Below are 72,089 nucleotides of genomic sequence, written 5' to 3' on the forward strand. Positions count from 1 at the left end.
TTGGGAGCTTAAGGAGGATGCTACACACGATTTTTAGGGTTTATATTCTTTGAATGTATCTTTTTAATATATTTAATCATGTATTCAATTATTTGGATTTTGATTATGTCAATTAGTGGCTAAATGCCCCCTTTTCAGAGTTAAAGAACATGCTTGCTATCGTTATGAATTGAATTTGTTTGGATTGCTTATCATATTTTGTTGTTTTTTAATCCTTGTTTTAACTATTTTGAGTATTATCAACCTTTATAATACATATATTATCTACCTTATGATCTCGGGAGGGGGAATAGAAAGATAGAATGTGGGGATAAATAGAGTAAGGTTCTTATTCTTTTATAAAATACTGAATTTGAATTAGCATCTAGGATAGGGATGTACCTAGAAGTCTTGCTTGGTTCACATGTAGGATAATAGATTTAAGAACTTAATTGGATTATTACATCAGCACTCAATGATTTAGTTGTAATATCCAAGTTAGATAGACGATTAGAGGTCGAGATACCATGATCGTGCAATAAACCCTACGAATCAACAACCAAGATAAGAAATATAACAAATGAAGTTCAATAGCATAGTATGATTGTTCATAGTGCCTTAACCCTGGGCTTTCCTCCATTGATTGTCTCAAGTCTTTACTATACACACTGTTTATTTTACTTTTAGGTTATCAATTTCAAAACTCTTTTGGTTACGCTTGCACTAAGTTAATCTTAATAGTGAAAGAGAATTTGATAGATAATTGCACTAGTAATATCAAACTTTACCCCTTGGGGAAACTCAAGAGGAATAATGGCTTCTGTCTTGATAGGCTCTACATACCCCATATCTTCATCAGGATCTTCATAAGCTGGCAAATACAAAAAAACTAGGAGTCATAGAGCTCTATCTCTTATACCTTTATTGAGTGTTGCTCAATGATCAGCTTCTTGCCTTTGTCTCACTCTCTCTTCCTCTTGAGATACATGATGGTTAACCTCATTATCCCTTCTCATATTTTCTTCCACTAAAAACTATGCAGTAGTTTTTGAAACTGTCTCCTGAGGAGGTAGGGAGGCAAGTCATGTGTATCATCTTGAGGAAACTCATGATGACCTTCATGATCGTATTGTGTCATCCTACGACTCTGTTTTAGGATTTATTTTGTCTCTAGATCAAATGGGATCAAGGGATTGCCTTGACTCCTAGTATTTGGCATACAAAGGTGCATTCTTTAAGAAGAATAGAAAAGTAAAAACCAAAAACATCAACAACCTTAATCAATAATTCTACAACCGTATTCCCCAGCAATAGAGCCAAAATTTAATGTCACCAAAACTATATCCTCAAAAAATATACAATGCAGTGGCTTCCTAATTATAGTAACCCAACTAGGTTGGGGTCAATCCAAGAGGGAACAGGTCGAATCTGTCTCTCGAACTTGCTGAAGTAGATGAAAGTGAAGAAAAGTAAATGGAGGAATTATTAGTAAATAGTAAAAACTAACAAGTTGAGAATGATTTTAGTTGTAAACAATGTGAGATGAACACTAGGACTGTGTTCCCCTCAACATCCTAACTCAAAAGGTTTCTCATGCTCATTCCAACTATCTTACCCCCATATATGCAGAATCTAATAGGCTAGGTATTACCTACCGTCTTGTGAACAGTTTGGTAAATCTCACCCTTTACCTTGAGAGTTTCATGATGTCGCCTTACTAACCCTTGTCTTTTGTCTCAGTTTAACAATCACCTTTTGGGTATCAAGTTATTAGATAAGGGTTAATGCCTAGAATTGCTATTATAATCCTTTTTTCCCAATCTCAATCTCTCTTGTGAAGATGATCTCAAATAAAGGCAAGTTCTTAGCATTGGATACCGCTAACAAAGCAATTAAACTAAATAATATCACAATGTAAGTGTAAACAATGATCTAGAAGAACCTCACACCTCTCCTACTTCTCTATTCTGCCAGGGTTCCCACAATGCTAGCTAAGAAATGTAGCCGCTCATAGTTGCAAGAAATGCCATGAAATTTAATAAAGAAAACATAGAAGTAATCTCACAACAATGAGGAAAAAAACCCAAAGTCTCAAATCAATTAATCAACCAAAAACCAAGAACAGAGAGATTCCAAGATCAAAAGTCAATCTTACAATCAAATATATGTTTGTGAATAATAAGAGCATAAACTGACTAAGAAACATCAAAAGAGTATATATAGGTTACATAAAAACTGAAGTCTAAACCAAAATTTATAGGGAAAACTAAGTTGGCGGCCACTTGAGGCACCACTTATGAGCCATAAGTTGCACCTGTGTCACATAGGTAGCCATCGTAGGTGACATTCTTCTTAATTTTGCAGCTACTCCACCTATTCTAGTACCTTCAGGGCATAAGTAGTACTTACATACCATAGGTTCACTCATCGTAAGTACCAGGAATTCTTCACATATGCAGCTTCTTTGAACTTCAAATCTATGACACTTACACTAGTGCCTACGACACTGTAGGTGGTACCTACAAGCCGTAGGTGACCCCTAGTAGCTGACAATAAAAAATTTCATCTTCTGATTCTCTAAAGTTGTATGTCTGACACCTATGATAGCTATCTACGCCACATAAGTTCTACCTACGCTACATAGGTAGACTTGTAAGTAGTATTTTCAGTAGTCTTTACTCCTTTTCTTTTTGTTAAGCTCCAAAACCTAGTTCCCTTCAAAGTAGGCACAAAAACACATCACATATACCAAAACAAATCTAAGCACTTGCATATTTCTGATTTTAAGAATCAAAAGTGCCATGAAACCATGGCACAACATACTGCTACCTCTAAGTTGTGGGTGGGATAGATCTTTTTATGAAATTTTTAGCTATCTAAAAGTATATGCAATTAATTTATTTTCCAATATTAGAAAAACACTTAAACCAGAACATGAGGAATTACAAAACACAATCAAGCTTTTACCCTCCCCTAGCAAGACAGGGATAGAAGTTGAAGTCATCAAGGTCTTGAGCTTTTGGAATCTTTCTTCACACTTATCAGTTCATACAAAAGGCACATCTTTCTGAGCTAAACTAGTTAATGTGAAGTAACTGAGAAAATCCCTTGATGAACCTATGATATCAACTAGAACACCCCACTAAGCTACAAATTTTGATCACCTAGGTAGTCCTAGCCCATGTCTTAACCGCTTCAATCTCTAGAAGCTCTAGTAATCTTTTTCTTCAAAACCACATCCCCCAAGAAGACATTAAATACAATAAAAACACACACTTAGATTGTCTTAATGTTTCTCATTCTTAGCAATCCCACCATAATGCATAAGTAAGCCTCATGCTCCCCTTTTTCTAATATTATGCCAAAATATCACGAATGAAAACAAATATGGGTTGAACGACCTATTCATCAAACCCATTAAAGTATTTGGGTCATTAGTCAGTCCAAAGAAATCACCAAAAACTCCTAATGACCAAAACAAGTTTAGAAACTAGTCTTTCATACGTCCTCAACCCAAATAGTTAGTTGTTGTTAACCAAACCTCAAGTTAATTTTGGAAAACATAAGCACCCTACAACTGATCAAATTGTATAAATTGTAACATTGTCTAATAGTCTAACATTCATAGTTTATGCATATACATAGACAACCATCCTTCTTCTTAATAAACTAAACAGGAGTTCCCCATGGAGAAACTCTAGGGTGAATAAATCCCTTACCTAGTAATTCTTTCAATTGATCCCTTTTCTCTCTTATCATATCTAGTGCTATTTTACAAGGAGGATAGAATGGGATGAGTCCTCAACTCTTGGTTTAATAAGGTGGCATCCATGATAAATCATTGGGAAAGACTTTTGAAAATTCACATACCATCAAAATGGATGCAATAAGAGAAACCCCCTGTATAATAAGTGGTGTCCAATGCTGAGAAACCCCCTGTATTTAAGATTTTCTTCACAAAAGAGATTGATATTGGGAAAAGAAGATTACAATAGTGATTTGAGGCTATCAGCCTTCGCATAATAACTTGATGCCCTAAAGGTAATAGTTAAAATGGGATCAAAGACAAAGGTTAGTAAGGTGACACCATGAGACTTACAAGGTGAAGGGTAAGTATAACGCCCTAGGTTTTTAGTCCTTGGATATTTTCTAAGGTCTGAGCTTTCTGCCCTGGCAATAACACACCTAATGAGTCATAGTGTGTCTTTATGGGTCATAGGACCCAGTCTTAATGAGCCCAGAAGGATTTACCTAAGTCACTGCCTTGATAACGACAAGACTTAATGAGTCGCATAGACTCCTAACGAGTCGTAAGAAGGGTATTTCATAAGTTGTCCAGTGTAGCGCCCCTATGGAAACTATTGCGACTACGACTTAACCCTATGAGTTGTAGTGTCTTATTAAGAGACGTAGGGTGCCAGTCGTAGGGTTTACTGTAAAGATCCTATAGGGGTTTTGGTTTGGCTTCGATTGGATGATCCAAGTTTTAGGGTCCCCCTACGAGTCATATGGTCACTCGTAGCGACTAGGCAGTGTTTTTCAACTTTTTTACTAAGGGTATTTTGGATATTTCCCTCTTTCCCTAAACATAACCCATGACATATAAATCCTATTGATACTTTATTTTCATTCATAACTTATCAAAGCAAACATTTTCCTCTCTCAAAAACTCTCTCAAGTAACAATACTTAGGTTTCTAAGAAGCGGGTTAACTAAAGCTTTCAAGGGAAAATTCTCTCTATAATCTTGGGTATTTCAGGCATGTTAATCTTTCCCTATACATGTATTTTCTTAATGGCATGGTTGGATAATGTTTACATGGTTTAAATATTGGGATTTGAACTACGGATTGAGGGTTTTGAATAAATATTTGTTTAACTACTTCTTCTATGATATTTATGAAATTGTTTTGCTTAAATTGATGGTTGGTAAATGATTTAGGGGTGAATGGGAATGGTGGATGGACATGGTACAATGGAATCCCTATATTAATAAATCATGGAAATAGGGGGACAAAGTAATCCCCAAATTAATTGGTTTGGTATGGAAATTAGTAACAACCTCAACCCACTTGCATAATTGGTTTTAGAATATGCATTACCACTTTGTTTAATTTATTTCTTGACATTAATGTATGACATAATTGGTTAATCGGATGATAATGGTCTTGAAAACATTGCAGGGTACATAAGAATCTTCCAAGTGCTTTTTATAATGGAGTCTACGGGGTACACAAGAATCAAGTGTTGGCTTAATGCCAGTGCATGCAATCTATAGTCAGTATGATGATACCACTTAATAATGCTTTAATAATTGGCTCCTGCAAATGGTGGTAGGATTATGTGTTAAATGTTTAATTGGGAAATAATGGGGGTTATGTTAGCTAGCCGTGAAGGTGTGGGTTCGAAGGACTAGTACTGGAAACTCATGTTTATCGACATAAGGGTTGGTCTTATGACTATGCGCTTGTGGGGTACAAGGTAATCCCCCAAGTGTATACACGTACATATGTATCATGGAGGGTGAAGGGTACAAGGTAATCCCCGACCATCTATGATATCTTCGATTCATATGGCTAACACGTACTGGGGCTAGTTCAGGGGGTAACAATGGACCCATATAGCCTGTGGGTAGATTTATGATTGTAACACTTCACAACCTAGGTTAAGGTTTTTGAAGTTCATGCTAAGTGTTCCCTATCCCAACATGTCATATATATATATATATATCTCTATATATATGCATTTGATTATGTGTATTGAATTTTGAATGAGTATGAAACTATTAATCATGGCATTATGTTATCCTTATCCCTGAGTTAAATGCTAGCGTTCACCCTGCTAACCATCTTCGGACGTTATATCCCCACGTGATGTAGGAATTGGCTACACTTCTACCTCTCCTACAATGATTCAGATTTGGGGTCAGTTTGTAAGTTAACATTGAAGTGGTGAGCTTTCATACACTGGAAGTCTATATTTCATATTTTAGTCTCTTATGTATCAGATTGTTTAGACTTATTTTTGCTATATTCGGGGCATGCCCTGACACTTTATTGGTATTCAATTTTGGTATTTTTTAGAAGGCTTTGTTGGATTACTGTGGGCTTGGGTGTTTTTGATAGGTTATTTTCCCGGTTTGTGGTTTACGAATTATAGACATGGTTTAAATATCATTAAGCCTATCGTTATGTTATCTTGTTATATTCAGAATTCATCCAACATTGGGGACGGGGTGTTGGTTGGTTAGGTGCAAGGGGTAATCTCAGGTCCTACTAGGCCCTGGTTCAGGTCATGACAAAGATAGTATCAGAGCCTAGGTTTGGTGTCATTTGGTATCCAACAAAGTCGTGTCAAGTAGAGTCTCTTTTATGGGTGTGGAGTGCGCCACACTTATAAGGGAGAAGCTATGAGGTATTTAGAGATGTTTCCCTTTCTTGTGATCTATTTTTTGGGCTATAGAGTCTAAGGTCATAAAATCTCCTCTAATTCTCGTATGTTCGCTTTTCCGATTATGCCTCCCAAAAAATTTAATGTTCGTGGAAACTCTTCTGTCTCGTCTTAGAAGAATGAGAACATAACTTGTCCTACTCTGGGGTTCATATGGTCTAGGTTCATTGCTTCTGATTGCCTTAGTGGAGTTCCACTAGTTCCCTCAGTTCTCGTCGGACACCTCAGGAAAAAGTGTCTAATGCTGAGTTCTACCATTCTATTCATCTGTGACCTAGATAGTAGTCTCTGTCATTCCAGTCTGGTCTTATTAGTGGGAGAAAGAATCAGGCTAAGATGGGGGAGAGGCAGAACAAAAATTTCAGATATTCAGAGTAAGGTAGAGGTCATCACAATAGTAAAATACAAAGGAGACAATGGACTAAGGAAATGAGCAGGGAAAATTCTGGTTTATAACTATCGGTTAGAGCCTCTTATTCAAACCCGTCCAGTGATCGTCATTTTCAAAAAGATGTTGGTCCTAGGGCACAGGGTGCCTAGTATCAGTCTAGTAGAGCCTAGTTAGTCACTCCTTACCCTTCTTACTGATTTTGTGGTCAGTGGCATCATAGGTTTTATCATGAGGGAAAGTATCGATGCTTCAAGTCTGGTCAACCCAATCATATACAATGGTATTGTACTTCGGTTAGTGTTGCTACTTAAGCCAATAAGATTTCAATTTCTATCTCTTTGGTTTTCGCACCAAGGGGTGTTACTTCTAATACTGACACTAGCCGAAATTATCTTTATACTCTTGCTACCCATCAGGAGTCTGAGGCATCACCATATATCATTGCTGGTATGTTATAACTTTTTTCCCGTGATGTGTATTGCTTTCTTGATGCAGGGTCTACTCTCTCTTTTGTGAACCCTTACATGGCTATTCGTTTTGGTTTTGATCCTGAGTGTATTTTAGATGCTTTTTCTATGTCCTCCCCAGAGGGTGACTCCATTATGGCTAGAAGGGTCTGTAGGGGTTATGTGATATCGGTTCATGGTAGGGAGACCTTGTTGGATTTAATAGAGTTGGACATGGTAGAATTTAATGTAATTTTAGGTATGGATTGATTGCATTTATTGTCGGACCCGTAGGGTTAGTTTCCATTTCCCAAATGAGCCAGTGATTGAATGGGAAGGTAGCTATCTAGTGACTAAGGGACGGTTTATTTTGTATCTTAGAGACCAAAAATTGATCTCCAAAAGAGTGCCTCTACCATCTAGTGCATACTAAGGATTCTAGATCTGAAGGTCCTTCTTTGCAGTCTGTCCCTGTGTCTGTGAATTTTTTGAGCTATTCCTTGATGATCTTCCCAGTGTTCCTCCCGATAAGAGAATGGATTTTTGGGATTGATCTCCTTTCGAACACTCGTTCTATCTCTTTCCCTTCTTACGGAATAGCTCCAGCTAAGTTGAAATAACTTAAGGAGCAATTGAAAGATCTTCTTGATAAGGATTTATGACAGCGCCCAAGCGCACATGCAAGTGTACGTGGTCTTATCAAGTAGTAAAATTGCTTTAAGAAAGCCCACGTATCAATCTCTCAGGGACTTGCATTCGCCAACTATCTAATTCTAGTTTAACCAATTGAGGAGAGTACCAAATAGAGTTTTAGAATTGTAAATAAAAAATAAAATAAATAATGCGTAAAAATAAAAGTCTTGGGACAATCAATGGGAGAAAACCCAAGGTTAAAGCACTTCGAACAATCATACTATGTTGTTAAATTTCATTCGTTAACTTGCTTATCTTGGTTGTTGATCTAATCGCACGATTATAGTCTCCCGATCTCTAATCTTTTACCTAATATGGACATTACAACTACATCGTTGAGCGGGGATGTAATAATCCAATTAAGTGAGTTAAAGCTATTATCCTACGTTTGAATCAAGTAAGGCACCTAAGTACATCCCTGTCCTAGACGCTAAGTTTAATTCTTTATTTTATAAAAGAAATAAAACCCAAACTTTGTTTATTCCCATGTTCTATCTCCCTATTTCCTCTCCCGAGATCAAAAGGTCAACAATAAATATATTCTAAGGGTAACTAATCCTTAAAATAATTAAAACAAGAATAAACAAGCAACCAAATATGATAAGCAAAATTAATCGAAATTAATTCAAAATAATAGTAATCATGTTCTTGACTTTAACCCCGGAAAGAGGATTTTTAGCCTATAATATTCATAATCACGATCCAATAAATTGAATACATGATATAAAAAATTAAAAGCTAAGTAAAAAAAATAAAACCTAATGAACCGTGTAGTAGCCTCCTCTATTTTTTCTCCAAAATCGTCTTCTCATCCAATTGGGACCAAATCTGTCCAAGCCGTATAATAATGTGTCCAATTCCTTTTATATTGTATCCAGCTTACCCCCCCCCCCCCCTTTTTCTCAATGTTGTCCAGCTAATCCCTATATAATGTGATACATAATCCAAATTCTTGGTGGATTAGGGTATCACGTGACCCTAATTTATCCACACGTTCCCAAGTGTCCTGTTCCACTGAATTGACCAAGGAAAAGCCCTTCCAATTGTGTCCAAGTGCAACCAGATTTTTGTGCATACATAATATAAAATTCTCACTTTTGGCGAGATTTGAAAAAGCTGTACGTGATCTAAGAAAATTCACACCAAGTTTCCTTCTTTCTCTTAAAATGCGTGCCCTTAATTATATTCACTATTGGACCGTGTCGGCGCCAATTGACATCTGCAGTGTTTAATTAGAGTGACGCGATACATCACTGAATGCATCGCTGGACTGGCAGCAATGGAAATGTCGATGCGATGCGTCGACTTACTGGAATTTACTTCTAAAATTTTGGTTAAGTGTTGAATGTCCTATCCTTTGCCCATGCCTTTTATAGTGTATTTCCAATAAATTTTTGACCTTTTAATCATCAATATATCACCGTATTTAGTTCAAAAATCCTCCTACAATATCACACACCACAAATGAAAGATCAAAACTACATAATATCCTCAACGGTGAATCAAAACAAGAGCTAAGATAAGGCAAATTCGCAATGATCTTCCACTTATTATTCCGACTCTTGACTTAATCAATTGAGCTTCACATATTACAAACAAGTTATTCCACACATAATTACACATTTAAATCATTTGGAATAAATTAAATACATTAAAATCCACCGAGACCAACTAGATACACACCAAGCTCAAGCTAGTAAAACTAGTTTTCCGGGTTGAACTCTAAATTACTCAATTAAATACAAAATTTTTTGAAAAGTACTTTGAACATTGTAATCATGTACTTGGACACTTAAATGCTTATTTATATCAATATGAACATGTAAAGCACTCAAGTTGCTCTCAAAACAAGGCGAAATAAGTTAGAATAATGATAGAAAAGTGTATAAAATCACCTCAGATCATCACCCCACACTTAAAATCTTGTTCGTACTCGAACAAATCTTTAAGAATAAAAAATATGAGGTGAAGCTACACTTCTACTAAAATAAAGACACTCAAGCTAGTACTACAATGACTACACGGAATGCAAGTTTCTACACAAAGCATGTTATTTACACGATTAAAAGCTCAAGATCACTACTTCGAAACATCCTAGCCTTAAGAATTGACTCACTTAAGTGGAAAAATCATGCTTATCATTCAATCTAGAACATCATACAAATCACCCACATTCATCAAACATGTGCCCTCACAATAAGAGAGTTTCCCATAATCACTCACAATAATGCAATTTATAACATAGTGGGTACAAAAATCAAATTACGCTCACTCCCACAAAGAATTCACAAGTTACACACAATGAACCATAAGCTTGCTCTTAGTGTAATGCTCCACTAACGTCGGAATGGACTTAGGATCAAATAGATCTTATTTCGGGTTGTAATGTAGGCTAAGGAATGGGTAGGAACTATTTTGGCCAAGAATAGTGACTAACCTCTCTAAGCGCTTTAATACACTATATTATTCATTTAAAATCAATATCCAGCAACCAAATTACACCATTTTAATCTATCCCATTCTTTTATTTTGCTACATTTCTTTTAAGCATTTTCACAAACACATGGTGGACACATAGTTTATTACCATATGAATCAATTTTTCTCTTTTTTCACAACCATGGCAATATTTTTAGAATAAATTATATCACACATATCCACCATACCTCAAATATAAACACCAATAACTATTACCTTTGAGGCATCAATTTCACCCTTTTCTTCTTCAATTTCTCAAACTCCTTACTAAATTAATTTTTTATTAAAGGACTTAGGAGATTTTTGGATCAAATTATGGTCTATCAAAGAAGGGATTAGGCTACATGTGAGGCTACCAAAGAAAAAGATAAAGGCTCAATAGAGGTTAACTAGGATAATGCATACGGGTAGGACAAATAGAAGGTATAAAACAAGGCTATCAAAGAAATGCCTGTATCATCTCCTAAACTCACATCCTTTATTTCACTTTACACACACACCGGGCAAGTTCTAAATATCACACTGAACAAGGAATATAAAAAATACCTCACATCACACATGGCACATGCTCAACTCAATAGGATCATCACAGACTCCCAACCAAACAATAATATGAATCCAAATTTAAGCCACAAATACAAGAGTCACAAACATAAGCCTAGGAGTCTCAGAAGTAGCAATTCATTCAATCAACATGCTTTTACAAACAAATCCACTTGCATCATGTAATAAAAATTGTACCAACAAGAATATCTTACTCATTCCTAACATAAATTTTTTAAAATTGAGCCAAAAATTGGGAATTTCCCCACCCCACACTTAAAAATCTACTTTGTTCCCAAAGTGAACTTTTAAAGTAAGAGATAGAAATACTCCCTGAGGACTCCACGCCTAGATAGCAACATTTTTTGTATTCATGGGATCCGCGGAACCCTACACTTCATCTTTGCCATGCTCCTTAGCTCAAGTTTATGGTACTCAGACTTTCTATCAACCTGTTACTTAACCAAATATAAAAACTACGTAAAATAAAAACTAAAAAAAAAAACTTAAAAGAAAACATACCTAATTAACTTGGGTTGCCTCCCAAGAAGCACCTAATTTAGTGTTACGGCATGACCCGTATCAACTTTTTCCTCCACCTTGAGGATATAAATTTCACCCCAACTTTGTATCCATATTTTTGCCTTGCTCATAGGGTAGTGGTACTAAGATTAATGAACCAAGTAATGGATGATGCATGATAAACCACTTGGTCCTAAGGTGAGGTGTGTTTTTATATTGCTTATCTGGTGTAAAATTAAGAATATAGGATTTTTATTCCTCCCCTTCACACTCTTCGACTATTTTAGATGATTTCAAGACAAGATATCATCTAAACATAATATTGAAAAAGGCTTTGACTAAGGCCCAACCAATCCCACTTCAAAATTTACACTATATTTCACACCCTCACTTTTATTCACCTTCTCGATTTCAGTCTCAAGATAAGGATGATAATCGAACGACTATGATTTTTGTGTTTTCTCCACAAATTGGATAATGTCCTCCCTATACTTTTATTTTCTTATCCATTATAGACATGGTGGTAGTGGTAACTCCTCAATATGTTCAACAACTTTAGTTTTCAAGTTCTCAGACTTTCTCGAATTATCAACAACTTTGTCTGCAACTAGTAGGGGAGTCAACTCTACATCTACTTTCACCTTATTATTCAATTTCTCTACAACTGCCTGATAGTTCTTCATGTCATCCATCAACTGTACTTGAGACGCTAAAATTTATTTCAGTATCTCTTCCATGTTGCTAGTTGACTGATTTGGTTGGGCCTATTGAAGCTGCTGGTGGTGGTTATTCTATGATTTTGGCTGATTCTGCATTATTTGATTATAGTTATTTATATAATTTTGTATTTCAGCATAACCCACAAACATTACCAAATAAGGATTAACAACACACATATCTTCAGAATCACCACTATTTCCACAAACCATACACCATATAGAATCGTCATCACTAGAAGACCATCAATCCTAGACAGCTATGTCAAGATGTGTGATAAAAAGAGAAATAAACAAAAATAAAAAAAAATAAATAAAAAATATTTACAACTCAATATAGAAAAACTAAAAATAAGATAGTTGCCTAATTGCAAGTCCTCGGTAACGGCGCCAAAAACTTAACAACACCCAAGCATACACACAAGTGTATGTTGTCTTATCAAGTAGTAAAGTGGCTTCAAGGAAACCAAAGTATTGATCTCTGAGGGACTTGCGTTCTCCAACTATCTAATTCTAGTTAAACCAATCGAGGAGAGTAGCAAATAGAGTTTTAGAATTGTAAATAAAAAAATAAAGAAAATAATGCGTAAAAATAAAAGTCTTGGGAAAATCAATGGGAGAAAACCCAGGATTAAAGGACTTCGAACAATCATACTATGTTATTGAATTTCATTCGTTAACTTGCTTATCTTGGTTGTTGATTCGTAGGGTTAATCGCACGGTTATAGTCTCCCGACCTCTAATCTTTTACCTACTATGGACATTACAACTACATTGTTGAGCGGAAATGTAGTAATCTAATTATGTGAATTAAAGATATCATCCTATGTTTGAATTAAGTAAGGAATCTAAATACATCCTTGTCCTAGACGCTAAGTTTAATTCTTTATTTTATAAAAGAAATAAAACCCAAAAACTTTGTTTATTCCCATATTCTATCTCCCTATTCCCTCTCCTAAGATTAAAAGGTCGACAATAAATATATTCTAAGGGTAGCTAATCCTTAAAATAATTAAAACAAGAATAAACAAGCAACCAAATATGATAAGAAAAATTAATCAAAATTAATCTAAAATAATAGTAATCATGTTCTTGGTTTTAACCCCGGAAAGAGGGTTTTTAGCCTATAATATTCATAATCATGGTCTAATTAATTAAATACATGATATCAAAAATCAAAATCAAAATAAAAAGATAAAATCTAATAAACCGTGTAGCAGCCTCCTCTGTTTTTCTCCAAAACCGTCTTCTCGTCCAATTGGGACCAAATCTGTCCAAGCCGTATAATAATGTGTCCAATTCCTTTATATTGTATCCACCCTTTTTTTCTCAATGTTGTCCAGCTAATCCCTATATAATATGATATATAATCCAAATTCTTAGTGGATTAGGATATCACAGACCCCAATTTATCCACACGTTCCCAGGTGTCTTGTTCCACCTAATTGACCAAGAAAAATTCCTTCCAATTGTGTCCAAGTGTGACCATATTTTTATCCATATATAATATAAAATTTCCACTTTTGGTGGGATTAGAAAAATTTACACATGATCTAAGAAAATTCACACTAAGTTTCCTTCTTTCTCCCAAAGATGTGTGCCCTTAATTATATTCACTATTGGACTGTGTCGACGCCAATTGACATCTGCAATATTTAATTAGAGTGATGTAATGCATCACTAAATGCGTCTTTGGATTGGCAGCACTGGAAATCTCAACTCGATGTGTCGACTTCACGTTGACTCATTGGAATTTGCTTCTAAAATTTTTGTTAAGTGTTGAACGTTCTATCCTTTGCCCATTTCTTTTGTAGTGTATTTTTAATAAATTTTTAACCTTTTAATCATCAATATATTACCATATTTAGTTCACAAAGACTCCTACAATATCACACACAACAAATTAAAGATCAAAACAACACAATATCCTTAACGATAAATCAAAATAAGAGCTAAGATAAGGCAAATTTGCATGATCTTCCACTTATTATTTTAACTCTTGACTTAATCAATTTGAGCTTCACACATTACAAATAAGTTATTCCACACATAATTACACATTTAAATTATTTGGAATAAATTAAACACTTTAAAATCTACCGAGACCAACTAGACACACACTTAGCTCAAGCTAGTAAAACTAGTTTTCTGGGTTTAAATCCAAATTACTCAACTAAATACAAGATTATTTGAAAAATACTTTGAACATTGTAATCACGCACTTGGACACAATGCTTATTTATATCAATATGAACACGTAAAGCACTCAAATTGCTCTCAAAACAAGACAAAATAAGCTAGAATAATGATAAAAAAGTGTATAAAATCACCTCAGATCAGTTTGTCCTCCCTAACATTTCTCTGTGGGGTGCTTCCATTCTTTTGTGCGTAGAAAGGATGGTTTCCTCCGGATACATATAGGTTAATGGCAGGTGAATAAGGAATTTAGGGTGACCTCCTTATGTGGTGGACCATAGATATATATTTTATGCGAGGTACTTTGTTAGTGGTGCATGATGGTTTTTAGACACCAAGTTTGAACTTTAGATGTTGATTTTTGTTAAAGTATTATGTTATTTCAAGGATAGCGATGCGAGATTTGTGGGAGTAAATTGGTAGGCTTGATAGGGTGTGTGGAAGAGATGCGGTTGATGACTTAGGTAATACTAGAATAGGAAAGTTATGATTTATAGGCCGAAGTTCTAGGTTGGAACTGATGGATTGAGGGCTAATTCATTAGGTGTATTAGGGCATGGAGTTTGTAAAAATATGATAGACCCCAAGCAACATCTAGATAAATAAGGTTTTAAGTATAAGAGAGACAAGTGTCTTTAGTATATGTTGATTGTGATACCCCTTAGAGTCAAGTATTGTGCTTATAGGTGTAGTAAGATAGAGATTGAGGGATAATCTTAAATTTTCTCCTAGTGGTGGGCTTCAGGGGGGAGTTGGGGTAAATTTGCTTCTATTCTAGCGATTCACTCCTATTTTAGTTGAGAGGGCAGTCTACTAGTACTGTACACATTCTAATAGTTCTTATACCTAATGCCTACATTCTATATTCTGCGTATGTCAATACTCCAACCCCTGAACCAAAGATAATAATGGTTCTCAGAAATTTGAGCTTCTAAGTATTCAAGCTCTATGTCATGACGCTTATGATCCATACATTCATGTCTCACGTTATGATTAGTTCCAAGAATCAAAGGTTTCAAGGGGAAATACTTTCCTTATTTCCTAGATATAAATCTCGGCTTTATGTTATATTACCCCTGATATATGCAGTCGTGTTTCTCCCTATGCCCAGATTTAAGGATTCGAGCTATGGTATGTTTATATTAGAATGGCCCTCTATTTATAACCTAGGTGGTTGCTATGAAGTACTTCATGCCTATTGTACCGTGTCTTATTTCTCAAGTCTCACCTTCATTAGTACGACAAGTAAAAGTTGTAATTGAGAAGTAACCTCCTCATTCTTGCTGCTTATACTCTAGTTCCTCAGTGAAACTTCTTATGTTAGGATGGTAATGGATATAGAAGCATAGTAATGTTTTGGATGATGGAGTAGATGTTCTTTATTGTAAAAATTTTAGGGTTACTACTCAGGCTAAAATTATAGATTAAGATGGAAGAGTAAGATGAGCCTTTGTTATATGAAATAGTTAAGAAGAAGAGATATGGTGAAATCCATCATGATAGTGATTGAAGTTTCTAGTTTTGAGTAGAATGGGGGGGGGGGGGGGGGGGGGTAGAAAGACAGGGTTGAATGTTGTGATTGATAGATACACAAACCATTGTGTTATGTGGTTAGTACTTCTTGATTAATACTTGAGGTTTCTTGATTGTTGTGATACAATTGAGTAGTACTATTGAAATGGTGTGAAGTATAGGAACCTATGACTTACACTAACACATTTAACTCTGAGTTAGGCTTTAACATGGGAGAGAGATGCAACAAATGCTCAGGTCATATAGTTATGTGTTTTGTGGGGGAGTTCAGAGGTTGAAATGGTAGAGTGTTGTATTCATAGTTGAAATCTTAGTGGAGAGTGTGGTCATATTTAAGGGTTATTAGTATTGTTTGGGAGGAAGGATCTATGTGGGAAGCTTGAAAAGAAATAAAATCCAAATATCCGTTCTTGTTCCCCGCTCCTGATAATCATACTTGAGGTATGTGTATTTCTTAACATTTTATTTTTCTATCTTTGTTAAAGGTAAATGTGGTTGAGTTTGGAGTCTAAACGTGCTAACAAATGCCTTGTCCTATCATTCGAGGATGAATGATCCTAAGAGGGGAGTATGTAATACCCTAGGTTTTTGGTCCTTGGAAATTTTTTGAGGTTTGAGCTTTCTTCCCTGGCAATGACTCATCTGACGAGTCATAATATATCTTTACGGGTCATAGGACCCAGTCGTAATGAGCACAAAAGGATTTTCCTAAGTCACTGCCTTGATAACGATTAGACTTAACGAGTTGTAAGGAGTGTATTTTGTAAGTTGTCCAGTGTAGTGCCTCTATGGAAACTGTTGAGACTACGACTTAACCCTACGAGTTGTAGTGTCTCATTATGAGACGTAGGGTGTCAGTTGTAGGATTTATAGTGAAGAGCCCAAGGGGGTTCTATTTGGCTACGACTGAATAGTCCAAGTCGTAAGGTGCCCCTATGAGTCGTAAGGTTACTCGCAGTGACTGGGCGGTGTTTTTAATCCTTTTTATTAAGGGTATTTTGGACATTCCCTTCTTTCCCTAAATATAACCCACGACCTATAAAACCTATTGAGAAATTATTTTTATCTATAACTTATCAAAGCAAACACTCTACTCCATAAACTCTCTTAAGCAATAATACTTAGGGTTTCCAAGAAGCGGGTCAATTAGAGCTTCAAGGGAAAATTCTCTCCATAATATTTAGTATTTCAAACATGTTAATATTCCCCTATACTTGTATTTTCTTAATGGCATGGTTGGATAATTTTTACATGGTTTTAATGTTAGGATTTGAACTATAGGTTGAGGGTTTCGAATAAAAATTTGTTTAAATGCTTCTTGTATGATATTTATGAAATTATTTTGCTTAAATTGATGGTTGGTAAATGCTTTGGGGGTGCATAGGAATGGTGGATGGACATGGGTACAGTGGAATCCCTAAATTGATAAAACATGGAAATAGGGGTGCAAAGAAATCCCCAAATTAATTGGTTTGGTATAGAAATTGGTAACAACCTCAACCCACTTGTATAATTGGTTTTAGAATTGCAGTATCACTTGGTTTGATTTTTTTCTTGACATTAATGCATATCATAATTGGTTAATTAGATAATAATGGTCTTGAAAACCTTGCGGGGTACACGGAATCTCCCAAGTAATTTTTATAATAGAGTCTGGGGGATACACGGGAATCCCTAAGTGTTGTCTTAATGACAGTACTTGCAAGCTATAGTCAGTTTGACTATACCACTTACTAATGCTTTAATAATTTACTCCTACAAATAGTGGTAGGATTATGTGTTAAATGTTTAATTGGGCAATAATAGGGGCTGTGTTAGTTAGCTGTGAAGGTGTGAGTCCAAAGGACTAATACTGGAAACTCATGTTTGCTGACATGAGGGTTGGTCTTAATGACCATGAACTTGTAGGGTACAAAGGAATCCTCCAAGTTTATATACATACACATGTATCATAGAGGGTGAAGGGTACAAGAGAATCCCTAGATATCTATGATATCTTCGGTTCATACAACTAACACACACCGGGGCCCATCCAGGAGGTAATACTGGACCTATATAGCCCGTGTGTTGACTTATGATGGTAATACTTCACAACCCAGGATTAGGTTTTCTAAGTTCATGCTAATCCTTGTTCCCTGTCCCGATATGATATATATATATTTATATACGTATATGTATTTGATTATGTGTATTGGACTTTGAATGAGTTTGAAACTATTGATTATGGCATTATGTTATCCTTATCCCTGAGTTACATGCTAGTGTTCATCCTGCTAACCATCTTCGGTTGCCGTATCCCCACATGATGCAGGAATTGGTCATACATCTACTTATCCTGCATATTGATTCAAATTTGGGGTCAGTTCGTGAGTTGACTTTGAAGTGGTGAGCTTCTTTACACCAAAAGTATACATTTCATATTTTACTCTCTTATGTTTAAGATTGTTTAGACTTATTTTAGACATAGTCAGGGGCATTTTCCGACACTTTATTGGTATTCAGGTTTGGTATTTTGTTTAGAAGGCTTTGTTGGATTACTGTGGGCTTGGGTGTTGTTGGTAGGTTATTTGGCTGGTTTTCGGTTGACAAATTATAGATATGGTTTAAATTTCTTTATGCCTTATGTTATTTGGTTATATGTTCAGAATTCATCTGATATTGGGGAAGTGGTGTTGGTTGGTTAGGTGCAAAGGGTGATCTTTAGTCCCCAACAGAATTGAGATACCCCTCACGGCTAGGCCCTGGTTCAAGTTGTGACAGTGATATTTATCAAAGAGTTCACAAAACAATTAATAATACCTAGCTTCTCAGATTCTGCATATGTTGTAGCAAGATAGTTGGATTGAACACCAGAAACCTACTGAGTTATGAAGCCATGGGGAACATAGTCCTAGTGTTCATCATAGATTTTTTACAACCAAAAGCATTTACAACTTTTTACTTTTTACTGTTTACTACAAATTCCCCCTATTTACTTTTCTGCACTCTAGATACTTCAACAAGTTTGAGATACAAATTTGACCCATTGCTCGTAGGATCTACCCCAACCAAGTTGGGTTACTATAATTTAACATCAACTGCATTGTATTTTTTTGGAGGGTATAGTTTGGGTGATATTAATTTTTGGCACCGTTATTGGGGAATACAATTTTAGATTTATTGATTGAAGTTGTTAAAGTTTTGGGGTTTTATTTTTCTATTCTTCTTAGGGTATACGCTGGTGTATGCCCAGTATTAGGAGTCAAGGCAATCCCTCAATCCTATTTGATCAAGAGCTGGGAAGAATCCTACATCAGAATTGTAAGATGTTACAACATGGTCGTGAAACTTATCATGAGCTACCGCAAGATGATCCATAAGACTTTCCTCCCCCACCTCTCCAGGACACAGTAGAGTAAACCACTGCGCGGTTACCAGTGGAGTAATAGTAAGAAAGGGATAATAAGGCTTCCCATCATGTAGCTTAAGAGGAGAGATAGAGGTAAAAAATTGATCGTCGAGAATCACTCAATATAGTTAGAAGATATAGTGTTCCAGTACCCCCAACTTTTTAATACTTGCCAGCATATAAAGATCCAAATAAAGACTTAGGGTATATAGAGCCTATAGATACAGGAGCTATCATTTCTCCTGTATTACCCTAGGGTGTGAAGTTCGACATTACTAGTGTTATGATCCAGTTGCTGAATCTGAAATGTGTGTTTGCTGGCCTGTTGATTGATGACACAAACATGTACCTTATAAATTTTGTTGGGATTTCCACTTCATATAATATACCTGGGGTAGATCAGGAAACATTGAGACTCATGTTGTTCCCATTATCTCTAACTGGTGAAGAGACATTACGGTCATGGAAATTACCATGGGGGACCATTACTACTTGTAATGAGTTGTGGAAGTAGTTTTTAGACTGTTTCTTTCCTCAGGCCAGAATGCTACAATTGAAGGAAGAGATTTATAATTTTCAAAAATTGCATTCTGAACAATGTATGAGGCATGGTTTTGGTTTAAGAAGAAGTTAATGATGGTTCCTAATCATATGATTTTAGGGAGAAATGTGCTGGAGATTTTCCATCATGCCCTAAATACTAGTTCTAAAGTTATGGTGGATACTATTACTGGCAGAGCATTCATAAACCTGCATTGGAAATCATTACCAGATATCTTAGATCAAATCTCTTTTACTTATCGATGTGGCATACTTAGAAAGCAGAGAAAGGTGCCAATACTTATGCTATTGTTGCTTTGGATAGTCTAGGGTTGTTTATGATTTGATGGATCAGGAGGTTGCACAATTGAGGATTGAGATTAGGTTACTGACGAAAAAATTTGCAACTATGAATATTGAGAAGGTAAATGTTATTGGTTCACTGGGAAAGGCCTCTAAGTCATATGATTCTGATGCAAATAAAGAGGCAAAGTACCTAGATAGAGGGTTGGTGGGTTTCTTTAACACCCTTCAAATTTTGAGCATTTTATTTTTGGTCTTCTCTTGTTTGAAACATCATTTTTGACTTGAATTGTGTTTAGATATGTTATAGGGGTGTCTCGGGAGAACTTAGGAATTTTTAAATAGGGTTTGAGGTGGTTTTGGACCATGAAGGTAGTGAACCTCCGTGATATCCCCATGTCACGGAGGATAATTTCTGTAATAGGGTTTGTGACATGGAAGATAATCTCCATGTTAGATTCCGTGGCACAGAGGGTAGCCTCGACGATAAGGTCCATGCCATACCCCTCTATAAAATCTGTGTAATTTTGTTTTATATATTTGGGATGAGGGTTATTGGGGTCCTTTCACCTATGTACGACCCTTATGCATAATATAGCCTATTCCTTTTAGTTTTAAGAGATTAAAAATCCCTATTCCACTCTTAAACTCAAAAACTCTAAGAGTGCCTAAGGAATTCATCATACGTTCATCCTTTGGATTTCTTAATAGCGTGAAAATTAGTTTATTATTCATGATTTGATGTTGGGTTTTGAACTATGGGTTGAGGGTTTTGGATATAAATTGTTTAAATATTTTTTCATGGTTTCTATTGATTTATTACGAATGAATTGTTGGTTTTGTACACTCATTGGGGTGCATGGGAATGGTGAATGAATTTAGGGGTATAACGGATTCCCCAAATAATTGGTTTTGGTAGGGAAATTGATAATAACCTCAATCCACTTGCTTAATTGGTTTTGGAATATGAATTATTATTTGGCTTAACTTATTTCTTTAAAACTAATGCATTACATAAATTGAAAAATGGTTAAGGATGTTTTTGAAAACCTTGTGGGGTGTAATGGAATCCCCTAACTAGATTTGATAATGGAGTTTGGGGTACAAAGGAATCCCTAAAGGGTTGGCTAATAACATTGCTTGAAGCTATAGTCGGTATGACGAAACCACTTAATTATGCTTTAATAATTGACTCCTGGAATCAATGGTTGGGTTATGTGTTAAATGTTTTAATGTTGGCTTAAAGGAGGTTATGTAGCGAATTCCTGGAGGTGGATGTCCCAAGGGGATTGATATTGGAAACTCACGTTTGCCGATGTGAGGGTTGGTCTTGATGACTGTGTGCACAATTCATACTTGATATATTTTGGGATGGCTAGTTTCCTAGATAAAATTAGCCTTTTCTTGGGTTTTCTTCGATTTGTGTTGCTAACACGCACTGGGGCTCTTTTAGAAAGGGGAGCTGAACCCATATAGCCCGTGGGTGTCAATTTAGGACAGTCAAGCTACACAGTTTAGGTTAAGGTCTTATGGTTCATGCTAAGCCCTGTTCCCTTTCCCGGCATGTGATAAATATATATGCATTGCATATGATATTGTGCACTAGTTTTAATGGTTTTTGTATTATGGTTCATGAAAATTTTAATGGTTTCTGTATTATGGTCTGTGGCATTATTTTATCCTATATCCCTGAGTTACATGCTAGTGCTCCAACTACTAACCATTTTCAAACACTGTATCCCTATGTGATACAGAGACTGGCCATACTTCTACTCCTCCTACACATTGACTAGGCAATTAAGGGCCAGCTGGTGAGTCAAACTAAAGTGGTGAGCTTCCACCTTTTGGACTTTTTGATGTTTTGGGTTTCCTTATGTATCGACTCTTTTTTTTGTTTTTGGCTATGGTCGGGGGCATGTCCCAACCATACTACCTTCGGTTTTGCTAGATGCTTTGTTGGACATTACCATGGACATGGGCATTATGGTTGGTTATCAGTATTGGTTATTGGTTGTTGGTTGTTAGAAATTGGTCTACTATAGAATATTTGAGTTTTCTTGTCACATCTTGTTTAATGATTCTATTGAGTTAGGCTAAGGGGGTGGTATCTGATCCTCGGTGGACTTGAGATGCCCATCATGGCTAGTCCCTGGTTTGAGTCATGATAATGTTGGTATCAGAGCCTAGGTTCATGGTCAATTGGGTGTTCACAAAGCCGTGTCAAGTAAAGTTTCTTTTATGGGTGTATAGCACGCCACACTTATAAGGGAGAGGCTACGAGACATTTAGGAATATTTACTTTCCTTGTTTTATATTCTAGCTATAGAGTCTAAGGTCTTGGATTCCTCTAACTCCCATTTATTTGCCTTTTAGATCATTCCTCCTAGATGATCTGAAGCTTATGGAAACTCATCTGTCTGTCCTGAGGACATTATGGGCAGATCTCATCCGACTTATGAGGTACAAACTTGATCAAGGGTCGCTGCTTCTAATTGCCCTCGTGGAGTTTCACCTATCTCTATTGATCCTTCTTCAGTTGTGGAACTCGTACCCAATCACCTTGAGGAGATATTACTAATGTTAAGTTTCTCCAATCCATTCATCTCTTGACCTAGTTAGTGATATCTTAGTCACATCAGATGGGTTTTACTGTATTATTGGGAATTCATCTGAGGCTACTAGAGTTGGCCAATTTATGAGGTTGATCCCTCCAACTTTTGCTGGTACTAAGGTTGAGAAGGATCCTCAAGGTCTTGTAGATGAGATTGAGAAGAGTTTTTGGGTTAGGCATACTACCGATGTAGAGGGTGTGGAATTCGCTACTTATCGGTTGAAGAATGTCACATACCAATGGTATGAAGAGTGGGAGAAACTTAGGGGTGATGATGCTGAGTTCGCTTTGCGGGATGATTTCTCTAGTGCCTTTCTATACCTCTTCTTTTCTCAGGAGTTGAGGGAGGCAAAGGTTGAGGAGTTTGTGAATTTGAAGCAAGGCAGGATGGAAGTAAAGGAGTATGCCTTGAAATTTCATCAGTTGTCCCATTATGATTCAAAATTAGTGTCATCCTTGAGAGCTCAGATGAGAAAATGTGCTTCTGGATTGTCCCATGATTTGGTATTAGAATACAAGTCTGCTCTGTTGAACAAGGATATGGATATCTCTCGACTGATGGTGTATATGTAATAGGTTGAAGAGGAAAAGAAGAAGCAAGAAGAGGTAAGGAGAGGCACATTAAGAAGTTTTGGTATTTGGATCAGGGTGGAGGTCAGAAACAGAAGTGGGACAACTCTGGTTCCTATTCGATGGATATTGTACCTTATCCAAAGTCATCTAAAGATCATTGTTTTTAGAGTGGTGATAGTTTTAGGGCATAGGGTGCCCAATATCTGGCCCATTGGGCCAGTCAGCTCCATCATATCTTATCTGTAGACTTTGTGGTCAGTAGTATCGTGGTTTTTATGATGAGGAAAGAAATCAGTGTTTCAATTATCGCTAGCCGGGACATATAGTTGCTTGCTAAATTCAAACCTGTGGTACAAAATGGTTTGGTGGGCTATCAATCTTTTCAAATGTGAAAGTAATTCTTGATCTTCTAAATAACTAATTTGAGACTAAGAATAATTAGAGTATAATCATTTAAAATGGATCTTGGGACTATGCTTTCCTAGGGGAAAATTATGCATGGGATCATGATGATTCTGTGAAAATTTGAATCGTTGATGATGTGGTAGGCTAGGTTCAAGGTCTTTGAGGCTAGTTTTTTAACAAAACCTCAAAGATATCACTCATTGACCCTTTCGAGTACCTAACGAGTGTGTCAATTAAAGCCACACAATATCTCAATTGGGTATCCCTATTTATAGGATGATACCTATGGTATAGTCATCCTCTTAATTACCCTTATGTATAAGATAGTGAAAAATTGGCAAGACATACCCATAAATTGTCTGCTATTGCTTTGGTTCCCACATCCCTCTTTCAAGGATGATAAGGGTTCCTAAAGTTCACCCAGACCTTTCTTTCAAGGATGATTCAAGCTTTCAAGAGCTTGGGATTTTCAGTGATCAAATCCATTTGAGTATTTGGGGATTTCACCTACAAATCCCAACCATTTCAACCAAGCAATAGTAGAACCCATCATCAACCAACTAGAATTTACACAAATATATCACAATCCACACATAATTGCATCCTATTCTAGCATAATTCCAAGAGGTTGATCTAGCAAATCATAATGATAATAAACACAAATAAACAAATATTACCATCAAAGTTATCCATAGAAAAATTAAGAGAGGGTAAACCAAACTTTAGAATCCATTGAATCTTCAATGGGTGATTCCAAATCTACACTTAAAATTATTCTAATGTCTTCTTAGCTCAAGATTAGTACATGTTTTACTCCACGCTCCAAGAAATTACAAAAACCTTAAACTAAGGATGGGAGGTAGGTTTGTAGAATGATGATCCTATAATGAGGGTTTCAAGCCCTTTTTGTGAGAACTGGGATCAATAACGTGGAATGACAATTTTGCCCCTGGCAGGAAATCTTGCTATACCGCGATTGCACTGACTTAGCTGCGATCGTGAATCTACGATCGCTGCATTCTTCATGTGAACGCGGCCTTATGACTTTCTTGACTTAGCAGTATTGCGGTGGCCACGCCTCTATCGTGATACGTGAGGGTCAGTTTGCACGATTTTCTAGCTTTTGCACTTATATTCCGTTTTCGCTCCTTTTCAACTTCTTTTGCTTCTTTTTGTCTAAGAAATTTTTGTACCTGTGAAACATGAGAATTAGTGCATTTAAATCAAAAAATAGTCTCATTCATACATTAAGAGCATAATAGTGTGCGCTAATCCGGATATCGATGAGTGACAAATTCACCACTCATTAACACCCCCAACTTAAATCTTTGTTTGTCCTCAAGCAACACCACTTCATTTCAGATGAGACAATGCAGTTGGCTGCCCATATTTTATTGCTCAATGATCTGAATGACATCAACTTTATTACTACCACACATAGCTCTTCACACATGGGAAAAGTCAATTTAAAGACACCCCTCAACATGAAATGTAAATTTCAAATATGCACAAGACTCTAAATAACAACCATGGAACAATCACAAATACTCTAGAAATGACTCACCTTTTGACCTTAACCACATTATACCCCTTTTTGCCTTATTTTTTGGGAGATGACAAAATCACCACCTCAACATTTTCACATGCCTACTCACAAGAAAGAAAATTCAACACACCAAGTCATCAAGTATGCAGAAAGGAATTTAAGTGCGAAACACTCCCTCTCTCAAAAACTATCAATGCTAACAAGTACCATACCATAGGATTGCCCTTATTTTCTATCGCTACTATGATAAAAGTACTTGGTTGGAGATATCAAAGGACTTTTTAAGATTCTAATTTAGGTTTGGAGAGAATGTTTAGGATATCATTTAGGAATGAAGTGACTACACCCTCCTTGAACATCTACATCACTTTCACACTATTCAATCCAACTTTTGACTATAGGCCACTTATTTTTGTTTTCTCTCTTCACGCATGTGCCTATTTTTGGCTTTCTTGGTTCACCCACTTTCTTTTCATTTTTTTCTTGCATAATTCATGCTTTTCTATCCTTTATTGGTTCCTTTCTTTTTCTTTTCCATTTGCTCTCAATGCTTAAGCCCATAGGCACTTGCTTACAACTTTGTGGCTCAACATTACCTCTTCCAATCATTACTACCACAAACTAAGGATTTTAGCCTCAATTTGCAATTGTAAGTTCAAGGAGGGTAGGGTTTAAAAGAGGGATAAAATTTAAAAGGCTCATGGTTTACAATGTGTTTGCCAAAGAAAGGTTCAAAGGCTCAAAATGAGTGACTAGGGATAATATCTATGCCCGGGTAGGCTTTTTAGGCTAAAGTGGACTTCCATTGTTACAAAAATGACCTAAGATAATCTCCCCAACCAAGTACTTTCACAATTAACCATGAGATACTAATGGAACAAGTTCTAGATGGTACCAGTATACATAAGGTTTGAACAAATAAATTCACCACACATGGCATGCAAATTTTTCAAGGAGGCTAAATTGTCCCTACTACTAGAGACAAAACAAAGGAGTATGTATCAATTTCCACAAGTCAAAAATTTGGAGTCACAAATAGAGAAAGACCATTGTCACCAGGCTACTCATGTCCATACCCTTTGATTTTTTTAAAATTTTTTGGACAGATGGGGGTGTTTGCTTTTTTCATTTGCACCATGCACAATTTGCAAACCATGTCAACAATGTAAGTCTTGGTCTCATATTTTGGCCTCATATGGGCAAACCAATCATATGGCTACTCAGACTTTGCCAATGGTATAAGTGCAATCCCAAATCCACAATGCCACAAGTACTCAGACTTTCCCTGCATTTATAGCCATAATTCTATGGGTACTCAGACTTCTCCTAGATCTGTGGTTTAAGACCCAATCACGACGATTTTCCCTTAAAAATATCGTCACTCAATCTATTATAGGGAAAGGCTCTTCCAACGTCATTATTAAAAGGAGTAGACAACAAAAAATCAAAATAATCAATTCATAAAATTTTGATGCTTTGAGTGAACTGAGTTCGAGTATTGCAAACCAATGAACACATACAAGGGTAGGGCCGCAACACCCCCAACTATAAGACTTGTAGTGACCTCACTACATAACATAAATTTAGAAAAAAGGTCTAAATGACTCCCTAAAACTGCATTGATAACCATACTGAAAGCTGGATACAGAGGCGCAATCATGGATTGAAAGGTGAAATCACAGTACCGCAATCGCGGTCCTTAATCTGCTATCACAGTAACTGAGTCCATCTGGTCCTCCATTTTGCCCTATTTTTCTACATAACTGCTACTCTTCCAAACTTGGTTTTCCCTTGTTTTTGGATTCCAACTTTCCTCAAGCACTTGCAAAGCATTAAAAATGCATGATTTATTTAATAAGAAATAACATAAACATGAAAATGATGGGTTGCCTCCCATCAAGTTCTTCATTTAATGTCATGGCACGACGCCTCTTTAATCCTCATTTGTGACTCCACTTAGAGGATTTAAACATTTTCCTAACTTTTGATCATTCCATATTTGTGGGACGTTGGGCAATTGTAAGGGCATGATGACACACGTTCTATCACGTCCCTTCGAGGACTTAAATCTTTTACCTAATTTTACCTCAAATTTTTGAGTTGGACCATTGGGTATTGATGAGAACTTCAAGGATCCACTTGCTACAACTTATGTCTTGCATTTGTTGATCATCAAGTGATGGGCTTCCTCTTTCCCATTAGGAGTGAAAAACTTCAAAATGTAAGTATTTTATTCCTCATCTCCAAAATTCATCATTTACTTAGGTGGTCCGACTTTCATCATATCCACCAAGTATATTATTAAAAAGTGGTTCGAGTGAGGTCTTCTTACTAATTTCGAAGTTGCATTTCTCTTGACATTCTCATCCCGAAAGGAACTAGAGCCTTTCAAAGGATGTTGTTGGCTTCATCTTTCGACTCTAGTACCATTTTGTCAAATTCAGTATCATCTCTTATATTTGGTTTGGTGATTGGGAAATCACTAAGGATTCATCAATTTTAAGCTCATTTACAAGTGTGGGCATGGTCATATTAATTATATGATTGACCTTCATGCCTATGTCTTCTATTTTCTTGATTCCCTCATTACATGCCCCCATGGATTGAAGTATGAGATGTATACTATCCCCCGTTGATTCCACCCAATCCAAGATAAGTTAAAGCATTGCTTCAACACCACTATTTTTGGTGCTTCGTTCGTTCTTTTCTTTATTATAAGACCTACTAAAATCATAAGAAAAACTAGCAATCGGGTTAGCATAACGGGGAGAGGGGCATTTGGACAATCACTCCAATGCCCATCTCGACTACCATATAAGGAACAATCATACTTCCAAAAGGATCTAGATGGTGCACACATCTATTTTCGAGGAGCATATCTATAATTTTGCCAAAAGTGGGGTCCACCATACTATGGACATAGATTATCGAGATAAGATTTCCAACCACCAAACTCATATTCATTCCAAGATACCATAGTAATAAATAAATAAAACTAAAAATCTACCTAACACGATAAACAAAAGAAAATAACAAACAAATGCTTACAAGTTTGAACTAAAGCAAGTAAGCTAAAATTCCAAACTAACTCAATACGCCAAACTGTTCCCCGACAATAGCATCATTTTTGATAATGCTCAATTTACACGTCATTTGAGTGCAAGGCGGTTGTTGTCAATATATTTACCCAACTTGGAGTTGGGGTCGAATCCACAAGGAATAATGTGAGTAGTGATTGAGTAAGTCTAAAACAGTAGTTGCTTGCTAAATTCAAACCTATGGTACAAAATGGTTTGGGGGTTCTTAATCTTTTCAAATGTGAAAGTAATTCTTAAGCTTCTGAAGGACTAATTTGAGAATAAGGATAATTAGAGTATAATCCATTAAAATGGATCTCATGACTATGCTTTATTTGGGGCAAATTATGCATGAGATCATGATGATTTGGTGCAAATAAATCATTGATGATGTGGTAGGCTAGGTACAAGGTCTTTGAGGCTAGTTTTTCAACAAAACCTCAAAGATGTCACTCATTGACCCTTCTAGTACCTAATGAGTGTGTCAATTAAAGCCACCCAATACCTCAATTAGGCATCCCTATTTCTAGGATGATTCCCATGGTATAGTCATCCTCCTAATCACCCTTATGTCTAAAATAGTGAAAAATTTGCAAGACATACCCATAAATTATCTACTATTGGTTTGATTCCCACATCCCTATTTCAAGGATGATGAGGGTTCCTAAAGTTCACCCAAACCCCTCTTTCAAGGATGATTTAGGCTTTCAAAATCTTAGGAGTTTCACCCATTAAACCCATTTGAGTATTTGGGGCTTTCACCCATAAATCCCAACCATTTCAACCAAGTAATAGTAGAACCCATCATCAACCAACTAGAATCTACACAAATATATCACAACCCACACATAATTGTATCATATTCTAGCATAATCCCAAGAGATAGATCTAGCAATCATAATGATAATAAAAAATAAACCAATTTCCTATCAATATTATCCATTAAAAAATAAAGAGAGGGAAAACCACACTTTAGAATCCAATGAATCTTCAATAGGTGATGCCAAATATATATTTAAAAGTCACTCTAATGTCTTCTTACCTCAAGATTAGTACAAGTTTAGATCCAAGCTCCAAGAAATTACAAAAACCCTAAGCTAAGGATGGGAGGTACAGTTGTAGAATAATGATCCTATAATGAGGGTTTTGAACCCTTTTTGTGAGAATTAGGATTGGTAGTATGGAATGATAATTTTACCCCTGACTGGAAATCTTGCTATACCCCAATCGAACTGGCTTAGCCGTAATCGCAGATCTGCGATGTCTGCATTCTTCACACAACCACAACTTTCTAAATTTCTTGACTTAATACGATTGCAATGGACACCCTGCAATCGTGATACTTGAGGCTCAGCCTATACAATTTTCTTGCTTTTGCAGTTATCTTCCCTTTTCGCTCATTTTTCAGCTTGTTTTGCTTCTTTTTGTCTCAACAACTTTTTTTACCTACAAACATAGAAATTAGTGCATTTAAATCACAAAATAGTTTTATTCACACCTTTAGAGTGTAGTAATGTACGCTAATTCGGATGTCGATGAGTGGCAAATTCACCACTCATTAAGCACTAATAATATAGCTTTAGTAAAGGTCCTTTAGAGGAACCATAAGGTGGATAAAATCACTTGGTAAGCAGAGGAAGATATGAAGGTTAGGTACCCATTCTTGTTCAATGCATCGGATGAAGGAGTTTAAGGTTTGGATTGTATTTTTCCCTATTATTATTTGGGTTTATCATTTGATTCTGGTATAATATTGTTTTTCTCATGCGAAAAGTATCCTAGGTCATCATTCAGGGGAGAATGATCCTAAGGGGGTGGGGATAATGTAATGATCCTAAGGGGGTGGGGATAATGTAACACACTTTAAATTTTGAGCATTTTATTTTTGATCCTCCCGTGTTTGAAATGTTAATTTTTTACCTATATTGTGTTTAGATATGTTGTTAGGATGTCTCAGGAGAATTTTGGAATTTTTGGATGAGGTTCAATGTGGTTTTGGGCCATGGAGGTATTTAGCCTCCATGATATCCCCATGTCATAGAGAATAATCTCTGCGATCGAGTCCGTGACATAAAGGATAATCTTTCCGTTAGGGTCCATGGCACGGAGGTTAGATTTCGTGATGAGGTTCGATGTGGTTTTGGGCCATGGAGGTATTTAGCCTCCATGATATCCCTATGTCATAGAGAATAATCTCTGCGATCGAGTCCGTGACATGAAGGATAATCTTTGCGTTAGGGTCCATGGCACGGAGGTTAGATTCCGTGATAAGGTCCGTGCCATGCCCCTATGTAAAATTCATGCAGTTTTGTTTTATTCAATTTTGAGAGATTAAAACTCCCCGATTCCACTCTCAAACTCAAAAACCCCAAGAGGGTCTAAGGAATTCATCGTACGTTAATCCTTCGGGTTTCAAACTTCGAATTACTTTCCAATTCTTATGTGTCTAAGGCATGTACCTATTTTCCTATACTTGTGTTTTGTTAATAGCATGAAAATTAGTTTATTATTCATGGTTTGATGTTGGGTTTTGAACTATGGGTTGTGGGTTTTGGATATAAATTATTTGAATGTTTTTCTATGATTTATATTAATTTATTATGCATGCATTTTTGGTTTGTACACTCATTGGGGTGCATGGTAATGTTGAATGAATTTAGAGATATAATGGATTCCCCAAATAATTGATTTTGGTATGGAAATTGATAATAACCTCGACCCACTTGCATAATTGGTTTTGGAATATGAATTATCATTTGGCTTGACTTATTTCTTTAAAACTAATGCATTGCATAAATGGAAAAAATGGTTAAGGATGGTTTTGAAAACCTTGTGAAGTGCAATGGGATCCCCCAAGTGAATTTTAATAATGGAGTCAGAGATTCAAAGGAATCCCCAAAGTGTTGGGTAATGGCATTTCTTGTAAGCTATAGTCGGTATGATGATACTGCTTAATGATGCCTTAATAATTGAATCCTTGAGTCAATGGTTGGGTTATTGTTAAATATTTTAATATGGACTTAAATAGGATTGTGTAGCAAAGTCGTGAAGGTGGATGTCCTGGGAGGACTGATAAAGGAAACTCATGTTTGTCTATGCGAGGGTTGGTCTTGATGACCGTGTCCATAAGTCACACTTGATATATTTTGGTATGGCTAGTTTCCTAGATAGAATTAGCCTTTCCTTGGGGTTCTCAGTTCATGTGGCTAACACATACTAAGGCCCTTTCAGCAGAGGGAACTAAACCTATGTAGCCCGTGGGTGCCGGTTTAGGATGGTCAAGCTACACAATCCAAGTTAAGGTTGTAAGGTTCATTCTAAACCCTATTTTCTTTCCCGGTATGTGATATATATATATTTTAAATATTATGTTGTGCACTGGTTTTAATGGTTTCTGTATTATGGTTTATGGCATTATTTATCCTATATCCCTGAGTTACATACTAGCACTTCAATTGCTAACCCTATTTAGACGTTGTGTCCCCATGTGATGTAGGGACTGGCCATACTTCTACTCCTCCTACATAGTGACTAGGCGATTGGGGGACAGATCGTGAGTCAAATTGAACTGGTGATCTCCCATTTTTTCAAAGATCCTTTTCATGTTTTGGGTTTCCTTATGTATTGAATCTTATTTTTGGATCTATTTTGGCTATGGTTGGGGGCATGTCCCTAGACCATCTTCGATTTTGTTAGAGGCTTTGTTGGACATTACTGTGGACATGGGTCTTATGATTGGTTATAGATATTAGTTATTAGTTGGTGGTTATTGGACATTGGTCTATCTTAGATTCTTTGAGTTTTCTTATCATATCTTGTTTAATGTTTGAATTTATCCGCTGCTAGGTGTACTTGATTTTATTGGGTTAGGATAAGAGGGTGGTCTCCGATCCTCAGTGGACTTGAGATTCCTGTCATGACCAGTCCCATGGTTTGGGTCATGATAATTTCCAAGCCTAGGGTCAATCGTCTTCTCATGACAATTGGAAATCGAGGCAAGGGAACTAATATCATAACTACTATGGACATAAATATAGGGATCGAAGCACAAAGAGCGATGGTGATCGGAGGTATATGGATAATTACAAGGAGAACAATGGTGTTTACATTCTGCCAGGGAATAGAGAAACTTAGTCAAAGATGGAGGTTATGTTGTCAAAACTAGTAAAGGGATAGAAAAGTTAAGTAAGTTGTCTTAAGGAGATTAAGACAGACATTTCAGGGTTGACCCAAAAAGTGGAATCGTATGCTAATGCGATCAAGCAACTTGAATAACAATTTGGCTAGATGTTAACGACCTTGAATCAACATCAACTGGTCATTTTTCCAAGTAATACTGTGCAAAATCCTAAGAATGACAGTCACTGTGTGGCCATCACCACTCAGAGTGGTAAGACCACCATTGATCCTTCCATGACTATTGTTGATGAAGCTAGGGATGATGTTGCCAATATTGATGAGACACCTAAAGTAGAATCAGAAAAATTAGTGACTAGTGTTGAGCCATCACAAATATCAACAGGTGTTGACAAAGAGATAGCTAAGGATAAAGGTAAAGGAAAGGCAAATAAGTCGGTATTGAAGACTATTCCATGAACCCCCCACCTCTTTCTTAGAAGTTGAAGAAGAAATAAAAGGAAGGGAAGTATCAAAAGTTCTTGTCAATGTTGAAGGAACTATATGTTAACATTTCTCTTGTTAAAGCATTGAAGAAGATGATAGGCTACGCGAAGTTCATGAAGGATTTGGTTACTAAGAAACAGACAATTAGTTTTGAGCCCGCTAATAATGTGCACCATTGTAGTGATATTGCTTCTCAATTATTGGTTGAAATGAAGGAGGACCCCAGAGCATTCACTATTTTATATACCATTAGGTCCTTTAACTTCTGTTAAGCTTTATATGATTTCAGAGATAGTATCAATCTGATGCCATTGGTAGTGTTCAAGTAGTTAGGGTTGGGGGCACTCAATCCTACATCCATGAAGTTATTGATGGCTGACTGGAATATGAAAAAATCGATTGGTATATTGTGTGATATTTTGTTAATGGTTACAACCTTCATCTTTCCAGTGAACTTTGTAATCCTTGACTGTGAGGTGGACTTTGAAGTCCCTATTATCTTGGCAGGACTTTCCTAGCTATGGGTTAGGTCTTGGGATATGGAGAAGAGGAAAATAAAGTTCAGACTTACTAATAAGAAAGTTACTTTTCATGTGTTTTAGTCTATGCGACGACCAAAGGATATGTTAGTGGTGTCTGTGATTGATACTATTGATGATAATGCAGTAACTGTACCTATTGAAAAAAGACTTGGGGTTGAGGCATTAGCAACGGTTATCATCAACTTTATGAGTATGATGAGATAGTGAGTGCATATTATAGTAGAGGTTCTTATAATTATGCTGTGAAAAATCTAGATCTTGATCTTGAGAATAAAACCATTCCTCTAGCTTGACCATATATTGAGGATCCATCGATCTTAGTATTGAAGGCCCTCCTATCTCACCTGCTTATGTATTTTTAAGAGCCAACAATACCTTATCGGTCATTATTGCTGATAATTTATTGGAGACACGGGTTGAAGCATTGATTTCAGTGTTGCATAGGTTCAAGAGGGCCATCAGATAGACTATTATAGATGATTTTGGGATTCCACTCAGTATTTGCACTCATAAGATACAACTTGAACCAAATTGTATTCCCAACATCAAGCACCAATATCGGTGGAATTCTTTTATGTAGTAGGTAGTGAAGAATGAAATCATCAAATGGTTAGATGCTGTAGTGGTTTACCTCATTGCTGATAAAAAGTGGGTTAACTCAGTTCAATGCATGCCTAAGAAGGGTCGGATCACTGTGGTCCCAAAAGATAAGAATAAATTGGTGCCCATGAGATCGGTTATCGAATGAAGAGTATGCATGGATTATAGGAAGTTGAATAATTGAACATAGAAGGACCTATTCCCTATGTTGTTCATGGATCAGATGCTCGACAAATTAGCTGGCAGGGGTTTGTACTATTTTCTTGATGGATACTCAGGATACAATCAGATTTCTGTTACTCTTGAAGATCAGGAAAAAATGATTTTTACTTGCCTCTATGGGACTTTTGCGTTCAAGAGAATGCCATTTGGACTAGGCAATGCTCCTGACGCCTTACAGTGGTGTATGCTGCCAATATTTTTTGACATAGTGGAGGATCATATAGAGGTTTTCATGGAAAAAATTTTTGTAGTTGGGGACTTCTTTGATAATTTGTTGGCTCATTTGGTGTATACACTCCTAAGATATGAGGAGTGTAATTTGGTGCTGAATTAAGAGAAGTATCATTTTATGGTAAAAGGAGGTATTTTTTTACTACAAAATATCAAATTAGGGTATTGAGGTGGATAGAGTGAAGATAGAGGTGATGGAAAAATTACCTTCTCCGGTCTTAGTTAAAGGTATCCGAGGATTTTTTGGTGATGCAGACTTTTATAGGAGGTTCATCAAGGACTTCTCTAAAATTGCTAATCCTTTATGCAATCTTTTAGAGAAGTAGGTGAAATTTATATTTGATGATGCATGTCTTAAGGACTTTCAGGGCCTTAAGGAGCAGTTGGTCTCGCCTCCTATTATTGTATCCCCTGATTGGTATTTATTATTTGAGGTTATGTGTGATGCTAGCGGAGTGGCCTTGGGTGCTATCCTGGGCTAGAGGCATGAGAAAATCCTTTCCCCGATCTATTATGCCGATAAGGCATCAAACCCCACACAGAAGAACTATATAGTCACCGAGCAGGAGTTATTGTGGTGGTTTTATCCTTTGAGAAATTCCAATCTTATTTGATAAGGACCAAAGTAATAGTTCATACAAATCATGCATCTTTGAGGTATCTAGTATCAAAGAAGAATGCTAAACCAAAGTTGATACATTGGGTCCTTTTGCTGCAAGAATTTGACTTTAAGGTAAAAGATCGAAAGGGACTGAGAACTAGGTTGCAGATCACTTATCTCATCTTGAGAAGGATGCCATTTAGAAGTTAGGGGATGAGGTAGGAATAAATGATACTTTTCCAGAAGAGCGAGTCTTGACAACATTTCAAGACTTAATCCCCTAGTTCACTGATATTGCCAACTTCTTAACAAGTGATCTTATTTCAGAAGATTTATCATTCCAGTAGTGTATGCTTGGGGTGAGAATTTTTTTGGGGATGAGCCATATCTCTTTCAAATTTATGGGTACGGTATTATTCGTAAATGTATTCCTGAGGTGGAGATGATGGGCATCCTTGAGGCTTGCCATTCATTGCTAGTAGGGGTCATCATGGTGGTACCTGCATAACCCACAAAATTTTGTAGTATGAGTATTATTGTCAAGCTACTCATGACTATGCTTAAGCCTGTGACCAGTGTCAGCGTCAAGGCAATATATTACGAAAACATGAACTCCTAATGAAACCTATATTGGATTTAAAGTTATTTAATGTATGGGAAATTGATTTCATGGGTCCATTTGTAAGATCCTATGGGATGAATTAAATTTTTGTGGCAGTCAACTATGTTTTGAAGTGGGTGGAGGCAGTTGCGCTTCTTAACAATGAGGGTCAAAGTGTTATTGCATTCTTGAAAAAGAATATCTTTTCTAGATTTAGCACTCCGTGTGTGATTATTAGTGATAGTAGGTCTTACTTCTGCAGTTGCCTTTTAAAGCCTTATTCAAAAAATATGGTGTGAAGCATAAGGTGGCAACACCTTACCATCCTCATATGAGTAGGCAGGTTGAGGTCTCAAATAGAGAGATCAAGTCCATTTTGACGAAGACTGTGAATGCCAATAGGACTATCTGGTTAAGTAAGTTAGATAATACGTTATGGACCAATCAGATAGATTTTAAGACCCTCATAGGTGACTCTCCATATCATCTTGTGTACAGCAAGGTATGCCACTTGACAATCGAACTTGAGCACAAGGCTCTATGGGCGTTGACAAAGCTCAATTTAGAGTGGCATGATGCAACTAAGTTGAGAATGATAAAGGTGAATGAGTTGGATAAATTTTGACTTCGTGCTTATGAGATCTCTGCTCTGTACAAAGAAAAGATGTAGCTGTATTATGACAAGAATATCGAGAAGAGAGTGATTGAGTGTGATATGGTCTTATTATATAATTCAAGACTTTACTTGTTTCCTTGAAAGTTAAAGTCTAGGTGGTATGGACCATTCACCATTGTTAGGGTGTTCTCACATGGCGCTATTGAGCTAAAACGTGAAGGTGAAGTACTATTCATGGTGAACGGGTAGCATGTTAAGCACTACTTGGACAATGCTGATAAAGTGAAAGTAGTTGTTGATGTAAGTCTTGGTGAAGTCTGACTATCCAAGGAAACCGAGTCGTGCCATGATGTTAATCAGGTACTTCAAGGGAGGCAACCCATGGGCTTGTTAGTGAAGTATGAGTAACCAACATAGCTGCGTCATGCCATGACATTAAATCAAGCGTACGGTGGGAGAAAACCCACTATTTGAATGTTCATATTACTTTTTTTTGTAGGTGTAAAGCATGAGGAACTACCTGGAACATGGTAAAACATTTCTAAATTTAAAAGATTCTAGGTAAGGGGACTTGTTGACTCATTTATGGGGGTCATAAGTCCTACTTAGGCCAGGTAAGTGTTGCAATAACTGTCAGAGTAAAAATCTAAGAATTTTAGGGTCTCTGAACTTTACTTACAAACTCACTTATGGAGTTGTATCACCTATGACCTCGTAAGTGGTGCCACAAGTGTTAGAATAAGAAGTTCAGAGGAATAGAAAATTTTTTGTCACCTACTACCTTCCACTTACAGGCCGTAGGTGGTACCGAAAGGCCGTAAGTGGTGCTATAAGTGACAAATTTTGGGGTTACAATTTTCAAAATTTGGGTCGAACCCAAGTTGATCCGACCTGGACCGGCTTACCAACATCTTTAAATACCCCAAAACCGATCCTATTTCCCACTTGTCTAAAAATTCTTAACTCTTTCCCAAATTTAAACTCCCAAACTTCCTCTATAATTCTATAAAAGAAAAACCTCCCTCTTAGTCCATCATCTGTATGCATAAGGCACTTGCTAAGGCTAGGGTTTCATCAACTTTGTTTTGCTTCTCTACTTCCATACATTGGAATCAACGTAAACTTATGGGCTCCTACTAGTATGTTAGTGTCCTTTAACAAAGAAAAGTGATTTGGTACTTGAATATACTTGAAAATTATGTAAAACCTAATTATCTTGTTTGTAGGAGCCTAGAATGATCTGAAAATCAAAATTAGTGCATTGTTCTTGAATGTATAATTTGCAATCATAACCTAAATGGAAGTAGTTTGAAAAGGTTGATGAAACTTTAAATTTTGAATGCCATACCTATGTTTTTGAACTTGATAAAAGTTGTGTGCAAAATTGGACTTGAATTGGCTAAATACTCTGTATAGGGGTGTAAAATTTAAATAAACGCGAAGTACCCTCAGAAGGGTACCCAGGCTGGAACCTATGAGCAGTAGTACTTATGGGTTGTATGTGCATTTGTAGGTTGTCAAATATAAAGCCCTAAAACTTAAGGGATTTGTCTGGCACCTACGAAGGTTACCTATGAGCCTTAAGGGGCACCTATGTCTCATATGTGTCCTTTGTAGGTTCCTATCCAGATAAAGTTGGGTTTTTTTTTCAATTTTTCATTTCCCTATTTTCTTTCAAGCACTAAAAACTAATTTTTCAGGTACTACGGTACCCAATGCTACCCATAAGAAAGGTGGACACTCGAGGTTTTGGTATGAGTCCCTTGAGCATAGTGGCTCAGTGGAGGAATAGCCCCATATAGACCAACAACCCCATGGACTAGGGGTCAGAGATAGGCTACAACTGTATCCATCATTACATCCACCTGAGGTATCCATCTCCTAGCACAGACTCAGTGGGTCACTCAGCCCATATCAATATAGGTTGGGGCTCAGACGGCTACAGCTAGATTAGTCCCTAGGACGAGGATGTTATCATAGAGGACTACACCACCGCACTCTTTCTAGTCTATAAAGGGAGAGCATACTTCTGAAGATGAGTAGTCAGATTACAGAGATAAGATTGAGTTTGGGATAGTTGCTAGTACAGTTAAGAAAAAGTTCACAGATGACCTCCAGTCTGAGGAGAAGTTAGAAAATGAGTCGGCTTTGATCAACCAGTCAGCATCAACAATACCCTATTCTAAGAAGGGTCGATTTAGGCACCACAGCCTCCTATTACACCACCGGATGACCCCGCATCTGAATCTACACATGTCTTGATGGTACCCATAATTGAGATAAAACCGAGGTGGTGTACAGAAAAAATATGGGTAATTTATAAGTAGGACAACTTTATTACTAAGGAGGATTGGCCAACGAGGTATATTCAAGTTGAGAGAAGACTTAAGTTATCAGGAATAGTAGGTGCTCTAGACTTGCAAGCCTCTTTTGAGCGCTACTAGTTGGGGTGGATGACACAACCCCAGGAATCTTATAGTCAGGCCTTGGTCAGGGTGTTCTATGTTTCCTACACCACCACAATTTCTTTGACCACACCTAGAGGTTTCAGAGGTGTAGCACAACCCCAGCTAGAGCACACTTTTGTGAGAGAATTGCAGGTTGAAATTTAAGCGGGGTCATCTACCGAGCTCTTTTTATGCCGGAGTATGTGGCTCTGGCATCTACTACTGAGTGCGACCAAAGACTTAGTATTATGTAGGACAGATAAATAATGAGAGATACTAATTATATACATCATAGGTTATGTTTGGTGAAGTGGAACACCAACCAGATTTCAAACTTGGGTGACGATGCCCCTTGGATTGAGGGTAAGGTAAAAATTAAGAAGTCCGTGCTTCACTTTGCTGCAAAGTTTTGGTGGACGACAGTGCATTTTTTATTATGTTCAACTATATCAAATAATGTATTAACATGGAATAGAGATTCACTAGTTGCTAGTTTGATAGTAGGATATGAGGTTGACTTTACAACATTTATCAAATATGAGATACGCGAGTGGGAATTTAGGGGCATGACCACTCTTCCCTTCCTTTATCTAATCAAGATGTTATGTGAAGAGGTAGGTATGATTAGTATTATAGATTTTGATAGATGTCTAGAGGTTGCAAGCATTATCCATACTATCTTGATCAAGGATTTGAAAAACCCGATTCTTGGAGAGAGCTCAAGTATCTCCAACTGTGATACCGACCTATTTTGAGAGTCCTTCAGTTCCAGTAGAGCATGTTGATAGGTTGAATATGGATGTTGATGATATTAGTATTGATATTGATATGGTAGAGCATAAAGATTCACCTAAGGTTGCTATATAGGTGGAGGGGGATCCATCTACTTTTACTTCTACCCCAACCTCTATTTCTAAGTCGATTGGGGCATCTTATGTGCCTCCTCACCCTACTACCACTACCATAGCTATAGCTGTAGGTTTTATTATAGTATCCCATAAGTTTTTATAGAGCTTAGTGGAGTGGTAAGATGCGACTATCACTCGTCTTACTAATATTGAGTCTGAGCTGGCTTTATTATATGCACAAATCCAGCCTTGGGTTTGGATGACGTTAGAGACTACTGAGACTCGAATATGGGTTGCACTTCGGGCTGAGATATTAGAGTTCACTAGTGAGTTGTATGCTCGGATTAGTACTTTTAATGGCGGTTGTCAACTCGATTTAGAGATATACTAGTTCCTGATCAAGGTAAGATTTGGGAAGAGATGGCCATACTACGAGAAGAGGTACGCTCTTTCACTAAGAGTTAGATTTTGCCTATTTTTTTAGTTATCCCATTATTTATTCAATCGATGGATTTATATGACTCAAGACACTTTGATTTGTTTATGGAGGAGGAGACAGTCCTAAAGGTTAGGACCAAGAGAGACAGACCGAAGAATCTACTAGACCCTACTATTCCCTATGATTAGGCCTTGAAAAATGCTACCCATTAGTCGATGGTTTTTAGAGTAGATGATGTAGTGCGATGAGTTGACATTACAGTGGGTGCATCCTCTAGTCATGCCCTGCCACCATCGCTGCCTTCACTAGTTGAGATACACCCAGATGGTGAAGATCACGAGTAAGACACCTAGTGTATCCCACATATGTCTTCTCTTCCTTTCTTTGTATTGTGGTCATGCACTAGGGATAATGCAATGTCTTTTAGTTTGGGTTGGGTGTGTAACATAGCTGCCGTGGGTTCTTGTTGCCATTCTTCTTTTCTTGTCGGTCGTGGTATGATTGTAGAACCGGCATGTCTAGGAAAATTTATGTTGTATTGTGTTTGTTTCATAATGTTTTGTGTCATTTTTGTTTAACTTGGAGGAAAATAATTACCTAAGGGAAATTGATGTATTTTGTGTTTTTGTTTTAACATATTATAAAATTTATAACCCTCCAAAAATATTTATTTTTGAACTGTGTGATGTGCATATATATGTGACCACTGTGAATCTTGTTATGGAATTAGGATTAGGGTAATAATAATCATAGCTAGCATTTACGTGAACTAGATAGGTTGTAGTTTGTTAGATAAACCTATGCCATGTATGTGTGAGATGCTTACTTAGTTCTCTTTGTGTGCTAAATCAAGAACTTGCCCGGTTAGTCTTGCGTAGGTTATAGGATAGCTGGTTAGAAAAGAATCATAGACCTTTATTGAATTAGTCCACTTTTAGCCTAAATAACCTTCCAAATATGAATAAGTATCCCTTGATCCCTATTTTGAGCCTATATTTTCTTATTTCACTTTTACCTTTCCATTTTAGTTACAATGAACCTGTTTTGGTCCTGGTCCTCCTTGGATATTGTGCACCTTAACTCAGGCAAATCGCCTAACTTAAGAATGGCTATCATAGGGTGCATAATTAGAAGTGGGAATGAAGAAGGGTATACATAAGAGAAAATAAAGTAGGGTTGGGTGTGGTAAAAAGGAAAAAATAGAGAAAAGAAAAATAAATAAGAAAAAAAGAAGAATGAAAAATAAAGAATATAAGAAACTGTACCCAAGCCGAATGAGTAATAATAGAATAAAAAGGGAGAAATAAGGGAGAATAGAAAAAATTGATTGATAAAATGGACCCCTAACATAACTGTAGTGCTAAGGAGGAGTAGTCACTAAATTTCCAAATGTACCATGCTAGTCCCCAAGCCTAAATTACAAGATAAGTAAAGTTCTATAGTGATCCTAGATTAACTGTCTGAAAACTAAAGTAAAGAACATAAGGGAAAGCCTATGGTTTCTGTGCACATTGATGGAACTTCTTTGTAAGTGTGAGTGTCTTGCTATCACCCCAACATTAACATGTACTTCTTACTGAGTGAGTGAGACTTCTTTATTCTGAGGGTGCATGGGTTGTGTTGCTGACTGCTTATCTATTAGAGTAGTGTGATTTGTACATATGTTTGATTATGTGTTGCTAATATAATGTCATTATTCCCTTATGCCACATTGTTGTGCTACATAGATATCCACATAATTGGTTTCAAAAAGTTAAAATATGAGGGGTGATACTTTTTAACCAAATTTGAGATAGACTGCCATAGGTATCTTAGGTTTCTCTTGGTTAAGCATCGTGTTGGGTTTTGTTGGGTTTTTGTTGCCTGAGGACATTCAAATTTCTAAGTTAAGGGTGTTGATGTGCCAAGGTGTCATGGAACTTTCATGCTTAAAACTGAAAAATATGCAAGTACTTAGGTATGTTTTGGTAGATGTAATATGCTTTTGTGTCCATTTTACAGGGAACTAGGCTTTGTAGCTTAACTTGAAGAAAAAGAGTCAATATTCGCACAAAATACCACCTATGAGGAAACCTACGTGGCATAGGTAGCTCTTTTATGGCATAGGTAGATGTCATATGCTCCAAAGTTGCAAATTTTAGAGAATCAGAAGTTGAAGTTGTTGACTGTTACCTAAGAAGAGTCACCTATCTCCCGTAGTCACCACCTACGATGCCATAGGCACCAGGGTAAATTTTAGAGGATCAAAGTTCAGAGAAGCTATAGAAGTGAAGATTTTCTATCACCTACGTGGCATAAGTTCCACCGACGGCCTGTAGGTGGCGCTGTAAGTGACCACCGACTTAGTTTTCCATGTACAATTTTGTATAGATTTCCAGGGTTGTTATGTACTCTATAAATACTCTTTCAATGTTTTTAGTCTGTTTACGTACTCATACTATTCAAAAATATATATTTGATTCTAAGATTGATTTGTGATCATGAAATCTTTTTTGTTCTTGGTTTTTGATTGATTAATTGATTTGTGACTTCGGGTTTTATTCTTCTATTATTGTGAGATTACTTCTATGCTTTCTTTATTGAATTCCATGGATTGTTTTGTAACCATGAGAGGCTAATCCCTTAGGGTTGTGGGAACCCTGGCAAAATACCAAAGTAGGGAAGTGAGATATTCTTCTAGATCATTGTTTACACTTGCATTGTGATCTTCTTCAGTTTAATTATTTTCTTTGCATTGGCGAATCCTGAGAACCTTTTTGAATTCAACATCATCTTCACAATAGAGATTGATATTAGAAAAAGAATATTACACCAATGGCTCTAGGCTATCAACCCTCATCTAATAACTTGATACCAACAATGTGATAGTTAAATTGGTATCAAAGAGAAGGGTTACAAATGCGACACTTCAAGACTCATAAGATGAAGGGTGAGATTTATCAAAGCATTAATAAGATGATTGATAATACCTAGCTTGTTGGATTCCACATGTGTGGCAGCAAGATAGTTGGATTGAACACGAGAAACCTACTGAGTTAGAAAGCCAGGGAGGACATAGTCCTAGTGTTCATCTCATATTGTTTACAACCAAAAGAATTCACAACTTGTTACTTTTTACTGTTTACTACAAATTTCTCCCATTTACTTTTATGCACTTTTGGTTACTTCAGCAAGTTCGAGAGATAGATTTGACCTATTCTTCATGGGATTGACCCTAACCTAATTGGGTTACTATAATTTGACAGTGATTGCATTGTATCTTCTTTGTGGGTATAGTTTGGGCTACATCAGTGTGGCACACTCGTCTTTGGATATACACCAAAAGGGTGCAATAGGCCAACTAATCACCAAATCATTAATTATCCACTAATCATTATATGCCAACTAATCATCATTTATCAACAATCACTATTTATCAACTATTCATGTTATCGCTACAATTCCTTCATAACATGCCATATTATAACTACTTGCTTATTTATCGGCTTAGCTAGAATCATTGTCAATCTCACACCTTGATATCATAATATCATAAGGAGTATATCATTATAGTGTGATACGTATAATCGGACTCAAATCAATAAGTATAATCATTATAGTATAATACGTACAGCCGGACTCGAACCGGTAGGTATATCCATCAACATCATCATGGATATCATTCTACATATCATCACCAATACCATAATTATCATCATCATCAATATCATAGCCATTCTATGAACTTACACCGGATATAAATAATCAATAACATCATTATTATCTGAACTCAAATTGGTATTACATAATTTGTAGCATACTTAATATCCAGACTTATACCTGTAATCATCTTATTATTATCATGGACAATAGCACAATCATTAATATAATCAATATACATAGCCTTAAGTATAATCAATGGCAAAATCATCAATATAGCAAATAGGCAAGATTTCTAGCATAATCAATAGCATAATCATTAATATAATCAGTACGTATAGAATTAAGTATAATCAATGGCCCAATCCATAGCCTAATTAATGGCATGGTTAATATCATAATCAAGGGCTTATTCAATAGCATAATTAATTATCTCATCATTTCCTTAATTATTATGTTATACACAGTGTAATTAATAAGTGTTACTTCTAATGCCAACCCATCATAACCATCAAGTACTAAGGAATCTCAATATCACCATAATAAAAATTTCCCACATGTACACAAGTGTAATGAAGGTATTCAATTACTAACAAAAGTCTTGGCCTAAGGTGGGTGTAAGGGCCCACTTCTAAATCATTAAAATCCTTTATCAAGCAATGACTACCCCGGACTAGGCTAAGGTATCTAAATCCATTTTAGATGTTCAAGAAAGCCATACTAGCCCTAGGATAGTATTCTCCCAATAGAGAATAACTAAGTCAATTATACCTAAGGAAATGACAACTAGGGCCAATTCCACCCTAAACTCTGGTGACTAAGGCAATCTCCTCATTGGAAGAGTAACTGAAGCATTTATAACTTAAAAGGAGCCTGCAAGGTCAACGCAACCTAGGGTAATGTTCAACTAGGTTAATTATTCCAAAGAAATATCCAAAACAGCCTAAATGATCCAACTAATCTCAAGTATTTCATCATATCAAACCAATACCCAAAATAAATCCCAAATATAACACAATATTATAAACATACGATAAATTAGCTCAATCTCATAGGGGGTAAAACCTAGTCTACCTGGATGCCCAAGAAAGCTTAAAAGATCTGCTAAATCACCGCTTTACACTTTTAAGAAGCTTTTGCAAGATCCAAAGCTATCAAAATCACATTATACTCATCAATACGAGAACATTGATACCTATATTGCACTATTGTGCTTCATGTCCAAAAATCATATCAAAATCCTATGTGGGTCCTACTTGTGAAAATTGCATTTCTGAAACTAACCCAATGTTCTCTCATGCTCAAGGAATCATTACCCTAAAAAATAGGTAAAATCTAAGCTATTTTGGGGTTAAAATCAAGCCTTCAATGTTTTGGGATTTTTGAACAAAAAATGTGAAAATCCACTATGAAAAGGGTAAAATCTTATCACATATCGAAAGATAATCAAATAAATATTTATTAGACAAGATCATAAATCACCCACAATCTCTAATTTTAAGATAGCTCACTATTTAGGGTTTTAGCTGTCTTGGAATGAATAAAGAATGGGCAAAATAGTGTAAAAAAGGTCTATTTATATTGATCCCAGGTTCTTAGGTATCGCTATCACAACTCGAGACTCTCAATCACCATAATTTGGGGCTACACGAGGGAGTTGTGATTGCGACACTTAGCCTCACGATCGCAGCCGATACTTCCTTGCTCAGATGAGTAGTGATCGTGGTCCAAACTATCACTATCGCGATGCACTAGATATAACTGAGACATGGAATTTTTCTAAGTCTATGCCAAGCCCTTGAGATTAACTTGAAATCTCGTATATGCAAATGAACTATGTAACCATACAAAAATTCAACATTCCAGACCCAATGACATAGTCAAAATTTTTATCTGAGGTTGTTTCGTCAAAAGGTAGGTCCCACACCTAATTTTTATTTTCTTAAATTTTTGACTAAAAGGTCGAAATAAGCCTGGGTTCCTCGGGACCCAAACCAAGAATCTTCTTAGCCTCAACTTAATATTTCGGAGCTCCTGAAATAGTCAAAATTTTCATTTGAGGTTGTTTGACTGATGTTTTTACCTGTGGCCATTTGGAACTAGCGAAGACTTCAAACTAAGAAATTGACTCTAAAAATCAAATGAATGGCCCAATAACCAAACTGTTAGTTGAAGCAAGTCATAAATGACTTAGGGAAACTATAGAAAAGCTCTAATAGTGAAATAAGATGAAATATGGGAAATGACCTAAAGGGGTCATTACACATCCTCACTCACAACACCACCAAAACTGGGTGGATCCAAGTGAGTAGATCTCTCAAACCTCTTCTGATCCTTAGAAGATATAACTATACTCTTAATAATAGGATTTGGGTAGCTGAGATCCCACTTGAGGTAGTAACATAGATGAAGGTTAAACTCCTAATCTCGGAATACCATACTCAGATGTCATCACAGATGGATGAATAATACTTAGAGTTTGTGGAGTACTATAGAAAGATGTGGGTACCACTAGAAGATCGACACTCAAAATCAGAAGAATACTATAGGCAGGCTCTGTCATATATAAAGGTAAAATACTTGGAGCTAGAAGAACACCAGGTACACTCAAAGAAGAATCCTCTAAACGAATCTTCAAGCAAATCAGTAACCCCTCCAAGATCGGGGTAGAGGAACCTTGGGAGACCTAAGTAGGCTCCATATCTCTAGCATGCTCAACTTGAGGCTCAGGGAAGAGTCCCCTAGAACTATCTCTGAAAGGGGTAGATCCTCGTGCTCGACTACTACCTTGGGTCCATCCACGACTCATAAATCACTCTCTAGACTAAGAACATTGCTCAGATTATGGTTCCATACCTCTAACCTAATGGGATTTAGTCCTCACCATTTGCATAGAAAAGAGTGAAATATGATTTAGAACACAAAGTATGAAGATCTCACAATAAGGAACAAAATAAGAAATGTTCTAAAGATATCTTATAGCCTCTCAAATATAGATATAGATGTTTATGTATCGATTTGCAAGACTTTATTAGAAACCTTGCTCTTACACTAATGAGACCAATGAACCTGACTGCTCTGGTATAATTTTTTACAACCTAAAACTAAGGGTCATGATGGCACTTATCGCGGTAAACCTTGAAAATTAAGTCTATTACCCAAACTGATATGACAAAGTAACAACAACCCAAAAACCCAAGGTAAGGCTTATAAAGAAAAGTCAAACCACACATATACAATAATAGTGTAAATATGCATAACAAAAATATAATAAATCTCCCGAAATCCAGTGTGACAGTGTAAGATCCAACTAAGTATATCTCAAAGTCAAAACATACATTTTTTAGCCCAAAAGAAATATAATCTATCTTTGAATACAAAACAAGACATAAACTAAACAAGAAGAGGTAATAGATCAACTCTAGAAGCATAGATCGACTGCTACCTCTAAAATACTCTACAGCACTGCCTGAATCATCTATTATGTAGTGTACTCATGCCTAGATTTGTATCAAAAAGGCTCATTAGGGATAAATATGGTCCACTTGTACTCTGTAGGTATCATAGCCTGACTAAGTAAAGTAGAAGATAAAGTACATAAAAACAAACTATGCGCACGTTACTTGTAATAAAAAATATCCTAAATGTTAGCCCATACCATTTTCACTAATATTTCTATAATATACACTTATACCAAAATACAAGTATTAGAAAGAAACACAATAGATGGATACCAAATCATAAATGAAAATACAACACAAAATGTACACAATGTATAAAAATACAATGAAAATGATGATGATGACGATGATGATGATGATGATGATTATGATGATGTGATGCACAAGATTGTCACACGGCCTCTGTATATACCTATCAAGTTGTACTCCTGACATAGGAACTATGGGAGGTTTGTCAACTCACATACAATCTAATAACCAATACCAATCCAATTGTAATAGCCTAAAAATTTGATGAACTATGTGAAATACTTTATTTTGTATGATTTAATTTTTTTGCCTCTTTCATAGTTGTATTCCAGTATTTCTTCTGTGTGTGGGTGATTGGAACAGTTTTTAATGCATTTTGATACCATTTATGTGATATTGTGGCTTTTGATGGCTTTGAGAGCCTTATTATGGACCTGTGTGGTTATATTTTGATCCACACTAAGGATGTCTAAACGGACTATTTCAGCAGCTTCAGAATATTGATTTTAGTCTAGGTAGACCTTCGGTTCGAGTCTTGATGCACTTGAGCTCATTTTGATCTGTTAGTCAGAAATTTGAAAAATTAGAAATATGGTTGTGGGACCCACATTTGGTCAAGACCACCATGTATGGAAAATCTGACTTCGCCAATACATTTAAACGTTAATTTTAGGATGGTATCATATTTGGTGTGACTTTACGATTTTTAAATCTATATCGACTCTCAATTTATAAAATTGTGATTTCGGATTTCGAAGATCAACTTTGTGAAAATAATACTTTTTCAAAAATCTTATATCGCCATTGAGTCCAAAGCATCAAATTTGTTTGGTTACATAGTTTTTTTTGCATATATCAGACTTCGAACGAATCTCGGGCTCCTAGTTAAAGTTCGAGTTAGACTTGAAAAAATCTGATTTATATAAAAGCTGGTGCAATGTATAAAAACAACTTTTTCACCCTCTTTTTCCCATTTTACCCATTCTTTCACCTTGCCTCTTGAGAGTTAAACCCTAAATAGCATGACAACTTAAAAGTGAATCTTGTAGGAGCTTGCAAAGCTAGATTAACATCTATTTCTTGATTCTATTACAGATTTAAGGTGAGATTTCATCCTTTTCTACTCTAATTCTTGATTAATTTCTCAAAATATCAAAAATCTTAGATCTTAATTTAAACCCCAATTTCACTCCTTTTTACTTGAATAATATTTTAATCTTATAATTACTAGTTTTTCCATCACAAACCTTTAAAATAACTTTGATTCTTGATTTTAATGCAAAATTCAAAGATTTTAGCCGATAAAGCTTAAAAATGGTTTTGATTTAATTTGAACCTCATTTTTTACTTAGGTTTTCAGGTTTAGAATTATAAAAATATGGGGAACATAGTTTTACAATACAGTTCCAATTGTTCCCTTGTTATTTGGAAACCTATTTTGGAGGCCCGTTTTAACCCTGAACCAAAAGTACGCAATATGGGTATCATTAACTTTTTTGATGCGTAGATTCTATATTTCTTGGTTTTAGTTTATTTTAGAAGCATTCATGGAATCTAAGGTTGTGGTTCAAAGTGTAGTGGGTCGATTTCGGTATTCGAGGTAGTTTAAGGCTTAACTCCTCAGACTAGGTTGGGTAGTCAATTTGTATACCAAAGTGTATGTTAAGGATAGGAACTAATCATGAGGGGGCATAAATGTGATGTAATTATTGAATCTGAGATATCATGTGATATGTGTGACCATACGAGGTCTTATGTGATGATTGATAGCCTTGAATATATGAGAATAATTGAATTGCATCATTAAAATGCCTATTATGGTGCCTTTGGCGAATTATGATATATTCATACTTTGTGGACATGTGAATCATGTGGAAAATTCATGGATTGTGGGAATAGTGATTGGATATTGGCTTACATGGTTGTGGAATTTTAACATTATGGTTGGATGTGGAAATACTTTATATGAATTAGTTGTGGAAATACTCATTTTGAATGGTTGTAAATCTGGCATCATTATTCTCATGTCATCATATACATCATTTCACTTATTTGTTTTATTGCTTTATATTTACTTATTGTCATGTATGTGTACTTGATTTGTGTCTTATGTTATGTATGTGCTTTGGAAACACTGGAAATACTAGAATTACAGGAAATATTAGAAATACAAAAATTATGAGAAATATTGGAAACACTGGAAATACTAAATATTGCTCAAGGTTGTGTGCCAATGTCAAGGCTGTGTGTGGATCTCAAGGATGTGTGCCAATATTTCTCAAGCCTATGTGTTAATCCCAAAGTTGTGTTCCAACCTTTCTCATCATCATCATATTATACATTGTATTTACTTTATTGTGATTGATACTGTGATTGAATTTCCATATTAACTTGTTATGGTTATATTCTGTTACTTATACGTGACCTTCCTGTATATTTATGTTCTTCTCTATTTATACTTACGTGTGATATAATGTATAATTGTTGTATTATTGTTGTATTTGTGATATATATATATATATATATATATATATAGAGAGAGAGAGAGAGAGAGAGAGAGAGATATTAGTGCCAGCAGTGTGGGCTACTATTGTGCGATATTTTTTTATTACAGGTGGTGTGCCCTTAGTGTGTATTTTGTATACTTTATTTTCTACTTTTCTTGATCGGCCTATGATACCTACTGAGTACAAGTGGATCATATTCACTCCTACTGTACCATTCTACTATCTTTCTCTATAGACTATGTCTTTATTTTTATTTTAGAGATAGAGTTTCTTTTGTATTTGGATATCTCATATATTTCTTTGGATTTGAGTTGTATTAGATACGTTATTATATAGCTGACACTTAATTTTGCGAGTTTTGGCCGGATCATTATGTTTTTTTCTTCATTTTTTATACTTGTATGGTTTGGCTTTATTCTAGAACCCTTATGTTGGGTTTATTATTGTTTTTCCCTTTTTGTGTATTGGTTAGGGTAATAGGCTTACTTGTTAAGGTTCGCGATGATAATTTCCATCATGACTTTTTAGATTTTGGGTTGTGATAAATTGGAATCAGAGCAACTAGGTTTTATTAGTCTCAACGGTATAAGAACGGGATGTTTTATAAAGTCTCGCAGATTGGTACGTAGATATATGTATCTACCTTCAAGAGGATATAGAATGCCTTTAGGAAAACTTGCTTATTTTATTCCTTATTATGTAAATTTCTTGTATACCTTGAGTTCTGAATTGCGTTTTACTCTTTCTACAAAGATGGTGTTGACTAGGTCCTATGAGGTCAGAGATGTAGAGCCTTCTCTTAGAGGGCGAGCATCGATTCATTGATGAACTTGAGGGAGTGAACGGGCCCATAGATCATCCCCGTCTAGGAGGAGTGCTAGGGGATTCTCCCTTGAGCCTCGTGTTGGCTACTTCTCATATGGTTATTTTGGAGAATCTTTTTAGAGCATTAAGGATTATGCCAAGATGACAAAGGGTATTCTTAGAGCATCTCAAGGAGGTGTACCATTTTGGTGAGTTTATAGGTTAGACTCCCTATGGTAGAGATTTTAGAGGTTCTTATAGATATTAGGGTTGGGTAGTACAGGAGTCTTTATATAATTCAGGTGGTGGATCTTCTGGTTCAGTAGCTCAGGGTGGTATCTTGGGCCTAGTGGTACCTTCTTCTATTTAAATGGGCCGTGGAGGTTTCTTTTTATGTGATGAAGTTAGCCATTTGGCCAACAATTGTTTGCACTGTGTGATTAGAGCTAATTCTATTTCAGCTATGAAAGGTAGGGGTACTACTAGAGGTGCTAGAGGTAGAGGTAGTAGAGCCCGCAGTGGTGGTCATAGGGCTATTTATCCAATTGGTATTTACCCCTATAAGAGATTCTTTAATAGTGGATCGGGTGCACTGATTTTATGTTGTAACCCTTTGTGTCTATGAGTTGGGTAGATTTAATTATGTTAGATATGTTCGATTTTGATGTTATTTTGTGTATGGGTTGGTTGGCTTTTTATTATATTATCTTAGATTATTTTGCTAAAATTGTGACTTTAGCTTTATCGGGTATGCCAAGGATAGCTAGGAGGGGTGCGCTTGATTCAGGTCCTAAAAGGTTTATATCTTATTTTCAAGCTCATAGATTGGTTGAGAGGGGATGTTTATCTTATTTGGCTCATATTTGTGATACTAGTATTGTTTTTCCTCCTTTCTTAGACTCTGTCTATGTTGTTCGTGAGTTAGTGGATGTGTTCCTTACAGATTTGCCTGGTATACCTCGAATCATGATATTGATTTTGCCATTGATGTTGAGTCGGGCACCAAGCTCATTTCTATTCCTCCTAATAGGATGGTCCCAACCAAGTTTAAGTAATTAAAGGATCAATTGCAGGAGCTGTTAGATAAGGGATTTATCCGACCTAGTGTATCACCTTGTGGTGCACATATCTTGTTTGTAAAAAAGAAGGATGGGTGTATGCGTATGTGTATTAATTATCGACAGTTGAACAAGGCGACAATTAAGAATAAGTATCCTCTTCCTCTCATTGATGATTCATTTAATTAATTTTAGGGTGCTATGATGTTTTCAAAGATTGATTTGAGATTAAGTTATCACCATTTGAGGATTAGAGCTTCAAATATTTCAGAGACAGCTTTGCGGACTCAATATGGTAATTATGAGTTCTTGGTCATGTACTTTGGGTTGACCAATGCCACTATCCCATTCCTGGAGTTGATAAATCGGGTGTTTCAACTGTATTGGAACTCCTTTTTTATTGTATTTATAGATGATACCTTAGTTTATTCCAAGAGTGAGACTAATCATGAGGTGTATTTGCAGATTATGCTTCAGAAATTGAGGGATGAAAAGTTATATGCTAAGTTCTCCAAGTGTGAGTTTTGGTTGGGGTCTATTTCTTTCTTGGGTCATGTGGTGACTAAGAAAATTATCATGGTTGATCCAGCCAAGGTTGCAATGGTTCATAATTGGGCTAGACCTACTTCACCTATCAAAATTCAGTTTGTTAGCTTGGCAGGTTATATCGATATTTTGTTGAGGGGTTTTAATCTATTATAGCTCCATTGACTAAGTTGACTCAGAAGAAGATTTATTTTCAGTGGTCCAATGCTTGTGAGGTGAGCTTTCAAAAGTTCAAGGATTTGTTGACTTCTGCTCCTATATTAACTTTGCCCAAGGAGAGCATAGGTTTCATCGTATTTAGTGATGCTTCAGGTATTGGATTGGGTATTATGCTAATGCAAGAGGGAAAGGTGATTATGTATATTTCACGTCAGTTAAATCCTCATAAGAGGAATTATCCTACCTATGAAAACCTCTGGTAGTCAAAGCTATAGGGATATGTGCTTTGATTCGAGTTATTTCACAAAATAACACTCGTATATATTGATTGGAGTTGTGTGTGGTTGTTTTTGACTTGAAGTTGTGGAGGCTAGTTCTTCTTTGATGGAGTAAATTTGAGTTCATCAGTTTGATGATACGAGATTGGGTTTGATTCAAGATAAGGTGTTGAGTGTTGAGGCTAAGGAAACCTCACTTAATTCAGATGGTGTTTTGAGGATTGAAGGTTGAGTTTGTGTGTCGAGAGTGAGTGATTGGATTAGATTGATTTTGGAGGAGGCCTAATGTTCCAGATATTTCATCCTGGAGTGACTAAGATATACCGTAATTTGAGACAACACTACTGGTAGGGTGTGATGAGGTGAGATATAGTAGATTTTATGTCTCATTGCATATGTTTTCAGTAGGTGAATGCCGAGCATATAAGACCTGGTGGATTACTTCAAAGGTTACCCATTCTTGAGTAAAAGTGGGAGCAGATAACTATGGATTTTGTGATGGGCTTTCCTCGTTCTTCTCATGGATTTGATAGTATTTCATTCATGGTGAATTGATTGATCGAGTTTACTCATTTCCTACCCATTCAGGTTTCCTTCAGTATCGAGAGGTTAGCCCGTGTCTTCATTTATGAGATTATGCATCCGTATGGTGTGCATATGTCTATCATCTAATATCATGGTTTTGTATTCACATCTCACTTATGGAAAACTTTTTAGGATGAGTTGGGCACTCAAGCTGATCTTAGCATAACGTTTTACCCCAGATTGATGGTCAACTAGAGCAAAATATTTAGGTTTTAGAGGATATGCTCCGCACTTGTGTGATGGATTTTTGTGGCTAGTGGGAGTATCATTTAGCATTAGTAGAGTTTGCCTATAATAACAGCTACCATTCCAGTATCGATATGGCTCCTTTTAAGGCATTATATGGTATGCGTTGTCGTTCTCCAACTGGTTGGTTTGAATTTTCTGAGGTTAGACCTCTAGGTACGTACTTGCTTCGTGAGTCCTTGGATAGAGTTTGGATCATTCAGGATAGACTTCAAGTGGCTCAGAGTAGACAAAAGTTCTATGCAGATCGTAGGCTTCGTGCCTTGAGATTTTGTGTTGATGATCATGTTTTCCTTTAAGTTTCACCCATGAAGGGCGTGATGAGGTTTGGGAAGAGGGGCAAGCTTAGGCCCAGTATATTGGCCCATTTGAAATTCTTGGGACTGTTGGTGATGTGGTCTATGAGTTGGCCTTGCCCCTGAATTTGTCAATTTTCATGTTTTGATGCTTTATCGCTATATTCCTAGTGAGTCTCATGTCATTCGTTGGGAATCAGTCTAGTTAGATGAGCGGTTGTCCTTTATTGAAGAGCCAGTCTCCTTTTTTATTTAGGGATGATAGATGGTTGTGCTCTAGAGTTATTCCTATGGTTAAGGTTCAGTTGTGACATCGACCTGCAGATAAGGATACATGGGGGGTCGAATATGATATGCGTATTTCCTATGCCCAACTCTTCGTTGATCCATATATTTCTTTGCCTTAGTTTGAGGATGAACTAGATTTTTAGTGGTGGATGATGTAATAACCTAAAAAATTGATAAAATACGTGAAATTTTTGATTTTGTGCGATATGACTGTTTTACCCCTTTCTATAGTTGCATTATGGTATATCTAGAGTGTGAGGGTTATTGGCATGACTTTCGATATATTTTGGCACTATTTATACGATATTGTAGTTTTTGATGGCTTTGAGAGCCTTATTATGGACCAGTGTGGTTATCTTTTGATCCATGTGACGGATGGCTGAACGGACTACACCAGCAACTCCAAAATATCGATTTTAGGTTGGGTAGACCTTTGATTTGGGTCCCGATGCACCCGAACTCATTTCAACCTATTGGTTGGAAAGTTGGAAAATTAGAAATATGAGTGTGGGATCCACAATTGATCGAAATGACCTCGAATGGAAAATCTAACTTTGCAAACACATCTGAAACATTGATTTTAGGGTAGTAGCATTTTTGGTGTGATTTTACGACTTTTAAATCTCATTTCAACCCTCGGTTTAGAAAATTATGACTTCGAGTTTCTAGGGTCAACTCTATGAATATAACATTTTTTCAAAAATCTGATATCTTCATTGAGTCCGAAGTATCGAATTTAGTATGGTTACATAATTCGTTTGTATATATCAGACTTCAAACTAATCTCGAACACCCCTTCGAAGTCCGGGTTGGACTTAGAAAAAACTGGTTTGTTTAAAAGTTGGTGTAGTGTATAAAAACAACTTTTTTCCTCCTTTACCCTATTTTGCCCATTCTTTCACCTTAAAATAGTGTGAGAACTTAAAAGTGAAGCTTATGGGAACTTAGGAAGCTAGATCATCTATTTCTTATTCTATTACGGATTTAAGGTGAGATTTCATCCTTTTCTACTCTAAGTCTTGATTAATTTCTCAAAATTCCAAAAATCTTAGGGCTTGATTTTAAACCCCAATTTCAATCCTTTTCACTTGAATAATATTTTAATCTCATAATTACTAGTTTTTTAATCAATTTAACCTTCAAAACAACTTCGATTCTTGATTTTAATGAGGAATTCAAAGATTTTATCCGATAAAGCTCAAAAATAGTTTTTCTTTGATTTGAACCTCATTTTTACTTGGTTTGACTTGGGTTTCCAGCGGTAGATTCCTAAAAATATGGGGAACACATTTTTGCAATAAAATTTTGATTTTGCTTTTCTTTTTTGAAAATCCATTTTGGGGGTTCGTTTTGACACCGAATCAAGAGTAGGAAATATGAGTATCGATATCTTTGTTTTTACGTGTAGATTCTATTTCTCTTGATTTTAGTTGATGTTAAAATCGTTTGTGCAAATTAAGATTGTGGGCTCAAAATGTAGCGGATCAGTTTTGACATTCGAGGTAGGTTATGGCTTACCACTTCCGACTGAGCTGAGTAGTCAATTTGTATACTAAAATGCATGTTAAGGGTGGGAACTAAAAATATGGCTACCTAGATGTTGCGCCCCTGTGGGGGCCTAAATATGATATAATTGTTGAATATGAGATATCATGTGATATTTGTAATCATGCAGGGTCTTATGTGATGATTGATATCCTTGAATACTTGAGTATAATTGTATTGCATTGTTAGAAATGCCTATTGTGGCACCATTGGTGTATTATGATATATTCATACTTTGTGGACATGTGAATTATGAGGAAAATTCTTGGATAGTGAAAATAGCAAATGGATATTGGCTCACGTGGTTGTGGAATTATAACATTGTGGTTGGTTGTGGAAATACTTCATATGGATTGGTTGTGGAAATAAATCATATGAATTGGTTGTGGAAATACTTATTTTGAATGGTTGTGAATCTTGTATCATCATTCTCATGTTATCATCTGCATCATTTCACTTGTTTGTTTTATGGCTTTATAATTACTTGTTGTCATGTATGTGTACTTGATTTGTATCTTACGTGGTGTATGTGCTTTGAAAACACTGGAAATACTAGAATTACTGGAAATATTGGAAACTATGGAATTACTGAAAATATTAGAAATACTGGAATTACTAAAAATATTGGAAATACTTGAATTATTGGAAATACTAGAAATACTTAATATTACTCAAGACTGTGTGCCAATATTCATCAAGGCTATATGAAAATTCCAAGGCTGTGTGCCAAACTCGTGCATCATCAGCATCATCAGTATATTATTATTATTATTATTATTATACATTGCATTTACTTTATTGTGATTGATATTGTGATTGGATTTCCATATTGACTTGTTATATGTCTATTTGCTCTATATCTTTTAACTTATACTTGACTATATTTTATATACATGTTCTTCTCTATTTATACTTGCGTGTGATATAATGTCTACTTGTGTTATACTTTATATATATATATATATATATATATATATATATATATATATATATATATATATAAATTAGAACTGTTAGTGCAAGCGGAATAGGCTACCATTGTGGGACATTTTCTAATTGCAGGTGACGTGCCCTTAGTATGTATTCTGTGTACTTTATTTTCAACTTTGCTCAATCGACCTATGATACCTACTGAGTACAAGTGGACCGTACTCACTTCTACTGTACCCTTCTAGTGTAGATCCATGTTTGGGTGTGCCCTACGTTGCTTGATTCGGGCGATTGTTGGAGCTTTCAAGGTAGTTGATGCTTTTCAGGCGTCCAAATGTCTTCTACTACCTTTCTCTTTAGACTATGTCTTTATTTTCATTCAGAGACAGAGTTTCTCTTGTATTTGGATATCAAATGTATTTCTTTAGATTCGAGTTGTACTAGATACGTTCTTATACTGTTGACACCTGGTTTTGGTTGTTTTGGTTGCATCGCTATGTTTCTTTCCGCATTTGTTATACTTGTATCATTAGACTTTATTCTGGAAGCCTTACCTTGGGGTTATCAATGTCTTTTCCCCCTTTGTGTATTGGTTAGGATAATAGGCTTACTTGTTAAGGTTCCCCATAACAAGTGCTATTATAAACCTTAGGATTTTGGGTCGTGACACTAATATCCATAGCTCCTCTCCGACACATACATCGGCAGAGGGTTTTTAAGGATGTCGTTTTGTCAGGAAAACCTATATTTTTATAGTGGTACCAATGTTTTGTGAATGTATATGATATGAGGATGTAATCCTCTCAACCTACTAGAATGAGAATTCCCAAATCCAATCAATATACCAACCATGTGAGCAAAATATCTACTCAATAAGTCAACCAACCATGATCCAATATAATCCATATGCCAATAGAGTAAGATATACAGAAATATGCCATTTTCCACCACATAAATACCAACTTAGACATTTTTTCACCAAGAAGAAAATAACCAATTACATAAATACTAGACCAATTACATCATATAAGACTCCATACGGTCACACATAACAAATAACGTCTCAAAAACACCATATAACAACAACATAGGCCCCCATACGGGCAAAAAATAATAATAAAGCTATTTTTATGATTAGTTCCCACACCCATAACATGTTTTTATATCAATATTAACTACTCAACCTAGTCTGAAGAAAGTTAAGCTATAACCTACCTCGAATGAAGAAAATTAAGTCTAAAAGCTTCATCACGAAGTCTTCCCCTCAAAACGAACTCAGAATCAATTAAAATATACAAATATAGAATCTATCCATTAAATAAAAGTCAATGATACCCAAATTGCCCATTTCTGCGTCAGGGTCAAAACAGACCCTCAAAATGGATTTTAAAAAAAGAAGGGTAACACCAGAATTTTAGTTCATAAATATATTACCCATGATTAAATGAAGCCATAGAAGAAAACCCAAGAGAAAATGGGATGAAATTGGGCTCTAAATAAAAGAATTATTAATTTAGATCTTACAAGCCAAAATCCCTAAATTCTACTTTTGAAATCGAGTTTTAACAATCTTTAAATGACAAAAATTGAAGAAACATAATTGAAATAGGGATTTGAAGCTTATCCAAGCTTGAAATGAAAAGAAATAGCCCAAAAACTCAAAGCTCCAAGTGTCAAAATTGGTGAAAATTTAAGAAAAAAAGTATTTAAACCACCCAAGCATCGCTTAAGAAGACACTGGGTAGCTTAAGCAGCCATAGCTTAAGAGGTCAAGTGTCACTTAAGCGACACTCGCTGGTTAAGCAAGGTTGCTTAACAACCGGTGAGACACTTAAGCAGATGCACCAGTTGAGGTGCATCAACTTGAGAGTTGGAGAATTCTAGGTCTCTGCGGACCCTTCTAGATTCATCCAAAATCTTTAAAATGCAAATGAACTATGCTACCCTATGAAATTTGACGCTTCAAACTAAATAACGATATCAAATTTTTGAAAAATGTTGTTTTCACAAAATTGACCCTTCAAACTAGTTCACAACTTTCCAAACTAAGGATCAAAATGAGATACAAAAATCGTAAAACCACTCCAACTATGTTACCAACCTAAAATCAATGTTCCAGATCCATTGGCACAATTTTTTTGCCATCCAACACACCAAACAACAAATATTGATCGAAGTCAACTACAAATCTTTTTTAACCACCAAACTAACTCTAACTATTGAAACAACATAAACTAAAATACTAGAAAGCATGATAAATAAGAGAACTAGTTCCTCGACTAATGAGGACTCACCAATGTTGCAGCTGAGTGGTACTGATATGGACTATGCATAGTCTAGGAACTGAGCATTTGAACCTATATTATGAAATCAATATAGCGCAAAAGAGAGTTTGCAGTCAGTACTTTGAATATATTGGTATGTGAGATAGGACTAACTAAAATACGTATAAGTATTGAACATAGATGCATGGACATGTAAAACTAATGCAAGACCAAGTAAAACATGTGTTGAAATAATTTGTAAACTTAAAAAATGATAAACTAAATGCTCGGTCATGGAAACCTAAACTGATGTAATCTAAATACTGAACTAAAATTGTAGGAATTAATATTTAATCAACATGCCCCAATCTAAGCTAATTAGGCTCCAACCTGTAACCCTAGTTGTGAGGGTGTCAGTACCTTACCACGGGTACAGACACTGGCTATGTGGATATACTAAACTAGTTTCCCAAAGGACTGAGGGGTCACCCTAAACTGGCAGGTGCCCTGAAAAAAGTATCAACCCTATACCAATAAGAATACCTCTCATAACCTACACTGGTTATGGAGTTTTGAAACTTAGGGATTGCTACTAAAGGCCTCACCCTAAGTTTTCAAGTAAGCCCTCATCCCTAGGTTCACTTGATGTTAAGTTTTACTCCTAACTAAACCGACACTGATGTCGATGAAAGTTTAACAAAATTCAACTATTAAATGCTCAAAATGATAATAATCTAAATAGAACACTATCAACATGGTCTGGATGGCTTGTAATTTAAAAATTTTTAACCTCCATGACAATATAAGTATCGAGTGTTCATAACCCACCAACACTATCTATTGAAAAATACTCTTGGCAATTATTGAACAATTCATGGTATGGGAAAATCATGAATAGAACCTCATATTTTAATAACAATTCATGAAGTGGACATTTGCATTATCAAACCTATGGTAATGCCATTATCAAGAGGGAATATATTTTCATGGTTTAGAATCAAGACAACTAAGGGAAAAATTTATGGAATTCATCATCTACACAAAATTTTCACTAATTAGGGAAAAAAGGTTTATATTAGTAAAAATAGGAAATTCTTGGGACTCAATGGGTGGAAGGGATCCACTGATGAATATCCCATATACATGAATTAAAATCTTGGATGAAATCCTTGAGATTGGCCTTGTTCTTTGAGAAACCCTAACTTGCTCTTGGGGGAGAAAGAAAACCACCTCTCTTGATTTGTTTAAGTGGAATTGAAAATTATGTTATGAATTTGGGGCTTTGGTTTTTTTATACCACCCCTTGGAAAGCCAAAATGATATGGTTTTAGCTTTCAAGGGAGTGGGAAAAGGCATAAGAGTCCCTGGAAAAATGTACATGAAAACACGTTCCCAGTCATTACAAGTCGTGGTCTGAGTCGCAACCTGGAATGTTGGGATTCTAGATACATTTTGGTATGATAGTGACTTGACTCCTAACGACTCATTATGACTGACTACGATTCGTTAGGTGAAGTCGTAGTCTGAGGCTTGATTCTTGGATCTTCATTGGTCAGGTTATGGGTTCACACAATGACACGTAAGGTCTTACTATGAGTTTTATGTTGGACTCATAACCACTAGGAGGGATTCTTGGTTACATACTGGTGTGACTATGACTCACTCATGATGACATGTCACGAGTAGTTACAACTTGTTTCCTGAGTCACAGTCATAGCAGTGTATCAGGTCCTCAAGGGAAACTTCCCACAACTCTTTGCCATTACATCGCATTAAGGCGAGACTTAAAGTATTGGAAAGCTAATTTAATGGCCTATCTTTTGAGGGGGTTTAAAGCTTTAAAATTTGGGGTATAACAATAAATTAAATGAATTAATCTATGTTAGAATAGTTTAATATACTTATCTCAAAAGTAGACTCACCAAAGTTTAGGAAATCATCTATATCAAGTCTCGGGTCAAAAATTTTGATTTTTAGGAGAAAATAACATCCAAACATAGAAACTAGGTATTAACTACTTAATGAATGTTGTAGTGGACCCTTGTCTGCTACATTGCTCCCATAGGAGAAACTCGAGGTCTGCAATGATGGTTTATCCCTTAAGTACAATGACTGTTATGTCAGTCTCGCTATGATGATCTCGCTACGACTATTATTCTATGGTGGTACTGGGACTGTTATGACTAACCTTAACTAGTGACTTGAGGGATTCTAGAATTTCCCTCTTTTGCAATACTCTTTTGGATTTTCAACAATACAAGTTTATCCTATTAAGGAAAGTGCCATAACTGAAGTTCTATAAATTTGTTTCTTATTTTGAAGGTCTCTGGAACACTAAACCTCTTAAATATCATGACATTACCTCAAAATTATCAACTGCTACACCCTAAGACACAGACGATCTCTAAACTAAACATCTAAGATAAGTGTTGTTACCTTCTCAAGTGTTGATTAAAACAATCTCAGATGGACAATAAAATTCTCAAGACCGAAAACAAACAATCGAGACAAAAAAATATTGCAACAAGCAATTTATTGATTTCAATATGTGAGTGTTACAATCTCTATGAATCCTCTGATTTACCTTTTAAAATATAAATTCAAGGGCTTAAAGCTTGATCTTGAATTTCAACTTGATTTGTTGATTTGAGGGACTTAATCTTGATTTGTGCTTAAATTCAACGGCTTTTGATCTTGTTCTTGAATATTGCGGTCTTGATCTTGAATCTTGATGAACTTGATTTGAATGCTTGAGCTTTGTAGAGAAATTATGGCATTTGATCCACGAGCTTTATCTTGCTTCTTGTTAGAGTTCTGGGGGTCCTTTTTCTGAATTATGAAACCCCTATTTATAGTTGTGGAAAAGGAAGAGTCATGATGAAGATGGACTTCCTTTGACCAATCAAATTCAGGAGATGTGGAGCCTTTTATGGGCTTTTGATTTCACTAGGCTTGTTGCATCATTTTGATATGTTGCATGGTCCTATAATCTCCTTCACTTGACTCGGCATGCCATGTCATTTGACACGTGACACTTATTTGGGCCTCTAGAATATGACAGTGTCTTGGGCTTAGCAAAGTGGGTTCAATATTTGTAGCCCAAATTAATGGACTAGCCCAATAAATATTGGACTTTATTTAAATCCATGTGTTTGGAATTAAATAATTAATTCAATTATATTAATCCGTAATATTTTATTTAGGACTAATATATTTTGAATTTAACATAATCTGAATTTCGTATGGATTTAAGTTTAATAACATTTTGATGTCCACAAAATGCCCCCTACTTTAAGTCTTGTCGAGATATTTAATTTTTTCAAAGAGTAGACTTGAAGTATTAACTTGATCATTTAATTAAGATCAATAATAATTGTTAAAAAAAATTCTACAAACCAACATACATTATGCGGATTGCAATTAGATTTTTTTTTTAATCCGTAGAAAATCACGAAAAGGGAAAGATGGAAGTTTGACTTTTTTTCTCTTTTCCTTTGCATGTTGTACACAATTGCCTTGTTTGGCAACTTTCTTATTTTCTTTGTGCACTCATATTAGGATTAGGAAAGGGCGGCATCTTTCCTGTCCAAATTTATCAAAGGTGTCTCAGCCTCCTAAATTCATTGAACTTGTGATATAGCTGCTTCACCGCCCTATTATTTCTCGTCTTTATAAGAATTGGGACACCAATCAATATTGGGTAAGGTTAAATCACTCCTACTTCAATAAAAATTCTTCTAATCATCGCCTACTTTTTACCTGTATAAATACCTATTGCTCTTTTGTCATGGAAAACATCAATTTACAAGTTTCTCTGAAGACACCTCCGATTTGAGCTTCAAGAATCAATATTGAGGTATTTTCTCTCTAATTTTTTTACTTATATTTTTTTCTTCTTTATATTTTTGTAGGTTTAAAGCAAATAGCAATATGAAACCATTGATCGAAGATGGTGGACAATGGCTTAAGGTGCGAGAATTTAAATTCACCTTTGTCATCTTAAAACCAAATAATTTTGCTTGAAGACGGTGGACATCGACTTAAGGTGCGAGAGTTTAACTTTGCCTCTATTACCTTAAGACCGAATAATTTTTCTTGAAGACAGTGGACATCAGCTTAAGGTACGAGAGTTTAGCTTCGCCTCCGTCACCTTAAGATCGAAAGATTTTGCTTGAAGACGGTGGACATCGACTTAAGGTGCGAGAGTTTAACTTTTACTCCATCACCTTAAGAACAAAATATTTTGCTTGAATATGGTGGGCATCGGCTTAAGGTGCACGATTTTAATTTTGCCTCCATCACCTTAAGACCAAAAAATTTTATTTGAAGATGCAATGGTTTTCTTTAAGTATGGGCCTTTTCACCAATGCATTTATGCGATGGTCTTCTCTAAGTATGGGCCCTTAGATCGATACACTTATGCAATGCTATTTCTTGGTATCTCTAAGCAAATACATCTCTAAACTCCATAAGCAACTCAACATACTTGTTTTATTCATCTACATCCAGTAAAGCACTTATATATATAGGTTTTCGGTCTTCATTAGTCCCAAGATTCACTCCCTTTAGTACATCAACATTATTTCTTACCCCCTCCTCAAGTTTAGGTGGTGCATATTGAGCATCTTTACTCTCTTGAGGATCACAATCATTGAAAGATATGTGATGACATGTGTTGATGTTAATGAACTTATCTTCAATCTTCACATGTTTGGGAGTACCTTCCTTGTCATAAATTGTGACGTGATATGATGATCCTACACTTTCTACCTCTTCATCACAATCCTTATAATGAAATATAGTATGATTTCTTGCTTTGAGGACATCTTCACATGAAACTAGGACTTTCGTTTCTTGCCTCATTCTAGAAAGAATCAAACTAGAGCAATTTTTGTAATAATTAGGATCTTTACCATAAACATATTCTTCCATTATTCTATCATTTTCTTGGTGTTTGTATTTCTTCTTCATTGACCCCAACCTATCAAACACCGAAGTTTTTGGGTTTGGGTCAGTGAGTCGATCAAACATAGAAACACTTTTGTTAGATTCTACAAAATCATCCTTAGGGGTGATGTAGTTGGTACACGCCCTATTTATAGATATATGGATTGGTGATGGTTGTTTGTAACCCAAACCTTCACGTGATTGTTTGATGGCATACCCTTTCTTTATCATGATCCTCTGAGTAGGATTTAGGACATGGTTTTGCCCTCCTTGTCTTTCAGGTGGGAGCTTCCCTAGCATAAAGGATTCATCGGGATTTTATCCAACTTCTTCCAATAACTTATAGGAGTTTTGGTAAAACCCTCATTCGTATGATTTTTAGGAAATATTTTATGTGGATCAAGATTAGATGACTTGACAAACCCTGCCACTGACCTTGAAGGTGTCTTGATCATATCAATTTGCTTAATAGGAAAAGTCAACCCTCCTAATATTTTTCTACAACCCAGATGATTGTACTTCAAACTTCTTTTCCTTGGGGACACACTAAATAATTGGAGCCACCTTATTACTTGAAAATGCCACATTTTTCTCAGGTACTTTATTCACTCTTTTCAACCACCACCTTTCCCTCTCCAGCTTCCTTGTCATTCTTCTTTGTAGTATCAACCTCCTTAATAGGACATACCTCACCAATATTTTCCTTCTTTCACATGTGTTTCTTCATGTAAGATTTTTCATTTGCAAAATAGGCTTCTACTTTAGTAAAAGGCGGCTTCTACTTTAGTAAAAGGCTCATCATCAGTAACTACCTTCTTTAGGACTCCATTTTCTAAGTACTTAAAGCATTGATTGTAGGTGGACGTGATCACTTTGTTATCATATATCCATGGCCTTCTTAATAATATGTTATATAAGGTCTTTGCATCAATCACATACATTAATATGCTTGAACTTATATCTCCCATGTTGATTTCTAGTTTGATAGAACAGATGTCTCTTTTTCCCCTTAATTGAATCCTTAATCATAAGATAATATTCGGACAATTCATCCATTGAGATTCCAAGCTTCATCACCATGTGAATTAAGAGAATATTAACTCCAGAACCATCATCAATCAAAATTATTTTCATTTTGTGCTCACTCACATATCCAACTATATAGAAGGGGTAATTGTGTGATGTCTCACCCAATAAGAGGTTATCATCAGTAAATGTGATCTTTGCATCACAAGTGTTCACTTCTTCAGAAAAAGATTTAATGGGTTCTTAATGTGATAGGATTAATAGAGATGAGTCTCCTATTGTTGTCTCTTCCTTATCGATATTACAACATGAGGCCTCGATGCCAGCATAAGACATTTTCTCATGAAACCAACTCAGGAAATATTCCTCCAATGTCACTAGGTAACGAGGCTTTAGACAATAATTCTTCTCAATTTTAAGATTTCTCACATTCTTCTCCACCATTTTCTTTTGGTGTCTTTTAACCATCTTTCCTTTTATTGCTTGTTTGCTCAGCTCCTTTAGTGAGCTTACTTTACAATGTCTCCACTAAGTCACCAGGATCCATCCTTCCTCATCAGTATGCTCAATAAGGGGTTGTATTTATTCTAATGATTCCTCATTTACTATTACTTCATTCATCACAGGAAGGAACAATGGCCTACTAACATAGATGGGTTCAAAGTTGCCAAATTTAATCATTGTTTATAGGTCCAGGATTAGGACATCATCACATTCATGCACTTCAACAAAGTTTCAAGGAAATATGGGATCAAGTGAACCAAACGTGAAAAATATTTGATTCAAGCTTTCTTTCTCATCTTCGAGCAGTATCTTTCCTTCGCAAGCCAAGTCCATGACCTTTTTCTTGAATATAAAATACTTTTCTATGGGATGTCCTAATAACCGATGATAGTTACAGTAGCTTGGATCACTAGTCCTTCCAGATTTATCTGGACGCTTTATTCAGGCAACTCAAAGAGTTTATATAAATGGATATCTTCAAAAATTGTTGGGACATCTAAGTCCAAAAATGGATTCTCTTTTGCTTTCATCTCCTTTAAAGTTAACTTTCTGCTGTCATTATTCTAGAAAGATGTGGTTTTTACACTTTGATTTTTATTTAGCTTTGTAGTGACCCTCAATGGTGCAACGTTAACATTCATCGCCTCTTTACTCTCAGACTTTGGCACAAACTTTCCCCCTTTCTTTACTTCTAGTTTATCTTTTCCTTTTTGGGGCTCGTTAATAGGTGGTCCTTGATTTCTACTTAAGGATATACTTAACTACATATTATGAGAATCTGTGGAAAGTTCTTCAAATAACTTGGGTTTGATGCCCTATAGGATATAACGAAGTCCCTAATGCATTCCTTGAATACACATTTCTATCCCAGAAACCTTACTAAGTCTGTCTTTGCAATTAAGACTCGTATTCCTCCATCGATTGATGAACTCAATGACACTTTTATCCTCTCATTGTCTCATATTTGTAATTTCAACCATACTTATAGTACGTCTCGTGCTATAGAAATGATACAGAAATTCATGTTTAATTTGTTCCCAACTATCAATTGAACCAGACTCGATGTTGGTATACCAGTCAAATACATTTCCTTTCAATGAGAGCACGAACTATTTAAATAGATAATCTCCATAAGTCCTAGCATTATTGCAAGTCTCAACAAAGTGTGCAACAAGTTGCTTTGGGTTTCCCTCACTATCAAATTGTTGAAATTTTGAAGGCTGATAACCTGCAGGCATCTTTAACCATTAATTCTTGAAGTATATGGCTTGTCATATGTGAGAGACGGTTTTGAAGCAACATCATACTTTTCTTTAATGGTTCCTAGAATAAATTCCTTCAGTTGGTGAATTGGAATTAACCCTTCAGTAGATACTTGAAGCCATCATGTCTTTGCTTTGTAGATGAGTCTCTTTTGTCTTGTTCCATCAGACGCTTTGCAGATGTGTGACTTGAACCTTCTTCCATAATACTTTCAACTTTGTCTGTCAATTTGAAGTTCAATTACCCTAATCTTGTATATATTTTTGTAGGCCTTCAATTACCTTTGTCAAACTTGCAAGTTGTTCTTCAACAATAGAGGTGCTAGTCACCATTTCTTGGATAGCCACTGAAGATGAAGGATTAAAGCATGGATTTTCCCTTAAACTGAAATCTGATTAAAATAGTTCATGCGGAGTGATTGGGGCAGACTTAGTTATCAAGTCATCATCATATTCTTGCATGGTGTGGTCCTTATTCTTAAATAGGCTAAGTCGATCTAAAGTCTTCTCAACGATCTCAGTAATATTCTTCTCTTCTTTTAACTCATTAGGAAAAAATCTTGCCCCCTTTGAAGACTGGATATCAAATACAGGAGCTGACATATATGACACTTTAAGTGCTTGTTGTCCCAATAAGTTTGCTTTGTTCCTAGTAATGGGCCCCACACTTTCCATGGAAGCATCAAGTATGTTGTCCAGCTTAGAGGAAAACTTGGAAGTCAGTAGCCTTAGCAACAATAGATTTGGAGTAAAACTTCTCGGATGCTATTTAGGTATTCTTAAATAGGATGATTAATGCGAAGAAATGAGAGGTAGAGAAGGTCCCACTAGGCGTGCTAGAATTTGTAGCCAACAAATTCTCTGAGTCAGAAAATAATAATCAAGATAGGAAAACTAAAGTAACAAAATAAAATATTTGATTTCAAATGTAATGTGTTACAATCTCTATGATAATCCTTTGATTCTTCAAAGTAATATGAACTTGGACTTGAACTTGATTTGAATTCAAGGGCTTAAGTATCTTAATTGTCAGGACCCAAAAATGAGGGTCATGATGGCACTTGTCGCGGCACACGTTGACAAGTAAACTTGTCACCCAAACTAATATAAAAAGAGGAAAAGATAGAAATATCCCAAGATAAGGCTTCTAGAACGAAGCTGAACCATATAAGTAATCATAATAATGTGTAAAGAACTTATCCAAAATACCAATCATGCCCAAAACCAGGTGTCAATAGAGTAAGAAGTACTAATACAATCCAAGAGTCAAATGCATCGAAAAAATAACCATAAAGGAATGATAACTGTCTCTGAATACTAATAAAGACATAATTACTATAGAAAGATAGAGGTGAACTTCGGACGCATGAATGTCCAACCGCTACCTTAGAAGCTCCAACAATCGCCCGAGTCAAGCAAGTTGAGGTGTACTCAAGCTAGGACCTGCACCGAAATGGCGTAGTAGGCATGAGTATGGTCATTTGTACTCAGTAGGTATCATAGGCCTACTAAGCAAAGTAGTAAATAAAGCATACAAAATATATACTAAGGGCACATCACCTACAATCAGAAAATGTCCCACAATGGTATCCCACGCTGCTTGCACTAACAATTTTAATGTATCACATATATTACAACATTACAAAAAGATAGAATACAAGTATGGATTATATAACATATAAGTAGAACAAGAGGGAACATGCATATACAAGATCATAAAATACAAGTAAAAGAAGATAAGACAATTACATAAATGGAAAGTTAATATGGGAATACAACACAATAAAGTAAGTGCAATGTATATGATAATGATGATGATGATAATGCACGAGATCATCGCACAACCTCCGAGATCGTTGCACAATTCTCGTATACACCTACGGAAGTAAGCCTCCCAACGCAGGACCCATGGGGGTTCGTCAACCCGTATACAATCCATATATCTCATATATCTTTTCCGACATATCCCTCAAAAAGGGTTTTATAAGATGTTACAATATCTCCTCCCTAGCACATCCCTCAAGGAGGGTTTTAAAAAGGTGTTGGCAGTGTTTCTCAGATGTTACCACGGTGGTACCAATGTTTCATGAATGAGTGTGATATGAAGATGTAATGCTCAGAACCAATCACAATGAGTATTTTCACAACCAACCACAATGATATATTTCCACAACTATGTGAGTCATATCCACTCATTATTTCAGTTTCATCCACGAATTTTCACATGTCTCATATGCCAAATAAAGTATGATTATAATCACAATACACCAATGGTACCATATTAAGAATCTTAACAACAAAATACAATTATTCACATATATTCAAGGCTATTAATATCACATAGAAACCCACACGGTCACACATATCACATAATGACTCAATTTCAACAATTATATCACATATAGGCCCCCACACATGAACAACACATAAATAGCCATTTTTCATGATTAATTTCCACCCTTAACATTCATTTTGTATCATCATTTACTACCCAACCCAGTCTGAAAGAGTTAAGCTATAACTTACCTCAAAAGACAAAACCGGTCCGCTACACTTGAACCCGCGACCTTACTTTTCACGAATGATTCCAAACTTCACTAAAAACATAAAATATGAAATCTACATATCAAAATAAAATCAACGACACCCATATTGACTACTTTTGGTTCAAGGTCAAAATGGATCTCCGAAATGGGTTTTCAAAAAAGAAGAGAAAAATCAAAACTTTACTTCAAAAAAATGTTCTCCATATTTTTAGGAACCTAAAGATGAAAACCCAAGTTAAACGGAGTAAAAAAAATGAGGTTAAAATTGAAGAAAAAACATTTTTGATCTTTACCAAGTAAAATCTTTAAAATGTGGGTTAAAATCAAGAGTCGGAGTTGTTTTGAATGTTAAATTGATGAAAAACTAGTAATTATAAGATAAAAACATTATTCAAGTGAAATGGAGTGAAATTGGAGTTTAAAAATTAAGCCCTAAGATTTTTGGGTTTTGAAAAATTAGTCAAAAAATACTAAGAAAAAGGTGAATTCTTACCTTAAATCCGTACTAAAATCAAGAAACAGATGTTAATATAGCTTCCCAAGCTCCCACAGACTTTACTTTTAAGATCCCACACTATTTTAGGGTTTAACTCCCAAGAGGCAAGATGAAAAATAAACAAAAAAGGCCAAAAAGAGGTATTTATATGCAGATTTTCTGGTATTGCACCTGATTTTTCTAGTCAAATTCACCTCGAATTTCGACGGGGTGCCCAGAATTCATTTGGAGTCTGATATATGTAAATGAACTATGCAACTACACTAAATTTGACGTTCCGGATGCGTTGGAAAAGTCAGATTTTTGAAAAATATTATTTTCACAAAATTGACCCCCGAAATCCGAAATGAGAATTTTCCAAATCGAGGGTCGAAATGAGATTTAAAAGCCGTAAAATCATACCAAATAAGCTAACACCCTCAAGTCGACATTCTGGATCTACTGGCGAAGTATTATTTTCCATCCAAGATCGTTTCGACCAAATGTGGGTCCCACACCTATATTTCAATTTTTTTAACTTTTCGACCAATAGGTTGAAATGAGCTCAGGTGCATCGGGACCTGAATCAAAGGTATACCTTGTCTAAGATAGATATTTTGGAGCTATTGGTGCAGTTCATTCGGCCATCCATCGCACAGATCAAAAGATAACTACATAAGTCCAAAATAAGGCTCTTGAAGCCATCAAAAACGATAAATATCACATAAATGATACCAAAATGCATCGAAAATCATGTCACTCACTCCCACACCCTAAAAATATCACAATGCAACTATGGAGAGGGGTAAAACAGTCAAATCACACAAAATCATAAATTTCTCATATTTCATCAAATTTTTAGGTCGTTACAATGATCTTGAATCTTTGTCTTAGGATTTGAATTTGGATATTAATTCTCACAAATACTTGAATGATTGCCATGAATGATGAATATGAATAAGTAACTTGATATTGAATAAAATTTCTTTCGTTCTTGATCTTGAATTTAATCTTGAGCTTGATTGCTTGAAACTTATAACTTGCAGAGAAATTATGGTTTTTAACTCATGAGCTCTCTTCTTGCTTCTTGTTTCTCCAAAAATCCTCTCTTTGTGAATTATGAGGACCCCTATTTATAGTTGGAGGGGTAAGACAATTGTGCGATTTGATTGGTCAGTTTAAAACTGACCAATCAAATTCAATCTCTAATTTGATTGGCTAGAACATGTCATCTGTACACATGGCATCATTTTAGTTGCTCATTTCATTTATCTTGTATCCCCATATAATATTGATATGTGGCATGCTTTTAGTGGCTCATTTCATTTAACATGGATTGCCACATAATATTGACATATGGAATGTTTTTAGTGGCTCATTTCATTTTACATGGATTGCCACATCATGTGACGAGACATGGGTTTGGACTTTTAAGATGAGTTAGCACCCATTTGGGTCTTGGATTAATAATTATGTGCTTATAATTTCAATTAAATTAGCCCAATGTATTTGAGATTAGATATTAACCCAATCATATTAGTCACGTTATTTGGGATATTTTCTTGAATTTAATATAGTCCAAATAAATATATGAATTTAAATTTAATAAAATTCCAATACTCACAAAGATAAAGGGGCTGAGAAAAATTGACAGACAAAGAAAAAAGGAGAAACTTAGAACAAAAACTTGGAAAAAAAAAAGAAAAAAACAATAGAAGCAAAGGGAGAAAAAAAGATAAGAGGAAAAAGGAAAGTTTCGAGGTTTATTGTCTGTGGTTCATGGTTCAAACACTTTTCATCAAGTCACTGCAATTTTTTTAGATTCATTTAGACAAAGATTCATTTGTTTTACAAATTATATGAACTTTTCGGGTACTAAATCAATGAAAAGGCCAATTCAGTTAATCAATATGTAAAAAAGTGAGTTTGGGTTCTTAATTAACTTTCAAACTCATAAAAAATAATAATAATAATAATAATAATAATAATAATAATAATAATAATGACAACTTTATAAATCGTTATTGAAAAAGAAAAAAAATATTTGGAAAATGATGTTTTTTCAAGTTCCTAACCCAAAGAAAGTTAGAAGTTTGATATGTAATTGATAATTGTTGTTTTTTCGGGTTTAGTAATATCAATATTTTATAACAAGAACTTCAATTACATGTTCAAACTAATTATATGAACAATCAAATGAAGCTATAACTCTGCATTCACAACTTTGAACTTCAATAATAAGTTTAACCCAACTTATGAATATCAACAAAATGAATTTCAAACTATTTTATGAAAAATAACAAAATCAAATGTTTA

Source organism: Capsicum annuum, chromosome 12 (assembly GCF_002878395.1).
Source record: "Capsicum annuum cultivar UCD-10X-F1 chromosome 12, UCD10Xv1.1, whole genome shotgun sequence".
Taxonomy (NCBI): Eukaryota; Viridiplantae; Streptophyta; class Magnoliopsida; order Solanales; family Solanaceae; genus Capsicum; species Capsicum annuum.